At 34.9% G+C, this 72,089-nt stretch overlaps 3 protein-coding genes across 6 annotated transcripts; 2 read left to right on the forward strand and 1 right to left on the reverse strand.

The window, feature by feature from the left end:
• Positions 1-7,168: 7,168 nt before the first annotated feature.
• On the forward strand, positions 7,169-16,504 carry LOC136226773 (wax ester synthase/diacylglycerol acyltransferase 2-like). Its single transcript, XM_066015424.1, has 6 exons — positions 7,169-7,941; positions 10,554-10,626; positions 12,585-12,652; positions 12,746-12,955; positions 14,916-15,053; positions 16,224-16,504. The coding sequence occupies exons 1-6, from the start codon at positions 7,198-7,200 to the stop codon at positions 16,380-16,382; spliced, it is 1,392 nt and encodes a 463-aa protein (XP_065871496.1). The 5' UTR covers positions 7,169-7,197; the 3' UTR covers positions 16,383-16,504.
• Positions 16,505-17,634: 1,130 nt separating this feature from the next.
• On the forward strand, positions 17,635-28,682 carry LOC136226798 (protein IN CHLOROPLAST ATPASE BIOGENESIS, chloroplastic-like). Of its 3 annotated transcripts, none has more exons than XR_010687860.1 (11): positions 17,635-17,839; positions 18,971-19,054; positions 20,973-21,047; positions 23,070-23,112; positions 23,205-23,262; positions 25,041-25,208; positions 25,275-25,337; positions 25,427-25,521; positions 25,951-26,032; positions 26,145-26,248; positions 28,431-28,570. XR_010687860.1 is itself a non-coding variant. In XM_066015452.1 (11 exons), exons 1-11 carry the CDS (start codon positions 17,752-17,754, stop codon positions 28,569-28,571), a joined length of 1,008 nt encoding a protein of 335 aa, XP_065871524.1. In that variant the 5' UTR covers positions 17,637-17,751; the 3' UTR covers positions 28,572-28,682. The 3 variants fall into 3 exon arrangements, 1 of the variants encoding a protein (XP_065871524.1); XR_010687861.1 differs by having other exon boundaries at positions 26,142-26,248; positions 28,431-28,448; XM_066015452.1 differs by having other exon boundaries at positions 17,637-17,839; positions 26,138-26,248; positions 28,431-28,682.
• Positions 28,683-29,652: 970 nt separating this feature from the next.
• Positions 29,653-42,927, reverse strand: LOC136226968 (filament-like plant protein 7). 2 transcript variants are annotated; one of them, XM_066015681.1, is made up of 6 exons: positions 41,799-42,927; positions 38,837-38,952; positions 38,591-38,732; positions 34,878-36,933; positions 33,433-33,490; positions 29,653-31,209 (listed from the first exon to the last, which is right to left on the reverse strand). In XM_066015681.1, exons 2-6 carry the CDS (start codon positions 38,933-38,935, stop codon positions 30,733-30,735), a joined length of 2,832 nt encoding a protein of 943 aa, XP_065871753.1. In that variant the 5' UTR covers positions 38,936-38,952; positions 41,799-42,927; the 3' UTR covers positions 29,653-30,732. The 2 variants fall into 2 exon arrangements, with proteins under 2 accessions (XP_065871753.1, XP_065871752.1); XM_066015680.1 differs by having other exon boundaries at positions 38,837-38,958; positions 41,799-42,926.
• Between the last annotated feature and the right edge of the window lie 29,162 nt (positions 42,928-72,089).

Raw genomic sequence — 72,089 nt, forward strand, 5'->3', positions numbered from 1 at the left:
TTAAATAAAATAAGGGTAAGTTTTGTAATTTCAACTTTTTGTGTCATTTTCGTGTTTCTCAGGTTGATCGGAGCACAATCCAAAATTTTTAATATTATTTTTGGATTGATCCGAAAATTACACATTATCTACTAAACTCAACACTAACACTAAATATCCATATCGTGTTCATGTCGTGTGTCGTTTTGCCATCTCTATATCATAGTAATAAATTGCTTTTCTTTGAGTATTAACTGTACGTGTAAGCGAAGTAATTTGCATGAACGTATTTGGCACGTGATGAGGATCTTTTAACTTTTGGTTATGATTGACACGTGTATGGACACGTGCATGCATTCACAACACTCCTCACATGCAAATCATATCTTAATGTACTTTGACCATAATTCTGACCACTTATTTCAAGGCATGGCTTTCAGTGTAAATATAATTTTATACTACTAAATTAAAAAAAGAATTCAAATATTATTAGTGCTTTAGAAAAAAACTTATAAGTAAAATATTTAATTTAATTTCAGCTAAACCCATAATTAGTAATGAGTATTTGTTTGTTTTCAATTTTCGAAACTGATTTTTGTCTTTTTAATCTAAACATAAGACAAAAAAACGTTTAGTAAAAATTCGAAATAATTATTTTTACAGAAAAATCAACTCAAATCTACTACCTATCAGTAATAATAAACAAGTAACAATAATAAAATACAACAAACAGGAACAGATGAAACAAACGACACTTCGATAGGGTACAAATATCTAAATTTGATATTTTTCGATAACTTTTCGGACCTATTACCGATACTAAGTAGCAGTAAAAAATTTGTATCCATATTTCATGATATTATGCATATATCATGGCGAATTGTTCAGAAAAAATTGTGTCTTCCACAATGGAACCCTTAATCTCTTTAACTTTTGTAGTTTTAAGGATTAATTCCTTCCTCATTTATTTTATAGGTTAAGTCTCTTAACTTTAATTTTCATATATATATTTTGAGCCCTTCACTAACTAACAGTGTCATTAGCTAAATCAGTAGTGAAAATTTGTATAAAAATTAAAGATAAAAAACTTAATTTTTAAAACCTTAAAAATTCAAGATTTAATCATGTATTTTGATATTTATGTATTTAATTATTTAATTATGAATTTTTAAAAATAACAAATAAATAAAATTCTTAGCTTAGTGGTTGGGAGTTTACCTATGTTTTGAAAGGTCATGAGTTCGAATCACATTCGGATCTGGTGGAGAATTTTCTTTCTTCTTATAAGCACGTTGTGCGCAATTTTTTTTTAAAATACATATAAAAGAACTAAAGAAATTGAAATAAAAATGATTTTGTGTTTTATTTTAAATAATGCTATTTAAATTAATAATTGAAGTTAGAATATCACTTCTACACTAATAAAAAAAAATATTAATAAGCTAAAACATACCATAATTATTCACCCGGACCTTAAATGTCCAATAAAATTGGTCATTCATTATTAGAATTTAGGTTTATTAGAATCTTAGGATAAAGATTCAAACATCCTAAGACGTAGACTTAATAATTAAATTTAGATCTAACGGTGAATCAGGATCAAAGTGAACCCTACTGTATATACATATTATATTAGTTAATTTATAATATTTTGAGTACATTCCATTCATGTTATTTATTATTATTATTATAGGAAAAATCATATTAAGTCGCATGATTTTTATAACTTTTATTGATTAAGCTCCTAGTCTTTAATTTTCACACATATTTAGCTTCTCGCTAATGTTTACTTCACGAAACAATTAGTGAGAGGTTCAATGTGTGTGAAAATTAAAGTTCTGACTTAATCTGGAAAAATAAATGATTAGGAACTCAATCCTTAACATCATAAAAGTTTAGGAGCTTAATTATAGATTTAACCTTTAATTATTTTGGATTAAACTTCTATTTGACACTTGTTATCCAAAATATTATCATTTGGCCCTATAGTATTATTTTATAAAATATTCCTATTAGTGTATCCTATATGTGATATTTAACTCATTTTGAATGAAAAACTAACCGATTTAGTAAAAAATGTCACATGACACAATTTTTAACATGATATATAAATATAAAAAATTTATTTTTTCTATATAGATTTAATGTGGATAAATAAAAAAGAATAATTTCTTATTTATCTACATATTAAATCTATATGAAAAAATTAAATCAATTGTAATTGTTATATGTATATGCTATATGTGAAAATTTGTGTCATATGGTAAAAAAAAATTACTTCAAGACATAAATGTTAACAAATAATATCATATAGAGGAAATGAGCAAATTAATTCAAGATATACTAAGAATCATTTATTCCTTTACATTACTTAATAAGAAAGTAATGTAAGGGTTTAATCTTATACCCTTATTAAATTGGGTAAAGTTTAAAAATAATAATTGTGCTTTCATATTTTGTGTACATATAATTTCTTTTGTCCAAACAGATATTAAAGTTTTTGTTTTATTAAAAATAAGAATTATTTAATTTGAAATTATAAAAATCACTATTAACAACTTTAAAATGAACAATTCTAAAAATTAAAGTTGTTTAATTCTAAAAATGAAAGTTATTTAGTACCACATTTATTATGGAATTAAATTTTTTATTTTCTAAAATTATACTTTTTCGAATTTTCTCTCTCTAAACATTCACTTTCTCTATCCTCACTAAACAATACTTAAATGACCTCAAAATTAAAAGGTTGAAGAATTAAAGTTGTTTAGAATATCATAAGTTTTCAATTTTGAGACCGTCTTTAAATTTTAGATCATTGTTTTTAATAAAACGAAAAACCCTAGTCATCTCGTGGTTGTAAACAAAACCTTCCGTTAGGACAACTTTTTCTTTTCACAGATACAAGTTTGACAAAACGTGAAAGCACAAAGTGTTTTTTGGACTTTATCTCTAAAAATGTGTTAAATTGAAAGTTCAAGTATAAAGCCTAAAAAGTTGAAGGACCTCATGAGGATAATTTATTATTGTAATGGCCTAAATAGGGTCAGCCCTGACAATTTATGGGCCGTTGGTAAAATAAGAAATTAATAGACCCCCTTTAATAAAAAAAAAGTGTAAGTAAAAATTTAAAATATATTCTAATAAATTAATAATTATACGGTACGTATTATTACGTTCGTCAAAATATATTTCTACTTATCCAAAATCAACAAAGATGTTTCACAATATTTTTAAATTAATTCTTAATCTGTATTCAAAAAATCAATTAGAACATTTTAAAGTTTAAAATGTCAATTATTTGGATCATTTAAAACCTAAATAGTATTAATATATATATATAAAAGTTATTTTATATATTTATAGACCTAAATTTTTTTGGACTCCCTATAGCTCTGGACACTAGGCCACGCACTCCCGATCTAAGCCTAGGGCCGGCCTGGGCCTTAGGAAACCATTATCAATAAAACAAGTAATGAAATATTGGAGTTAGAAAGCTCATGGTTTCAATGTAAAAGATGTCATAAAAGCATATGGCATGCATGATCTAATTTAATTTAATTTATTATTTTTTCAATATAGTACTACCTTTCTAGGGATATTTCATTAAAGGATTCTAGAAGTATTCTTTTTTGACATCTTCGAGAAGTATTCTTAAATTCTTCAATATCAATTAAATTTTCGGATTTGCATGGCCATGATATCATATCCTTTCTAGATATTACTATAATTTTTAAGTTTTAATATACTTTATTTATAGAAATTTTCTTTTATAAAAATTACTAGTTGTAAGTAGTTTTTCAATAAAATATATATAGTTAATTTGATATTATAAATATTATTATACTAATCTCAATACAAATATTATTAAAAAATTTCAATAATTTATGTGTATTTGATTTACTTGTCGTTTACTGTTACAAGTTAGAAAATACTATTTTTTCAAAAAGCAGAGATTCTTAGCTTTTGTAAAAAACTGATTTTCTGCTATGAAAAATAAATATGATGTATTTAACCAAATACTTACGAGGCGTTTGGTATTGTATTGGGATAGGGATACAGATAAAGGTTATGATAGGGACAAAGATAAATGGTTGGGATAAAGATAAAAATATGATAATCGAGAATTATTATTCAATGTTTGGTATGTGGGATAAAGATAAGGATAAAATAATACATTTTACTATTTTAACCTTATTTAAACTACATAACATTAATTTGAGGGATAAGATGGACTTTTCCATCTTATTAAAATCACAGGAGCTTATTCCACCCCCTTATAACATCCCCTCCTGGGTATAAGATTTGAGGGATAAGAGGCTTATCCCTCACCCGTCTCACTTTTCTATCTCCCAAATAAACACGAGATAACTTATCTCGTGTTTTTATCCCTATCCCACCTCCTCTACCCCTTCTAACAAACACCCCGTTAAAACTTTCCCTTTTCAAAGATAAATAAGGCTTAAAAGAATTCAAATAAAGATAAATTAAACAAACTATATGTAAAATAGTCTTTCAACCATTTAAAGTACGATTTGATACCCTACGGAAGTATCATTTACATGTAGATCAATATCATCCTTCATATCCGAAGACTTACCGTCTGATCAAGAGAAACGAATATTCTCTAAAGATGTGAATGACACCATTCAACCACGTGGAAGAATCTCCATTGTCCATCCTAGTAGTCGTACAATTGAAAAAAAATGTAATCGTTAGATCAAGATAAATGGTTGCGCAAAGGACATGAGGTACATGACATAGTGCGCCGCCTAACACTTAGAGGTCCGAAGGCCTTAGGCCAATGAAAAGATGACCTCTGGCAGCACACTTGTGGCAAGGTGCACCACTTGGCGGTGTCTAAACATAGCAGAGCCAACTGAACGTTGACACGTATCCAATAACTCATTAGGGCACTATAAATCCTTGACAACCACTATAAATTGATAAAATATATGATTCATATGAGGTATATAAAACACAACATTTGTCAAGACTCTGAATAGCTTCAATCTTTCTTCAACCCTTACTAACTTAAGTATCAGAGTGAGTTTGTCGAATATCAATCTCTATCTGACCAACTGTTATTCTTATTTCAGGATTCCGGTCTCTATCCGACCACAAAATTGCTTATATTACTCAAACATCATAATTTATTAGACCCACATTGATTATTATGTTTTAATATACCTTTTTAAGGATTTTTCATTAAAGGATTCTAGAATTACTCTAAAATTCTGTTTTAGATTGACATGAACATGATATATCATATACTTTAAACTATGATATTTAAAGTTTGAATTTATTATAGGATATATAGAAATCTCATTCATTAATTAAATTTCAGCACTTATTACAAAGTACATATATAATTGAAACTTTTATTCTTTTTTTTTTTTTCTGAAAATGAGAGCTTTACAAACCTTTAAAAAGGATTCTGCTAAATGAATCTGATTAAAAAAAATGGGAATTTAAAAAAATCAAGTGAAGGTATGAAAAAGAAATATTTGATTATTATTAAATTTTGAAGTATGAAAAGTTAATTATGATTGTTGTAAAAAGTTTCTTAAGAAGCATGAATACATATAATAGATTCACATGCAAATCAGATTAAAATAGAAAAAAAAATTAAAAATTAGCATTCCATACTTTACATGCAGAGATATAATTGCTAAGCCCATGCATCCATTTTAAATTAAAATTAAAGAAAAATATAAAATTAGTCAAAAAAATAAATAAAAATAAAGAACAAATTTAAGTTTCAAGGGAAATGCAGATTCAGTTTGAGATGGTGTAGATGTAATCCTAACATTTTCAAGCAAGATCAATTTTAGCAACGCGTTATCAAAAATTTGAAAAGACCGATTTAACTGTTTCAATTTATCGACAAACCAATTAAATAACAGCGAAATCAGTCTTTTCAAATTTTCGATAGTGTATGGCTAAAGTTGCTCGTACGTTCGTACTATTTTTGCTGATTTTTTTGTAATTATATTAATAATATAGTAAATGTTTTAGACAGTTTGACAAATTTTTGTTATTAATTTATATGTAGCAGATTTAGTTTTTAGCATTTTAATAAAAAAATTATAATTTTGTTAGTAATACATTAAATACTTAGACATAATTGATATTTGGAAGTATGAAGTGACAATTAAATATCAGTCAAACTTGTTTTTTCTAATTTTATATTAGGATAAAATTGATCTTTTTTAGAAACAGTAGGTTAAATTGCATCATTCGATAATTAAAACTAAACTTGCCATTCTTTTAAAATGTTAGGGTTAAATTTGGTTTTATTCCAAAATTAAATTATGTGATTTATCGATTCTTAAAGACAGCTTTCGTAGTCTAAAAGTTTGTAAATAAAGATTCTCTATTTTTTGAAATTTACAGATAAATGATATGTAAATCAGTTTTTCGATCAAATACACTTGTAGTTTGATTCATTTGCAAAATCAGACTTTGAATTGTGTAATTTACAAAGTCGGTTTTTTTAATTGCTCCAAATCGCTCATTACTCAACTTTTATTCATTGTTGTGTTCATTTTTATCTCGTCCCTAAAAACTTACTTACGCATTAGAATAAAGTAGTTGGTTTCCAACTCCTCTTCTAAGTCTTTTTTTTTTGTCTTGTTGCGGGTTTACCCACAACAGGACCGATCTTGGACATAGACATAACTTTTTTTTTTTATGGTTTATAATATTTCTTGACTTTTAGAAATTTTATTATGTATTTAAACCTGTGTTAAATTTTTCCTATAAAATTTCTCCCACAGATTACATTGGTCACAACAATACCCAAATTGACCCTAATCGGCAAAATAATAATATATATATTTATATATGACAAAATATCAAAATAGCTTCAACTTTTTTAAAAAAAAGATCCAGTTTATTCAACATCAGAAATTGACTGATTAGATAACTGTCATTAATCCCTCTAGCCGCCGCATATTTCAGTTTTAATATCACTTTTCATTTTCCAGCGTTATGAATCGACAAATATTACATCATCTAATATGACAATTTTTTTATTAACGAGACATTTAATTATACTTTAATAAACACCAGGATTAAAATTGTATTATTACGGTCTTCTGTAAAACCTTGAAACTATTTTATTAACTTTTATATGTATGTATGTATATATATATCATATGAGATTGGTTTCATATAACAGTCCCTTTCCCTTTATCATATTTGATAAACTCAAACTCAATGGGAAACTTTTCCGACGAGCCACTAAGTCCCGCCGCCCGGTTAATGGTCCACCCGACGGTGAACTCCACAATACACTGTGCTCTTGGCCTGAAAAACTCCGTCGACATTAACGCCTTAAAATCCACAATCAAAAACTCTCTAATGGTAACCCATCCAAGATTCTGCAGTCTTCTTTCCCGAGACAAAAGCGGTCGGGAATACTGGATTCCGTCCGAAATCGACATCGACCGCCACATCATAATCGTCGACAAAAACTCCTACTCCGCCGGTGACACAACCGAGAAAATCGCTCATGATTACGTCGCCGATCTATGCGTAGGCACTAAATTAAGTTCCGATAAACCGCTGTGGGAAATTCATGTGTTGGAGAAGTGTTTGGTATTCCGACTTCATCATGCTCTCGGCGACGGAATGTCGCTGATGTCGATGTTGTTAGCTAATTGTAGAAAGGCGGAGGATCCGGAGGCGGTGCCGACATTGGTGGCTGGTGGTGGCCGGAGAGATAAGGGGAGGGCGGAGAAGAAAAAGAGGAGTTTGATTAGGACTTTGATAGGGTTTATACAGATGGTTTTTTTTACTTTGATTTTTACTTTGGAGTTCGTGGCGAGGTGTTTGTGGATTTCTGATCGGAAAACAGTTATCTCCGGCGGTGATGGGGTGGAGATGTGGCCGAGAAAAATTGTTAATGCTATGTTTCTGATCAAACATATGAAGATGGTCAAAGAAGTCGTCGGAGATGCGGTACGTTGGGTTTTTTTTTTCTGTATTGAATTTCTGCATTCTTTGATTTTACAAAAAAAAAAAAAATAAAAAAAAAATAAATAAATAAATTTTAAATAAAACACTGGTGGTTTTATTAATTTTCAGATAAAGGATTGTGGTTTACTTTTTGTCAAAACGAGGATTGAGATTTCGCACTTGGATTATTACTATTAAAACCATCTTTAACGACCTGAAAATGAAAATTTTCAAGAATTAAAGTTGTTCAATATCATATTTTTTTATAGAACTACATTTTCGATTTTCGAAAATCATCTTTTTTAGAACTCTCTCTTTAAACATTAACTTTTTCTCTTTACCAAACATCATCTAAATAATCTCAAAATAAAAAAGTTGAAAAATTAAAGTTGTTTAAAATATTAGTAATTTATAAAATATGTCATTTTTGAAGTTGTCAATGGTGATTTTAATAGTATGAATCGAAAAAGTCCTTATTTTGCTAAAGTTTAAAACCTCAATCCTTGTTTTGACAAAAAGTAAACCACAGTCCTTTATCTGAAAATTAGTGAAACCATAAAAGTTTTATTTAAAATTTACCCATTTATTTATTAGAAGTTATTTTAATGTTATATAATATTCAATAGAATTATTATTTTATATAAAATTTAATTTTTAACTAATAATTTGTTTTGACAGAGAGACTGGGAGTTGATTTTAGAAAAAAAATGAAAGAAACAGAAGTGAGATATTAATTATCGGGTTTGTGTCCTGTTAATTTCAGGATACAGTTGAAATGAGTTAACTCTAATCCAATTTAAAAACTTTATGTCATAATTATGTTAACCTAATCAGATTAGTGTTGATTTCATACGGTGTTTTACATATATTAATTAAAATAATACGAGAACGTGGCACTATTTTTAAATATTTTATATTATTTTTGGATTAATATATTAATACTAATTATCCAAAAGTTTGCTAATAACAAGTTGGAAGTCATGTAATAAGTTTATAATAATATAAGAGGTTCGTGTCGTGTTTATAAATAGTAATTGTAAGGCTTAATACATCACCAACTCCCTAAACTTGTCTATAAAAGTAGATTGAGTTCCTAAACTTTGCAAGTGTCTCACCAGCTCTTTGAATTTGATTATTTCGTATTACCAACTTCCGGAACTTGTCCATAAATGTAGATTAGTTCCCTGAATTTTATAAGTGTCTCACCAACTCGTTAAACTTGCTTATTCCATAGCAACTATACAAAAACCATAATACTAACTCTCAATCGTCATCCATTCGATCTCTCAAACCTGCAACACTAACTCTTATGATAGGTTGAAAGGTAAGGAAAAAGAAAAAATTATTCTCGAATAGATGAATATGCATTTTTAGAATTTAGGTTTAATAGGTTTTTATATTTAGTTACGAAATAAGTAAGTTTAGAGAGTTGGTAAGACACTTATAAATTTTAGGGAGCTAATCTACTTTTATGGATAAGTTCAGAAAGTTTATGATACGAAATAATCAAATTAAAAAAGCTGGTGAGACAATTGCAAAGTTTAAGAAGCCAATCTATTTTTATGAACATATTCAAAGAGTTGATCATCTATTAGGCCCAATTATAATTTTACTAACTTTATTAATAAAGTTATGTCGAAAACGAAGCTAAATAAAACAGAAATTAATCAAGCAAAGATCGAACACAAGGATTTGTTAACGAAGTTCGGCAATTTTGAATTGCCTACGTCTCCGGGAGCGATAGCGGTTTTCTTATTGATCGTGTAAAAAAGATACAGTTTTTACATGTATTTATAGTGTGTAACAAAATTACTCAAATACCCCTGTACCATACCAAAGTTCGGCGGTTTTGAATTGCCTACGTCTCCGGGAGAATTTATAGTGTCGTTCCGCTCTGTTCCGCTCGATGCACTCCGCTCCTCTCCGCTCCACTCCGGGATAAACCCTTTTTGATATTATGAGCCATATACAACAAGTTAACACGTAAAAACATAAAAGAGTATAATAATAATTTTAATATCCGTATTTTTTCATGTCATTTTTGTGTTAATTTCATGTAAATCCAAAAATAATATACTAAGGTGCTGTTTGATAAAACTGAAAACTGCTGAAAAAATAAGTACTAAATTATAAGTGCTGAAAATATTAAATGATTTAGTTCTTATAAAAATATTATAAAAATATTAGTTGATAATGTTTAACTTAAAATGTTAAGTTAAATATTTTGACTCATCAAAATAAGTGATTTTTCACTTAATTAACTAATTTAAGTGGTGTAGAAACAACCGTTATCAAACACACTTAAATTAAATAAATAAGTGCTCAACATTTTAATTTAAGTAATTAAGTGGTTTATCAAACAAGACCTAAGTTAAATTAAAAACTTTTTAAAAAAAGGTTAAACTGAAACTAAAATTTAAATGAATTTAGTAAAAGAAAAATATGTTTTTGTAAATGAAAAAACTTCACATCTGTATTTATAAAATTTTATACCATGAAAATGTCTGTATAAATTCTTAATATAAAGTTTATTTTTATATTTATATTTATATCTTAATTTTAATTTAATTTGTTATTTGATTTGGTATTAATATTGAAATTGTGTGAAAATGCAGACTATCAATGATGTTCTAATAGGAGTAATATCAGCTGGATTATCAAGATACTTCGATCATCGATCTCCAAACTGTAATCAATTTTATTCTTATTATTATTATTATTATTATTATTATTATTATTATTATTATTATTACAGTAAATTTCAAATACATATTATTATTATTATTATTATTATTATTACAGTAAATTTCAAATAAAACCTCTGTAGTTTCACTAATTTTCAGATAAAGGACTGTGATTAACTTTTTGTCAAAACAAGGATTGAGGTTTCACACTTGAATTAATGCTATTAAAACCATCTTTAACGACCTGAAAATGAAAATTTTCAAGAATTAAAGTTGTTCAATGTCATATTTTCTATGAAACTACATTTTTTATTTTCGAAAATCATCTTTTTTGACCTTTCTCTCTCTAAACATTAACTTTCTCTCTCTTTACCAAACTTCATCTAAATAATCTCAAAATAAAAAAGTTGAAGAATTAAAGTTGCTTAGAATATTAGTAGTTCTTAAAATATGTCATTTTTGAAGTCGTCAAGGGTGATTTTAATAGTATGAATCGAAAAAGTCTTTATTTTGCTAAAGTTGAAAACTTTAATCCTCGTTTTGACAAAAAGTAAACCACAGCCCTTTATCTGAAAATTAGTGAAACCACGGGGTTTTATTCGAAATTTACCCTTATTATTATTATTATTATTATATTTGGATAATTTCGTAAGTCACTTGAAAATTCTGGTAGGTGGTATTTAATAATTTCAACCGTTTGATTTAAATTATTTTGGCTGAATTATAATTTTAAAATAGATAAAAACAAAATTTCCTTTTTAAGATCGTTGGAGAAATCAAATTTGGTTTTATACATTCATAACAGTCCTATCCTATGTTTGTTGACCCAATGGAAATAATTCTATTTTTTTTATTTTTTTCAAATCAATTTTGTTACTTATAATTAATTACATAGTTTTCCACAAATTATCTCATAAAATGATAAATTTGAGTTAGACTTTCTAATATAACCAGTAACGGGTCAAAATTAATGGATAAGGAGCGGTTGTGGTGGTTCTTGTAATTTATGAGTGCAAAATTAATATTTTTCAAGTGTTTTTATATAAAAAAAATTAAAGCCCTACATAGTTTTATAAAAAAAAATTATGTTTTTCATCCAAGCCCCCTATTTTCCAATTGGTTATTTAGGGCTCGTTTGTTTCAACTACTGTTTGCTATTTACTGTTCTGGTTTGCTGTTGGAAAAGCCGTTTTTCCAAAAAACAGAGATTCTCTGTTTTTGTAAAATGCTGATTTTTAGGTCTAAAAAGCAAACATGAGATCATTAATCAAACACGTAACACTCTCCCTTTTGAAATGGAAAGCCAAACATGAGCATGAGAATGAGCAACCAAATACCCTCTTATTTTTTAAGAAGATTCGGACGTGTTGTCATTAAATTCCGGACATTCTTTCCTAATTCTGCTATTGATTAGTTAAATCATTACTTCTTTTTTGTCAAACAAAACAAAAAATTATGATTAATTCATCAACAATGACGGATTTAAAATTCAGAGATAGAGATAAAGGGTATTTCAATATCTATTGAATGCTTAATTTTTTTTAATTACTTTAAAAAAAATAAAGTCTCCTACAAAAATGTAATGGAGTTTTCCAGTAGTCAGTGCCCTACCGAACCCCAACTATCTGTCTATCAAGAGATGCCTTTGAGAAACTTGATCGTCTTAAATTCGAAATTTGACCTCTCTTGAAGAAAAAGTATATTTAAATCTTGATTATTCATTTTAAGTTTAATTGTCAGAGATTATTCAACACGATCTATCATTTTATTCAAGTGAATCCAATTTTAAATTTTGATGTACAAACAAAGACGGAGAGACGGAGTGTACGGGTCCATTTCACTCCCGGCCACTAGAATATCATTCTAGACGGCTCTCTGCCCGAAAAAAGATCTAAAAGTGCTATAATTTTGTATGAAACTAATTAATATATGTTAATTTTCTCACCGACTTCTTTTTCGTAGCTCTAAAAGAAGGGGATCGGATAACAGGAATAGCTATGGTTAACTTAAGGGAGAAATCAGGATTACAAGTAAGTTTTTATTATTCACATTTTCCTCCCCTTAACTTCTTGAAATTTATTTTTCTTAAAATCCAAATTAATTTGTTGGAATTTTTTTTTCAGGATGTGAGAGAGATGATGAAAAAGGATTCAAAGTGTAGATGGGGCAATGAAATCGGCACCGTTTTGGTGCCTATTTATTATCAGAAAGGAATTAAACCTTTACAATATGTGAAGAGTGCTAAAGAATTGACTAAGTTGAAGAAAAGAGGACCAGTGGCTTATTGGTCACATAAATGTAGAAATGTTTCAATGTCCTTGGCTGGAATGGAGGTAATAAATCAATTTTAATTTCAATTTAATTAGTTTGTTTTGAACTTTGATAGATGATTGAGTGAGTTACGTGCGTGAAAAGGCGAATACAGAATTCGAAAAGTCGGGGTGTAAATTTACACCCCCAGTAGCCTTCTTTTGTGGAAATAGAGGGACTGAACCACCACTCTCAAGAGTGATTTTCGGAGGGGGTGCTTAGGAACCCCCTGAGCCCACTGTCTTTGCCCCTGCATGCGTATAGATATCATAGAGAGAAAAAACAGAGAAATGGAGAGGATCAGATAAATGATCCCAGTAGCCCCCTTCTGTAGATATAAGGGGACTGAATCACCCCTCTCATTGGTGATTCTCGAAGGACCGGGGTGCTTCGGAACCCCCGAGCCCCGCTGTCTCTGCCCCTGCATGTAGATGTTATAGAGAGAGAAAATAGAGAGATAGAGAGGATTGGAGAAATGAACAACTTCGACAGATGATAAAGTGTGTGACATGTGTGCAAAGACGAATACAACATTGAAAGCCGAGACTGTAAATTTACACTTCCAATAGTCCCCTTTTGTGGAGACATGCAGGGCATGTTTGGGAATTGGTTAGGAGTGCGGCCGCCTAGGGTCTAGGGTTAAAAGAAGCCCTTTTTTTTTAACTATATATAGTACTTTTTTTAAAATTATAAATGTAGTCATACTATCCATTAAGACCTAAAAGGGGACCAATAGTATGACATTTTAGGCGTAAAATAAGCTTAAATTTCTATTTTAAACTTGTAAGTATAATTTTTTTTATTATTAAAACTCTTTATCTCTTATTTCGTCTGGGACCATAAAATGTCAAGACCAATCTTAAAGACAGGGAGGTTGAACCACCCCTATCAGCAGGGATGGTTCTCTAAGGTTGGAAGTATTCCGGCACTTTGAGCCCCTTGTGTTTTCCCCCGTATGTGTGGTTATATTATAGAGAGCACAATATAGAGATATAGAAGGTCAACGAAATAAATAACTTTTTTCCCTTTAAGGAAGTAGTTTCATGATTTTATAGGTTGTGGGTTGCTATTAAAAATCTCTAGTTAGTTTTAAACTTGATAGATCTCATTGAGGTAAAATGACTTTTTCTATTTGTCGAATCTGTATTGGAATGACCCTTTGTTTATATGTTAATGGTAAAGTGAGTCACATGGGTGCAAAGGTGAATACACACTTCAAAAGCTGGGGTGTAAATTTATACCCTTAGCAACTTCCTTTTGTGGAGATAGGGGGATTGGAACCACTCATCTTAGGTTTTCAGTGGCCACGGATCCTTCACCACCCCCGAGTTGTCCTATCTTTTCCCCTGCATGTGTGTAGATATTATAAAGAGCAAACCAGAGAGATGGAGAGGGTCGGAAAAATGAATATCTTTGTTCCTTTTAGTGAAGTACCTTCCCACTTTTATAGGTTGTGCATTGTTGGTAAAAAATTGTTTTGTCCTTTTAACTGGTTCCAATGTACATAGGTTTATGGGTTAAATACTAGAAAAAGAGTTAGAGTAAGGTGAGATGAGTAAGGTTAAAATGCTCCCGGACGAAACTAGTCTAGGAGCGTTCAAACCATGCCACATTAGTATTACTATTGATCTAACATGATCTAAATGATTCCAAAGATAGAAAAAATCTCTAAATTCCTTCTAATGGACTAAAAATGGAAAAATTCTAAAATGGATGTGGGTGACCAAATTGGTCTGGGACTGTCTAGTCCATGTCACATCAGCACCACTGTTGATATAATATGATGTCAATGGTTCCAAAGAACGGTGGAAAGGCTCCTAAAATGGAGAGTTTTGCCTTTCATGCTTAATATATACTCATTTCTCGAGTGTAGTTACTTATATAACATCCCTTTATTTAATCTTTTTTGACCCATCAAAGCATACTTTACTATTCAATATATAATGAATGGTTGAAATTTAATTTTTGAATATTTTTGCGCAGATTATGAGCTGGGTCGGACATAAGTTTTTATGCCAAACTACATTTACGATATCGAATGTTATTGGCCCACAAGAGAAGATTACGATAGCTGGCAATCCTATTACCTTCATCAGAGTTAATCTAACTAGTTCTCCTCAGGTAATTAAATATGTGATCGAAGTGTCTCACAAGCAAAGTGATTTTAATGTGGTATCGAACCAGTGGTTCGAGACCATTCATATTGCACCACGTCAGCAGCGTTAACATGAAGCAATTTGAGCGGTCCCAAACCAGTATGCTTCGGACCAGTGTCAGATTGCATCTTGATTGTAGTATATTTTTAGAGGCTCTTATCAAGTCCATAACGTTTGAGTTTGACACATTGAATCATTGATCAATTACAATCAAAGACATTAAATTTTTGATGAAAAACATAGAAACTCATTTAACAAAACATTATTTATTAATCTTTATTCAAAATTTATATTATGAATTTATGAAGATGAAACAAGTATAGTCCATTAAATTGAATTATATATTTACAACTAACTAATTTATTAAGTAGAGAGTCCGTTCCAATTTTTTCCACCTAGGCAATGCCTAAGACGCCTGGGGATGCGTAGGCACTGTCTGGGTGACATTTAGAACAAAAAAAATATTTTTTTTGCTTTATTATACTTCATTTTTTAGTATTCTCGCATGGTTTTTGGTGAATTGTGTTTATTGTTTTCATTTTTTTTTTATAATTATGTTCTCTACTTGTTTTCATGATGAATTTAACCGCTTAAAGACATTATTTTATAGTTTTTGACGAATTATATTATTTATACACATTATTTTTTTTCTTATTTGAATTTTTTCAATGATATTATTGTTTAAAAGTTATCGTTGAAAAATGTTTAAGAATATATGTTATAAATATATGTGTTTTTCATATTAAATCATTTTAAATTATTATTTTTAGATAATAGAAGTATTTTACATTTATATAATAATTTTTTATTAGGAAATAAAAAAATATAAAAAATACAAAATCAATTAATTCTCGAGAGTCCTGTCTGTAACATCCTGATCCAATACCTTGTAGATATTGTCCGCTCCGACCCAAATCCAATACTTTGGACCTCACCTCACGGATTTAAAACACGTCTGCATGTATTGGATTCTTATTTTACTAATAAGTGAGATTTAATTCATTCCTATCCCTATCGTCATCCCTTAGGCTGCTCAAACTTCTAACCTGGCGCCATCCACTCCAGACCGTGTCGTTACACTGTCGGAGCCCGACCAATTAACATGTTCTTTTTTTTTTTTTAATGTTTTTGACAGGCATTGGCAATGAACATGGTGAGCTATGCAGGGAAGGCAGATTTACAAATATTGGTGGCCAAAGACATAATTCCAGACCCTGAATTTCTTGCAAAGTGCTTTGAAGATTGTTTGCTTGAAATGAAAGAAGCAGCTTCTACTCAGCTACCTTATAAATGAATTCTGTGTTAGGGTTTAGGGTTTTGGGATTTAGGATTTTATTTTTAAAATAAATGAATTTTGTTGCTGCTTAATTTTCTTTTCCAATCTGCTAATTAAATGTCAACCTTTTCTTACTTCTTCATGTTGCTAATTAATTTTTTTTACTTTTCCAAAGTCTCATTTGTTATCTTTTCAAGTTCTAAAGTTTCTACTATATACATCCGACCAATTAAAAAAATGGAAAAAGAATAAATGGGTACACATGAGGAGTGTAAACGAGCCGAGCCGAGCCCTAGGTAGGCTCGGTATTAGCTCGTTAATATCTCGAGTCGAGCCCTCTCGAACCGAGTTTTGACGAACTTTAACCGAATCTGACCGAGTTTTAACCGAGCCGAGCTTTTATCGAGCTTCTAACGAGTTTTAACCAAATTTATCATACATGCATAAAATAAGTAGCGTAGAAAACAAAAAAAAAAACCCTTATAACATATAAAATATTTAAGTGTCTTCTATGGTTACTTTGTTTTGACAAAGTAAATCTTACTTTGTTTTTTTCACCATTGGATGATAGTTGACTTTAACAAAGTAAGTTCATCCAATAGTGATAAAAACAAAGTAAGCATAACCTAACCCAAATATTTATAAAGAAAAACAATTGTTGAGATTCCAGAATACTGATGGTACTTGTGTTCGAAAAACACAAACTCGGAGAAAAATTTCAAACAATGAAATACACATGTTAAAGTTTGTTTGTTCCTTATCAAAACCTAATTATGTAGCTAAAGACTCAAGTGTCTAAGCTTTTTCTTTTTTGTACCATTTAAATCTTTTTTTAGTTGTGAATTGTGATGAAAACTAATAATAACCAATGGAATATATCAGTCTTGATCACATGCACCTTAATGAGTATGTAGAATTTGCTCATTCACCGTTAGATCTAGGCTTATTAGAATCATAAGGTGGAGATTCAAAGCATGTTGAGACCTAGATTTAATAAGCCTACATCTAACGGTGAATGAACAAATTCACTTGCTCGTTAAGATGCATGTGAAAATTCCTGTGGAATATATATATACAATGAAATGTATCTCGTCTAATTTTTCCGACTTGTAATAAAAAATTTCCGAAGTTTTCACTAATTTTCAGAATTTCAGCTTTGATCGGAAGAGAAAAGAAACAGTTTTTTTTTTTAAAGAAAAAAAATGAAAAGTATAAATTATCCGCGGTAACAAGTAATCTAGGAATAAAAAATAAATGTGAAGAGTAAGAAAAACTTGTATGGTCCCTCTACTCCGTAGTCTGAAGTGGAGGCGACATGCGCTCTTATCCTCTGAGTACCAAAAAGATGGCTTCGGACGGTAATTTCAGTTACTAAGTCTCAACCACAATGAAAATTGGAGTGTTAGGGACTTCGCCTTCTACCCTTCCTCTTCGCCAATTCAGGCCGCCCAAAGTTTCATGCTTTTCCTCTTCCGGTAACCATTACTCTTCTTCTAAATTTTTCATTTCCTTTCCAATTTTCTAGCAGAAGATTCCATTTTTTTCTAATTAGACTAGTCCAGTGACATTTACTGGAAATGGGTTGGCTTTGGATAGCAGATTGATGCTTTTGTTGCTTGATTTTAATTGGGTAGTTACTCAATTGTTCAAATGAAATGTTGGGTTGTGTCAATTTGGTGGGTTAAATGCATCTTTGTTTACTGAACTTCCATGGTTGTGTTAAAATGTTCTTGATTATTCAACTCTAATTTGTCTAAATAAAATCATTTACTTTGAATTTTGGGTAAATCCTGCTGCTTTAAGAGAAAAAAAAATGATGTGATTGCCACATTAACATTAGTCAACTTTCAACACTTACCCGTGGCTGCCACCTAGCTTACCGGAAGGACACGTGTCAGCTGTATGGCAGTCATGTATGGTTTCAGTCGGCAGTTTACTACCGCTTCCACATTGCTTTTTCTGTATGTTTTTGTGTTTGAAGTCGCCACATTAGATAAAATTCAAAATTGAATGATTTTATTGCGAAAATTGAAGTTGAGTGACCAATTTGGAACAACCACTTACCAATAGTGCATTTAGAGCCCGTTTGGCTACTTGCTATTTACTAGTCCTGGTTGCTGGTTTGCTGTTTGGAAAAACAGAGATTTCCTGCATTTGTAAAAAGCTACTTTTCAGGCGTAAAAGGCAAACCAGAGTTGTCTAACCAAACACCTAAAGCTCTGCCTTTTAAAGTGAAAAGGCAAACAGGAGGTGAAAAGTAGGTAACCAAACACCCCTTAATCCCAAGTTGGTTGTTTGGGATTCAAATTGCAGAGTGTTTTCTATATTTGACAAATTAGCCTCAAATACAATGAGTTTTATTATCTAAAATTTGTAAAAATTCTGCTAAGTTATCAAATATTGCCCAATTTAAGAACGGGGTTGATTACTAAAATTCGATTTGAGCTAAATTGATCCTGACTGCGAACCTTTGGAGCCATTTTGACCTTAATTCGATACATTATGAATTGGTAAAAACTGTAATGGAGAATTATATAGTAGGCAAACATTTCCAAACTGTAATGGATTTCTTAGACAGGTTCTTACACAACTAAATTAAAATGCAGGGCATATATCATTCATCAAGGATGTAGCTGCAACCCAGCCTCCTGATCATCTTCATTACTTGCTCAAAATGCTTCAGACTAGAGGTATTTCCTACTTGACTTCTTCAATGGTAAAATAGTCTTTTCGATGTTTTATCAACGTGTTGCTCCTCAAACTTGAATGGTACTATTGTACTAATTGACGCAGCAGAAATAAACAGATTCGTTGCTCATAGTTGAATCGCGCACGATTGCCTATTAGTAACCTTGGAAATTTAGAGAACTTTGGAAAATAGAAAACGATATTTCATTGGCTTAATCATAGTTATTAAAGGCGCGCATCAAGGCTCCAGCCTTAGCGCTTTTGGATGACAGAGGCGGGCGCTCTCAGCCAGGTGTGTGCCTTACAGCGCCTTAGCGTGCCTCGGCTTCGTTAGAGCTGTTTAGTGTTTTTTGGGTTTTTTTTAAATTCTATTAGTATCAGCCATGGATTAAAAATAAGATGATTGGCTGAGATTAGTTTAAAAAATAAAATAAAGGCTTAATACATACGCAACCCCTGAATTTGTCCTTTTTTTTCATTTTATCCCCTAAACTTAAGGGACAACCTATTGACCCCCTAAACTTCCAAAAAACCACCCAATTTACCCCTTCTCTGCGACGTCACCACGTCGGAGAGAAGGGGTAAATTGGGTGGTTTTTTGGAAGTTTAGGGGGTCAATAGGTTGTCCCTTAAGTTTAGGGAAAAAAAAGGGACAAGTTCAGGGGCTGCGTATGTATTAAGCCTAAAATAAAAGAAAAGGGCCGAAACAAAGTATCGATACTTTAATTCGAGCTCAGTAGCCCATCGCAGGCCAGAAACTCGTACATTTTATGGTTTTATTGTTGGTATTTGACTATTTGTGACTAGTATTATGAATTTGTGATTTTTTTTTGCGGGCCCCGTGTCACTCGGGCGCGCGCCTTAAGTTGCGCCTTGCGCTAAGGCTCCAGAACCCCCTTGCGACTTAGTGCACCTTGCGCCTTAAATAACTATGGGCTTAATGCATATTTACACCTTTAAATTTGGCAAGTTTTGCCTATTGATTCCCTGAACTTTTAAAATAACCTATCAGCTTTGAAATCCTATCGCACCTATAGTTGGCTTTAAAAACCTATCACATACCTATAGTTGGCTCATTCGGACCTCCTGCACACAAAAAAAAAAAACGTGTGAGTTCGTTCTACTTGATCATCAATTATTTTGTGTGCAGGAGGTCCGATTGAGCCAACAATAAGTATGTGATAGATTTTTAAAACCAACTATGATAGGTTAAAGTCAATTATAAATATGCGATAGGTTATTTTAAAAGTTCAGGGTGCAAATACACAAAAACGTGTCAAGTTTAAGGGTGTAAATATGCATTAAGCCTATTTCATTCATTCAAAAAACTCCCTCTTTACAGCCAAAACCCTAAATCAGAAATCAATACGGAAAGAGGAAAGTCTAAGAAAGGAAAATACTAAGAATTAGCCGAAAACATTAAATTGTGAATTTGAAGGCCTGAATGGTGGAATTTGCCAAAAAAAAAAAACACGTACATCACGGTGAAGCGTTGAGTTTTGCTCGTTGGCCCGTTTCTATCCAAAATAGGGTCCGGAAACGTAAAAGTCCGAGACTCCAAAACTTGGCCAAATTTACCGAAATGCCATTAAATCAAAATTTTCCATGAACTTCACAGCTTGTTCTTCAACCGCATCATTAATCCTATGTGATTGCAATAATTTATGTTCAATTATGTCTTCACTATTAAGGATTAGGGTTGTCAATTTCTGACACAACATGATTTATAGAGACAATCCGCCTTACACGATCAGTTGTTCTGCATTTATATCATATATAATCACGTGGTATATATATGACATAATACGATTATGACACGATAATTCGTTTTTACACCTATGTTAATGATGCAACTTGCTTGTGGTACTTATATTCAGTTCAAATATTAACTGATGTTGAACATTTTCTTTCTGTTTACAGGTGAAACCATCATTTCTCCTGGATCTACGAAAGGGTTAATTCCCATTGTAGTTCCTCTATCAGAAAATGTGTCAGGTTAGATGCCATTGCTTTATACAACATATTCACAATAGTAGAAACTATTCTTTGATTTTAGGCCTAATACATCACCAGCTCCCTGAATTTGTCCATAAAAGTAGATTGGCTACTTAAACTTCGCAAATGTCTCACCAGCTCCTTGAACTTGATTATTTCGTATCACCAACTCCCTGAACTTGTCCATAAAAATAGATTAGCTCCCTGAACTTTATAAGTATCTCACCAACTCTTTAAACTTGCTTATTGCGTAACAACTAAATACAAAAACCATAATACTAACTCTCAATCCTCATCCATTGATCTCTTAAACCTGCAACGCTAACTCTTATAATAGGTTGAAAGGCAGGAGAAGGGAAAAAATTACCTCTCGAATAGATGAAGATGTATTTTTAGAATTTAGGTTTAATAGGTTTTTGTATTTAGTTGTTATGGAATAAGCAAGTTTAGGGAGTTGGTGAGACACTTATAAAGGAGCTAATATACTTTTATGGATAAGTTCGGGGAGTTGGTGAATGAAATAATCAAGTTCAAGGAGCTGGTGAGACACTTGCAAAGTTTAAGGAGCCAATCTATTTTTATGGACAAGTTCAGGGAGGTGGTGATGTATTAGGCCTTGATTTTACCTATCATCTTAATCTTTTTGGTCAATTGGTTTCTTGACATGGTATCACAGCCTTGTTTTCAATGTTGAGTGACCTATGAATATTTGTTTTACGCTCTTGATGGTTCTGGATGTGGGGGTGTCATTTGCTTAATTAGGAAGCTATATGTGTATGTGTGGCGATTCTCCTCCTTTGATGTTCCTTTTGTGTGAGTTAGAATTTCGTTTAAATGGTATCAGAGCCTTATATTCCATGTCGAGTCACCTATTTTTTGAGGTGCCTTTTGGGGGGTGATTTAGGACTTTGTTTACTTGGTATCGCCAAGAAACCAATTGACCAAACTTAAACTGATAGGAAATGCCCAAGAATAGTATTATTATCTCTCGCAAACACTCATGATAATGGCCTTTGGACTTGAAGCGTGTACAATGGAAACCAAAAAGTACCTCAAAAGAGGAGGATTATCTCACGCATAGTTGTCAAAGGTGTGCTTGAGGCAAGACTCAGGGGTTAGCGCCACTTTGTGTGTGAGGCAGGCAATGTCAGCCATGTATGCGCCTTGGCTAGCCTCTCGCCTTGAGTGGAGCGTCCCTAGGCACAATTGTAGGGTTTTTTCGGCTTCTAATCACAGCCATAGGAAATCTTTAGGATGAAGGGCTTAGATTAAATTAGAAAAAGCAAAAAAAGGAAAGGAAAGGAAAGAGATGAGCTGTGATTTGGAAGTACAATTAGTCATTATTAGACTATTAGTTGTTAACTTAGTGTTTAGTTGAAGTTGAACTTGGGTGTTTAGATTTAATTTTATTATTAATATTAGTTGTAATTGTAATTATGTCTTGGTAGTTAATTAGAATTTATCTCATGCATTTTATGATTAAGGTCCCGTTTTGTTTGCCAGAAGATATTGGGTAAGGGGGAATTTTTTGTTGGAAAATAAATATTTTCCGGTGTTTGGCTACAACACCGGAAAATGGAAAGGAGTGGTGGGTGGCTATTGTTTTCAAAAGGGTAAAAAGAAATGGAATAGGTTTCCAAAAAGCTTAGGGAAATGTTTAGGAAAATGTTTCTTCGTATATTTTTCTGTTGCCTAATCCAAAATTTTCCGTTGACTTATTTTACTAAGCAAACAAACACCGGAAAATCAGATTCCTGCACTATTTTCCGACAAACAAACTGGGCTAAGATTCTTGTATTTGACTATTTGTGTCATTTTAGACATGTTAAGTGTTGTTATTTATAATTTTGTATGATATTTTGTTTGGTGCGCCTTGTGTCGCTCAGTTGCACCCCTGAGCCTAGGCTCCAAGACCCCCTTGCGCCTTTCACACCTATGGCCTCACGTATATGGGATACCTAACATTCAAAAGTAACATTTAGTTTCATATTGTTGATTTATCATTTCTACTTTTGACGGTAGGTTCTATAACTGCATTGCTGAGATGGCCAACAGCTCCACCTGGGTAAGCTAAACATTTCTGGTATGTTCAATCTATTTGAATGTGTTAACTTTTTTTCTTTACTTATCTTCATGCAACTATTGCTATTTACTCAGAATGGAGATGCCAGTTGTGGAAGTTCGCGATCACGGGGTGTGGCTTTTAGCCAAGAATGTAATACATTAACCCGAAGCATGCATTCATGTGCAAAACTTTATAATTTGTCAATTGTCACATAATAATATATGTTGGTGCAGCAGTTTTGTGTAAATTTGTTTTCGCCTTCAACTTTTTTTTCACGCTTTTCGGGTTTCTTGGTTCGCCTTTAGTATGGCGAAAAATAATCATTAGACTACTTCCTCTATTCTAATCACCTATCGACGGAGATGGAATTGTTAGAGTCAAAGTATAGTATAGTATCGAACTAGTAGGTGTAACTGTTGAGTTCTATGATAGTGAATTAAACGGAGTCAGTTATAGTGATCCTACTACTATCAGAAAGTATGCTAGACGCGTTCAATTAGGAGAAATTTTTGAATTAGATCGTGCTACTTTGAAATGTCATACACTTCTCGGGTGTGTTGGTTCGCTCTTGGTATGGCGAAAATTAAACATTAGACCGCTCCCTCTATTCTAATCACCTACCTGATAGAGATGGAATTGTTAGAGCCGATGTTCCTTTTTGAAGGGTAGAGTCGAAGTATAGTGTCGAACAAGTAGGTGTAACTGTTGAGTTTATGATAGTGAATTAAATGGAGTCAGTTATAGTGATCTTGCTACTATCAAAAAAATATGCTAGACACGTTCAATGAGGCAAATTCTTTTAATTAGATTGTGCTACTTTGAAATGTGATACACTTATCGGGTGGTTCGCTCTTGGTATGGCGAAAATTAGATGTTAGACCACTCCCTCTATTCTAATCAACTACCTGACGGAGAAGGTATTGTTAGAGCCGATGTTCCTTTTTGAAGGGTAGAGACAAAGTATAGTGTCAAACAAGTAGGTGTAATTGTCGAGTTCTATGATAGTGAATTAAACGGAGTCAGTTATAGTGATCCTGCTCCTATAAAAAATATGCTAGACGCGTTCAATAAGGCGAAATTTTTGAATTGGATCGTGCTACTTTGAAATGTGATACACTTATCCGGTTTGTTGGTTCGCTCTTGGTATGGCGAAAATTAAATATTAGACCAGCCCCTCTATTCTAATCACCTACCTGACGGAGATGGAATTGTTAGAGCCGATGTTCCTTTTTGAAGGGTAGAGTCGAAGTATAGCGTCGAACAAGTAGGTGTAACTGATGAGTTCTATGATAGTGAATTGAACGGAGTCGGTCATAGTGATCCTGCTACATTAAAAAAAAATAGGGTTAATTACAGGCAGATGCCCTGTGGTTACACAGATTTGCAGATTGGTACATGTGGTCGTTAAAAACGCAACCCTGTGCTTTGCAAAATTTTCATATTTTTTTAATTTTGCCAAATTTGTCCGGTAACGACCTCAAAATGAAAATTTTCAAGAATTAAAGTTGTGTAGTATCATATTTACTATGGAACCATATTTTTTATTTTTTAAAATCATCATTTTTAGAGTTTTCTCTCTCTAAACATTAACTTCCTCTCATTAAAAAACAACACCTAAATAACCTCAAATTTAAAAAGTTGAAGAATTAAAGTTGCTTAAAATATGATTTAACTCTTGAAAAATTTCATTTTGAGGTCGTTATTGGTCAAATTGGCAAAGTAAAAAAAAATGCAAAATTTTACCACCACGGTTGTAACAAAAAATACCACAAGTACCCATCTGTAAATCCTTACTTGTAATTAACCCAAAAAAATATGGTAGGCGAAATTTTTGAATTAGATCGTGCTACTTTTAAATGTGATGGTGTTTTCCGTAGCAGTCTAGACAAGCTTCGTTACAACTGATATTTACATCTGTTGCAATACAGGTGGATCAATATATCCATAGACTTCTGGTTGAAGAAGATGCCAATAACTTCCATGGAATTAACGGTAAACTCTATGATGCGTCTTCAGAAGCTGGCGAGAAATTATATAAAAGAGGCGATTTCATGGAATCTCAGATTTCAAACCTTGATCAGTACATTTTGAAAAAGGTGGAAGTAGAGTTTTGTAAGCTGCTACATTAAAATTAATAGAAGAACTTATAGTTCTACTTCCAGGTTGGGCTGTTTCCAGATGTTTTAGAGGGTAAAATTAAGCGTCATTTGAAGGAAGGCGACCATGTACGTTGTTTAAATCCGGTCTCTTCGTATTGGTCTTTTGTGATCCTCCATTGTTTCTAACAAATTCTTTGTGTACTTCTGAGTGGAAGGTTTCAGCAATGGTGACAGGAGAGTTTTATACAAAGAAGGATCTGTTTCCAGGATTCGGACGGCCTTTTGTATTCTATGCGGAGATTTTGCAGAGGTTTGTATGAATTATATCAAGCACTTGGATCTCAAAGTAGGGGTTACATCTATTGAGAATAAAATGAGGGAAAACCGACTAATGTGGTTTGATCATGTAAAACGAAGAACGCTTGATGCGCGAGTTAGGAGGACTGAAGAGTGGCAAAGGGATGTACTGGTGAGGGATAGGGTTAGACCTAAGCAAACTTGGAAGAGGATGATCGAGAGTGATATGAGTGTATTGGGTATTGAGGAAAGTATGGTAGTGGATAGGATAGGACGGAGTGGAGGGAGAGAATTTATATCACTGACACGACTTGATTTCACGGTTTTATATGATGGTTCATGTTAGCCGACCCCGAATCATTTCGGGACTAAGGCTTTGTTGTTGTTGTTGTATCGTAACTTCAGCTATTTCTGAAGAGAACTTTCTGTTTCCTCGTTATAGAGTTGGACGTATCTCGGAAGCTAAAGATGCTGCCCGGGTAGCTTTGAAATCGCCATGGTGGACTTTAGGTTGTGCTTACCAGGTATTTTGTTTGACCTGTCTGTATTCTTGTGTTAGGGTATTATCTTTCGCTTCTCATTTAGCGTTTTTCGTGTATGCTATGGGAATAATCGGCAATCCTAATAAGGAAGTAGCTAGCACCGCGCAATGGGAAGATGAGCAAATTGAATACATTAGAGAGAAAGTGACCGAAGAGGGTAAACGAGAAGATTTTAAGAAGGGAAAAGCACCTGCTCAGGTATCATATTAGAAAACAATAGCCTGTCAGTCAGAGGCAGCGCTAAGGGGGACACGGGGTGTCAGCGCATCCCCGGCCGTGGGGTACCACCCTTGAGACTGGTGGTTCAGCCCCCTCACCCCCTAGAATTTATCTGTTGGGGGTGCAAGCAGTGTTCTAAAAATCGGCCGAGGCGGGGATTTTTTGAACACTGTCCCAATTTTCTCAAGTCGGAGAGTATAAATCGGTACTGTCCCGATTTTCTCAATTCCCGATTTTTAGTATAAATCATATTTTAATTCTATTTATGTAATAATTTATTTATTAAAAATTAAAAAATATACAAATCTGATTAATCCTCGGGAGACCTGTCCGCCTGATTAGCACCAAGTGTTTTTTATAATCTTGGATGCAAGTGCCTCTCTCTTTGTTCTTATATGTCTCAATTTGTAATGTGGGACAAACTGATATCGGGGCACCTGTCACCATAGTTATTATAAGGCACACTAAGGCATAAAAGGGTCTTGAAGTCTTGGCGCAGGCGTCTAATGAGATGGAAATTAAACATGTATCTAACTTGTTTAAAACCCTAAAAAAACTCCTGTGATGAATAGACGCACCTCATACAACCACGGCTAGGTTCACTTTGGCGGTCGCCTGAGTGACAACGCCGCAGTGGGAGTGCTAAGGCACTCAGCCTAGTGCATTGTGCGGCTGGAGCCTTAGGCGCACCTTTAACAACTATGTCTGTCACACAAGCAAACCAATATCAGTCTGCCTATCACACATGGGAGTGCTAAGGCGCTCAACCTAGTGCATTGTGCGTCTGGAGCCTTAGGTGCGCCTTTAACAACCATGTCTGTCACACAGGTGGACCAATATCAGTCCACCTATCACACATGGGAGTGCTTAGGCGCTCAGCCTAGTGCATTGTGCATCTAGAGCCTTAGGCGCGCCTTTAATAACTATGTCTGTCTTACAGGCGGACCAATATCAGTCCGCCTATCAAACATGGGAGTGCTAAGGCGCTCAGCCTAGTGCATTGTGCGTCGCACCTTTAACAACTACGCCTGTCACACAGGCGGACCAATATCAGTTCGACTATCACACATGGGAGTGCCAAGGCGCTCAGCCTAGTGCATTGTGTGTCTGGATCCTTAGGTGCGCCTTTAACAACTATGCCTGTCACACTGGCGGACCAATATCAGTCCGCCTATCACACATGGGAGTGCTAAGGTGCTCAGCCTAGTGCATTGTGCGTCTGGAGTCTTGGGCGCGCCTTTAACAACTATCCTGTCACACGGGCGGACCAATATCAGTCCGCCTATCACACATGGGAGTGCTAAGGCGCTCAGCCTAGTGCATTGTGCCATTAACAACTATGCCTGTCACACAGGCTGACCAATATCAGTCCGCCTATCACGCATGGGAGTGCTAAGGTGCTCAGCCTAGTGCATTGTGCGTCTGGAGTCTTAGGCGCGCCTTTAACAACTATCCTGTCACACGGGCGGACCAATATCAGTCCGCCTATCACACATGGGAGTGCTAAGGCGCTCAGCCTAGTGCATTGTGCCATTAACAACTATGCCTGTCACACAGGCTGACCAATATCAGTCCGCCTATCACACATGGGAGTGCTAAGGCGTTCATCCTAGTGCATTGTGCATCTAGAGCCTTAGGCGCACCTTTAATAACTATGTCTGTCACACAAGCGAACCAATATCAGTCCACCTATTACACATGGGAGTGCTAAGGCGCTCAACCTAGTGCATTGTGCGTCTGGAGCCTTAGTCGCACCTTGAACAACTATGTCTGTCACACAGGCGGACCAATATCAGTCCGCCTATCACACATGGGAGTGCTAAGGTGCTCAGCCTAGTGCATTGTGTGTCTGGAGCCTTAAGCGTGCCTTTAACAACTATGTCTGCGGACCAATATCAGTCCGCCTATTACAGATGGGAGTGCTAAGGCGCGCCTTTAACAACTATGGCTGTCACACAGGCGGACCAATATCAGTCTGCCTATCACACATGGGAGTGCTAAGGCGCTCAGCCTAGTGCATTGTGCGTCTGGAGCCTTATACGCGCCTTTAACAACTATGCCTGTCACACAGGCTGACCAATATCAGTCCGCCTATCACACAGTTAATGTTCAATTAGAAGTTTGAAGAACTTGTCAATGCTTGAACTGATTTTCTGTGTAGATTGCATTGGATGAAGCTGCTTTCTTGATGGATTTAGCTTCTATCGAAGGAAACTGGGACGATGTCAAGCAACGAATCGCTGAATGTTACGCAGAAGCTGGATTTCCTGATATTGCACGGTTTATATCATATAAAGATTGATTTCAGATTATCAGAGATTATTCTTTGGTTTTCCATTCATCTTATTCAGGTTCTTGAGCTGTATATTACAGAGAGTTTTCTTTTTAGAGTAAAAGAAGAGCTTAGCAAGTGTATTTCTTGTATTTTCTATTCATTGATCAAACTTATTATGCTTGAGGCAATGAGAAGGCATGTTTACCTTTAATATTCTCAAAGATTAGGAAGAAATCTCAATCAGGATAAGTTTGACCCCAACTTCAGATTTGGTCCTAACGTACAAAATAGTCCAAATTTAACTTATTGTCCGTTTGTTTCCATTTTTCGGAACTGTCTTTTGCCTTTCATTACTAAACATGAGATAGAAAATGTTTGGTAAATTCCGAAACAACTGCTTTTTGCAGAAAAAGCAAGTAATATCAAATAGCAAACAGAAACAACTGAAATAAACGGGTTCTTGACATTTTCAAGTAAGATCAATTTTAACTCTACATTACCTAAAATTTGAAAATGCTAGCTTGACTGATATTTAACTGTCACATGATGGGATCTTTAAACATTAATTATGTGTAAGATATTTAATGTGTTACTAACACATTTAAAAAAAACTGTTAAAATGCTAACTAAGTCTGCCATATATAAGTTAATCATAATTTTTGTTTTGTCAAAATGTCTAACATATTTACTATATTATCAATATAGTTACAAATAACAAACCAAATATGTACGGAACTACTTCGGTTTATCGACAACCTTGTTTGGAAGATTTTGTGTGACAATTAAATAACAGTCAAACTAGTTTTTTTAAAGTCTTGGTAACGTAGAGCTAAAATTGATCTTACTTGGAAATATTAGAATTAAATTTGCATTTCTTAAAAAAAACGTTAAGGTCAAATTTGATATTTATCCCATCTAGCTTTTTTTTCGAATCGTTTCAAAGTGCTGTGTGTCAAGATACGGTTGGTGGTTTGACACGTGTTGCCGATTGATATCATAAACTAATGTGATTTCAAAATATCAAAACTTCTACTATGGTCTTAGACCACACTAGTTTTCGATCAGAATTTACAAATGGAGCGGGAAATTAAATGTCAAATCCGAAAAACATCAATATTAACAACTTACAATTTGAATCAATTCTCACTAACAAAAAATTACACTGTTATTAAAAACTCAAATATCAACCTTAACATCAATATTACACTGTTATTAAAATACACCTCTCACCTCCTGCAAGATTTGAAACCTCAGATATGTACACAGATTAAGAACATTATACATCACATCTCTCATCTAAGACTCTGCACATCTCTATTTCACCCAAAGAAAGAAAGAAGCAAAAAAACAAGGAGTTAAATGCGTCGTTGGTCACTGAACTTACATGGTTGTCATAAATGGTCACTCAACTTCAATTTGTCTCAATAAAATCACTCAACTTTGAATTTTATCTCAATTAGGTCACTCCGACGATTTTAATGGTTAAAATGCATCGGAATGATGTCATAACTGACACGTGAGCATGAGTTAACTCAGATGTCTAACAAAATTTAGTTTTTTTTCCATAAAAATAACCGACATGTGGCTGTGACGTGTCGTTTCGGTTACACATCTGAGTTAACTCATGCTCACGTGTCAGCCATGACATCATTCCTATGCATTTTAAAGCCGGAGTGACCTAATTGAGACAAAACTCAAAGTTGAGTGATTTTATTGAGACAAATTGAAATTAAGTGACCATTTTGAGACAACCATGCAAGTTCAGCGACAAATGGTGCATTTAACCTGAAAAACAAGTCAAGGACATCAGATTCCTAAGACAATTTGGCTACACTGCATGAAAACTCCTCAGTTTCGTGTCCGTGTCAGTTTCCATTTCTTAGCTATATATATTTAGAAATAACGTTTTCCGGTGTCTGTTTCACTATATTGCACGCAAACTGAGTCTCACACCGGGAAACATTATGTCTGTGAAAAAAATATAGCTATAAAAGGAAAAAGAAACTGAAACGAAAATGCACAGGAAACGCGGAAATGCTACTAAAACAGAGTTTGCGTGCAACACAGCAATTTGGTGCCAAAGACCGTCATTAACCAAATCATTCAGGTGGAATAATAAAAAACCAAACAGCATAAGCAAAGTCAATGAGTTCCTACTCAAATTTGGGCTTTTGCAGCTTTTTCCAAATCATACCTTCCCTAAAGATTGGGACTTTTTGCTGCTTCTGTTCTTCCTCCTCATTAGCAGCCTCTTTAACAAACCAACACTTTGCTTTTTACTAGGTACAATAGCAAGAGACACATCTGAGGTATTTCCGGGTGTGACATTCGAATCAGATTTTGCTTCCGAGGTGCGTTCCGAGACACTCGGAGCACTTGAAGTAGTCTTATTATTAGAAACAGTTGTTGCATCTTTCTCAGAAGCTCGATTAGTGATCGCCTTAGCACTATCTTCGGCTGCCATTTGATCGTGCAGGGAGAATCGCCTTTTCGAGTTTTTGTTAACGGAAGCTGTTGTTGTTGTTGTTGAACTAGTTACATTGAATACCTTATCAAAAATTGCTACTTCCCTTGGTGTAGCCAGTGCCTTGAGTTGTTTTCCAAGGTTGAAGATGGTCTCTTGACATTCTGCTAATTTTAATGAAGCTGCTGTAATCTCTGAACCCTGCCATTTAAAACATACCGTTTGTTAGAAATTGGATCGGTATTGATTATAACAAGCTTGACATGCAGACCAAGAGATTTACATGGTTCGGCTATTTTTGTTTACATCCACAGGTGAGGAGAACATAATTCGTTAGTAATGGGCAAGTTGGACAACAATAAGGAATCCATCCTTTACCCTAACTCGAGTAAATTGCACTGACAGCGACTGAAATTTGGGGTTCGTTTAAAAAGGTTACTGAACTTCATTTTCTTTCATTAAAACCAATGAACTTGACATTTGATTCCATTAAAATCCTTCCCTTAAATTCATGTACAAAAACTTACTAAAATATTGACGTGACATAAAAGACTGTTAACTATATATCAACTAAGTGTCATGCGGACAAGAATGTGATTTTGAAAATTGTTCGAGTCTTAGGAGCGGCCTCTTGCCAAAAATTTGGCTGGGGAAGGCTTGCCCCCAATACACCCTTGTGGTGGGACACATAGCGGGGACACATAGTGCACCGGGCCGCCCTTATGTGCTAGATGGCACACGTGTGGCTTCCATGTCAACCATAAAAGTCAAGACATGTCTGGCGTAGCACTTAGTTGTTACATAGTCAATTGTCTTCTCTATCACGTCAATATTCCGATGAATTTTGCACACAAATTGTCTGAAAACTTTATTGAAATCTGTCAGATATTAATATGAAGTGGACCTTTAACTATCAGCTTGAGTTTTTAGTTTAATTGATTACTTGACATGGTAATATTGGCATGTGTTGTGCACGCTTCAAGCCCAGTGCGCATTCGCATGGCGGGGTGTGTTAGATATTAATATTTTTTTTATATGATGTTTTATATTATCAATGCACTTTTGACAATTTTTTCTCAACTTTGCCCTTATTTATGGTAAGAAAGAGGGTTAGTATTAATTCAAAGGCTTAATGCTTCTCCAACCGCCTTAATTTGTCCAAATTGGTCATTTTACCCCTCCAACTCATTGAATGTCCTATTTACCCCCTTAACTCCATAAAAATTGTATTTCTTACCCCCTTAACTTGTTCAAATTTGTCATTTTACCCTTTCTCAACTCATCGAATATCCTATTTACCCCCTTAACTCCACAAAAGTGGTATTTCTCACCACTTATGATCCTATTTACCCTCTTAACTCCATAAAAATGGTATTTCCGATCCCTTTATAGTAGTAAAAAAAGTTGAAAAGATTACAAAATAGCATAAATATAGGTTTAACGTTTAAAAAAAGTTATCAATTTAGGCTTCGATAACGGATTGTAAGGGGTGAAAAATACCACTTTTATGGAGTTAAGGGGGTAAATAGAATAAATAGACAAGTTGAGGGGGTGAGAAATACCACTTTTATGGAGTTAAGGGAGTAAATAGGACATTCTATGAGTTGAGGGGGTAAAATGACCAATTTGGACAAGTTAAGGGGGCTGGGGAAGCATTAGGCCTAATTCAAATAATTCTAATTAAGGAAAGAAAGAGAAATTTTACATAGAAAGTATAGTTTTAAGAGAGAAAGAAGTGAAGGTAAATTAGCCATTTTTTTTTTTTGAAAGAATGAATGAATTAACTTAAATTAGAAGCGAGTACATCGATAAGGAACAGTGGAGGACAAGTCCACTCACCGAAATCAGATCTAGAACTAACAGACTTTGCAAGCAAATGTGCTGCGATGTTCGCTTATCAACGAACATAAGAGATGGAATCAGAGTCCAAATCTCGTAAAATTAAAAAACATTCCTAAACAACATCTGATAAATAAGAGAGATCAAAATCCTGATGTTGAATTAGCCATTTTAATAGTTAAATGATATTTTTATTGGTTTTGGTGAAAAACCTTAAATATGATATCTATTTGAGACCGGAGGAAGTAGACCCTAAACTTTAGTTACCGCCAGTGCATTTTACCCTCTCTAACTCTCAAGTCCCATAAGATCCGATTACATCCAAAAGCTCACATATATGCATATCCCAAAAACACAAGCTCCAAAACTCTCGGCGTAAACAAATAAGCAAACATCCTAAAACTACAATCCTTTTTTCTAGAAGGATTCACTTAAAAGGGGAAGTTTTCGGTTCCTATTCTAATTAAGAAAACAAACTAAATATTATTCAAGACATACCTTAACAACATTGAAGCAAAACAAAGGACATATATGAAAAATATGTCTATTAAGGTTGTAGAAATGAACTAAAATACAAAAACTTACATTCTGGGTTTGTGCTCCTTCATTTATGTTGTAGTTGACAGAATCCTTCCTTGCAACACTGTTTGTCATTTTGAAAATTATCAAAATCTATTTTCAATCAAGAAAAGATTCTCTAAAATAGAAAATGAACTACTTGTTTACCGGGTTAAACTCCAAAAAGGGCATCTATTAATGATTGGGAAATAATTCCCTTGGACGTGTTATTTTTAACTTTGTGGTTAAAAAAGCTACAATTCGACGGTGGGCCTGCCGTAATGGTGCAAAAGACAAGCTGCTTTTGTCTTTTATACCATTACAGTGCCTTAGAGTCGACTCTTAGTGCACCCTCTAAAAATAATATAAATAATTGACTCTTAGTGATTTAAGAGTGACTAAGATATATCATCTCCAACGATACTCCTTATATTCACTTCTTATTTTATAATTAAAATTATTAATGGTTGTTATATTTACCAATAGTGAAAGGAGAGAGACTATTTAATAATAAATTATTAATAAAAAAAATGAACGACTTAATACTCCCAGCCCCCCAAGTTGTCCCGATACTGCAACTGACCCTCCGAACTTAGACTTGTACAACTAACCCCTCAACTTGCTTATTTGGAACAAATAACCTCTCAAATAGGTTAATATTTGTGATTTCCGGAGTTTTTTTTTTTGGCCCTTTAGTTAATGTATATATTTTGGAAATCTTTTATTTCTGATGTAATATTATGTTGAATGTTTTTTTTGGGTTTAGGGGTTATTTGTTCCAAATAAGCAACTTGAAGAGTTATTTGTTCCGATTAAGTAATTCGAGGGGTTATTTGTTCCAAATAAGCAAGTTGAGGAGGTTAGTTGTCATAAGTTAAGTTCGGGAGGTCAGTTGCAGTATTGGGATAACTTGGAGGGGCTGGGAAGGTATTTAGCCAAAATGAATTTAGGAGGCACTAACAGGTTGAGAGAGACTCTCTATTAATAGAGAGAATGGAAAGGTTCTTAATGATTTGAGGAGCCACTAAGAGACTGTTGGAGCTTATATTTAACTCTCCCTCCTCAAATTTTAACTTATGAGAGAGCCTCCTGGAGATGCTCTTAGGCACTATAATGGGACAGTGTTTAATTATAGAGTTAAAAACAGCCCCTCCAAGCGAATTATTTTCCAACCATTACCAGATTGGGAATTATTCTTACAAAAAGCCGCTTTTTGGGGTTTAACCCTTGTTTACTGTCATGGAACCATGTTAGCTAAAAGCTCAAGCTAATAGTTAAAAGGTGGGCTTGAAGCGTGACAACACAGGCCCATATTACCATGTCCTGTAAATAACTCAACAAATGGGGCTGCCAGAAATCGAACCCTGGACCACTTGGTCACACTGACTATGATACCATGTCATGGAACCATCTTAGCTAAAAGCTCAAGCTAATAATTAAAGGTCCACTTCATATTAATAGCTGACATTTACCTTTCCAGCTGGAGTTGAAGCTCTAGGCAAGTTACTTCTAATTCTTCACAACAGTTATTTTTTTCTTCAAATTCAACTTCCAAAGATGAAAACTTCTGTAGAACTTCATTCAGTTTAGCTTTGGCAACTGTAAGTTGAGTATCAAGATCTTCATTGATTGACTTCTGATTCTCCATCTCATCCTCAATCATTCCATTTGATGCCTTTGTAGTTTCGAGTTCTAGTTGTAAGTTTTCGATACTTTGTTTCGATTCCTGAAGTTGCACCATCAAATTCTCTATCTTATCAGTCGCGGATCGAAGCCTGACACCAGCAACTTTCCTCTCAGATTCCATGTTCTTCAGCTCATCTAGTAATCTCTTGTTCTCTTCTTGCAGATTAGACTCTCTGCACGTCGTATGAACTCGAATCTTGTCATTACATGAAGAAGCATTAATCTCAAATTGCTCTCTGAAAACAAGAAAAGCATCCACTTCTAGTCGCGGATAATGCAAAAGTCCAGCTTCAGTGCCTCTCGTGCTCGTAGCATCTTTCGGGGCAACAGAGTTGCTCATGATCCAGTTTAAAGTAAATGCCACTTCCTCGACGAAACATTCAAGTGCAGCTTTTCCATTCAACATATCGTTACAAGTGCGAACGAACTGCTGTAAAACATTACTCAATTCAGAACTCTTCCATCTCAGAACCCGAAAAAAGTAGTCTGGAGAACTCTCTTCCCTCTTCGACACATTATCCGTTCTGCTGTTGCTCGCATTGATTTCTTCGATCAGCTTAACAATCTTGCAGATCGACGTATTCAGATTCGATAGGCTTTCCTGTCTGCTTGTTGCTTTGGCTGAGTTGTCGTGGGCATGATTTACATAACCGAGAGCAATTTTGATGTCCTCAAGAAGTTCACTTAGACTTTGCTTAGTAACACGCTGTTGTTTGAGGATTGCATTCAAGACCTGTTGAAGCCAATCCAACGATTTTTCGCCTGCTATATCATTCACCGGAACCAGTTCCTTACCAGCTGAAGAGCAATCACTGCCTCCAGAAACTATAGCTAATCTCTCCATTTCAGCAAAATCATCCATCAAACTAATGTCTGAAACTTTGCAATCCGATGGGCTCTTCGATTTAACATCTTGGAAATGTTCTAACTCTGACATTAGAGCATTAGCCCATGAACCAGAAGAGCTACCTCCATCATCACTGCAAGTGTCAAACCCTGCTATTGGATAAAGTTCAGCTGGTACTGGACTTCGTTTCGCCAAATTCGTAGATTTCTGAACCTCAGCTTGTGATAATCTAGAAGCGTTTTTCGAATACATGACTCTTGAAGATTGAAGTTCAGCATTTTTCTTGCTCAGTATGCCTTTGAGTGTTCGATTCTCTTCTTCCATACCCCGTAGTTGCTCGATTAGGAAGTCAATGTTCTTAACCGAAACTTCAGGAGATCTATCCAAGGTAGCATCTCTGAGAACCAAATCTCTCACAGGATTCGGCTTTCTTCTCGACTCTATTGGTTCCCTTCCTGGCATCAAACCAGCAGGACCTGGAAGCTTTTTTCGAATCAAGACGCGGAGTCTCTGGCATTCGGATTCTAACATTGCCAATTTCCTAACACTCTCCAACTGTTGCCTGTGGGATGCATCAGCAGACCGACGAGTATATTCCAGTTCTTCACTGCGAACCTCAAGCTCCTTCTCGAGCATGTAAAACTCATACTTAAGAAAAGCATTCTCTTTTTCGATGGAATCAAGTCTACCCATAAGCGCCTTAAGTTCCGCAGATGTCTGAGATGAACGCGTATGCAGTTCTTCGACCACCGCCTCTTTGAATACAAGGACCTTGTTCAGATTAGCATTCTCAATAGCTAAATCTGCAACCCTTTTGCTTGTCTCCATCAACTTCTCTTCTAATCTTTTCCGTGTCTTCTCAAACTCGTTCGATTCCTTACTGTGCTTCATTGCAACATCTGGATGAATCAATTTCGCATTAGCATCAATGTCCTGCTTTGTAGATTCATCTAGTTCTTCTTTCAAGCAAACAACATCTTCTTTCTTATCCTGGCCTGTAAAATGAAAATCCATCAGATTAGCAAATGCATCCGAATACGATAATCAAGCAACATTGGTTAGGCTATGTTCTTTATCGCTGAAAAAAACCGAACTGAGTTGAACTGAACTGAATATTACTGAATTGAAATGAACTGAATGCTAGTGAATTTAAGTGAATGCTACTGAACTTAACAATAATGATGATATTAGACTTTAAAATAATTTTAATGATAATATTAGACATTAATAAGCTTATAATAATGGTTCTAATAATAATAATAATAATAAATAAATATATTATTAAAGATAAAACTAAATTGAATATCAAATAAAAGCTACGAAATTAAATAAAAATGAGTCTAATTGTAACTAAAAATATAAATTACATAAAGGGCGGCCCGGTCGCACTACGCGTCTCCGTTGAGCGAGGGTCCGGGGAGCGGTCCCACCACAAGGGTGTACTTGGGGCAAGCCTTCCCCTGCCAATTTATTTTAGCAAGAGGCCGCTCAGACTCGAACCCGTGACCTCTTGGTCACACGACAACAACGTTTACCGTTGCGCCAAGGCTCGCCCTCTAAAAATATAAATTACATACAAACACAAATTTACATACAATTTAAAGCCTATGAAATTAAATACAAATACAAATTTCCATATAAATACAAATTTCCATTTAAATACAAATACAAATTTCCATTCAATCATGTCTAGCGGAGGCTTTAAGTTGAGTCGAAGTAAGACAGAATATTTGGAGTGTAAGTTTAGCGGCCGTCGGAGTAGGGAGGCAGGGACAGTCACCCTAGATGGGAGAGGTGTTCAGGCCTCGGATTGCTTCCGGTATTTAGGATCTATTATCCAAACGGATGGAGAAGTAGATGGAGATGTTGCTCATAGGATTAAAGCTGGTTGGTCGAAGTGGAAGAATGCTACGGGTTTCCTTTGTGATCCCGGCATGCCTAATAGATTGAAGGGAAAATTCTACCGGACGGCAATTAGACCAGCATTGTTATATGGTACGGAGTGTTGGGCAGTGAAACACTGCCACATCCATAAGATGTCGGTGGCGGAGATGCGTATGTTGAGATGGATGTGTGGTCATACGAGAAAGGACCGGGTGCGTAATGAAATAATTAGGACAAAAGTAGGGGTCACATCTATTGAGAATAAAATGAGAGAAAACCGACTAAGGTGGTTTGGCCATGTGAGACGTAGAGCGCTTGATGCGCCAGTTAGGAGAACCGAAGAGTGGCAAAGGGATGTAGTGGTGAGGGGTAGGGGAAGACCTAAGCAAACTTGGAGGAGGGTGATCGAGAGTGATATGAGTTTATTGGGAATTGAGGAAAATATGGTAGTGGATAGGACGGAGTGGAGGGAGCGAATCTGTGTCGCTGACACGACTTGATTTTCACGGTTTTATATGATGGTTCATGTTAGCCGACCCCGAATCATTTCGGGACTAAGGCTTTGTTGTTGTTGTTGTTGTTGCATGTCTAGCGGAGAGTGAAGTGGGAGTGGGGAATAATAAATAGTATTATTATTATTATTACTATTTATATAAATAGTAATAATAATTATAATAAATAATGATAAATTACTGAATTGAACTGATTGTTACTGAACTAAACTGATTGTTACTGAAATTAAGTAATAAAGAACAGGGCCTTAGTAACCTGCAATGTCGTCTTCCGGTGCCAAACTTTCTTGTTTGTCATCTTTCCCATGAGAATCAAGGAGCACCGAAGCTAATTTCTCATTCAAACTTCTTACAGATTTAAGTGATCCTACTTCTTTCGCCATCGGAAGCTTCTGTATCTAGTAAAATCAAACAATAGTATTTCTACCAAGAATCAAAACTGCATTTTCGGTGAAAATAAAGAGTTGAAAAGAACATATGAACAAAATTAGTATCTTGTTACCTCTTGATCAATGCCTTTCACAAAAATACCAAATTTATCTGTTGCAACTATTGTCTTTTCTGAAGATTTTTTCCGCCAAAGCCATGATTTGTTGTCCATGGTTTTTCACTTCCTACCTGTAACTAAACGTACATGCAAAATCAGGAAAGTGCATAAAGCATAATCTTGTGTGCTGTCTAAGACAACTCGTCTGGCACAATCCGGTAAATACAGATTATCATTTTTTTGTTGCATTTATATTCAAGGTTGTAAAAAACGTTAGGCATTGGTCCAAACAGATAGAATCATTGAGGATTAATTGGGGATTAGTGGGGGATTAATCGGATTTGTATTTTTTATTTGTAAATCAACAAAATTGTTATAAAATTCATTTAAAATATGTATAATATTATCTAAAAACACGTATATTTGTAACTTATATCTTTAAAATGTGTAAACATCAACATTTCATTATTGAAACAACTCAAACAAAATTCACCAAAAGTTATTAAACAATACACTTAAAGTCTTAAACTATATCATGAAAACAGACTGGGAAAACGCAATTAAACCAAAATATTCGAAAATAATAAACACAATTCACGAATAATTATGTGACAATGTTTAAAAGTGAATTATAATAAAGCAAAAGATAATAATAAATGTTTTTGTTCATCGTTGCTGAGGCGGCACCTAAGCGGCCTAGGCAGCGTCCAGACGGTCTATACGGAGCCCAAACAGCTAAAAATTGACTAGAGGTAAAAAAAACGCCAAAATTGACTAATTGGAAAAAATCAGAGCAGATTCTCGATTTCAAGCGACTAAACGAAGTCTAAACGATCCAGACAGCCTTAATTTTTAAATAGTGATATATTATATATAATCATGTGAAATCTATATATTAATCATAATCCATTTTCAACATTTATTTCCCACTATCACAAGGACCACCCAAATCACAAGATTCCAAAAAGGTACAAACTTGGCAATCAAAGAATCAATTAATTAAAGTCCCCATATGGCAAAATTCCTTTTCTTAAATATGAAATTAAACCCAAAATCAGTTTCAAATAGCTGCCTGAAGCAAAACTTATAACTCAAGCTTGGGCTTTTCTGTCACCAAAACTAACTTCACCACTAACAAATGTCCAAACTTCACATCAATTTAAAGACAATGCAGCATACCCATTAATGGAAAATGCAAAAACAAGAAAAGAACAGACAGAAATTGAAGTTATCTATAGCAAATAGTCTGCAATTCCTCACCTAGTTTAGCTTAGCAAGAAGTTATAAACAGCAAAATATGGATCAGGAAAGTGCATAAAGCATAATCCTGTATGGTGACTAACACGACAACACGATTTACACAGACACGAGTATAGAACTACTATAATTAGGGGGGCCAATTTTACACATGCTTATGTAACTTTTTTTTCCCATGCTATCTTGACACCTCCAACCCCATTCTTCCAGAGACAGGGGGCTCGAGCCATCCCTGGTAGGAGTGGTTCCGGAGGTTGGGGACAGAGGCCCCTAGGTAGAGGTGGCAATTATCGGGTTCGTGTCGTGTCAAAATGAGTCAACCCTAACCCAACCTAAAAACTTTTGTATCATTATCGTCTTAGTGTCGATTTCATGTAGTGTTTTCAAGTCAAATGTAATTTTATTATGTATGTATATTGATAGGTAGGGCTGTAATCGAGCCGACCAAGCTTTGAGTCATGTAATGTCATGTTCGCTAATATCATGTTGGGTCATGTAATATGTTTATAACATTATAGAAGGTTCGAGTCGTATTTGCAAGTAATAATTGTACCTTTGTTACTTTTATTAATAAAGGTGACATGTAAAAACATATAATATAACAATAATTTTAAATATTCGTGTCATTTTCGGGTTAGCATGTCAACCCTAACCAAACCTAAAAATATTCGTGTCAATTTCGTGTAAATCTAAAAATAACACATTAACTATTACCAAACACTAAAATTTTGGGTCATGTGTACTTTTGTCACCCCTACCTCCATGCCCCTCTATGTCTCCGCCCTTGCGGGTAGACAAATTGTGTTACACGGCCTGTTTAACACAATTATTATTTTTATTGCATTTATCTTATATATATAATTACTTGGAATCTATAGATTAAATAACATGATTATCAAAACATAATCAATTTTAAACATTTATCTCCCATTACCACAAGGACCACCCAAATCACAAGATTCCAAAAAGGTACCAACTTGGCAATCAAAGAATCAATTAATTAAAGTCCCCATATGGGCAAAATCCTTTTCTTGAATACTCTCTCTCTTCCATAGTATTTGTCTTTTAAGATTGAAGTACAAAAAAAAAAATTGTAACTAACGTTAACTAAAAGATAGATTTTGTTATCTTTGTATTAATTGCATCCATTAATTAATTTTTATCAATCCCTAAAACTTAAATAGGAGTATATTTGGTAAAACATCAATTAATGTACATTGATTGTATCAAAACGTAAAACATTGGCGGCCCGGTGCACTACGCGTCCCTATTGAGCGAGGGTCGGGGAGGGTCCCACCACAAGGGTGTACTAGGGGCAAGTCTTCCCCTACCAATTTATTTGGCAAGAGGCCGCTCCTAAAACTCGAACCAGTGACCTCTTGGTCACACGACAACAACTTTTAACGTTGCGTCAAGGCTCGCCCTCTTATGGAACACGTAAAACATTATGGAACAAAAAAAATTCTAGAAATACAAATATTATGAACGGATGGAGTATGAAATTAAAGCGAAAATCAGTTTCAAATAGCTGCCTGAAGCAAAACTTATAACTCAAGCTTGGACTTTTCTGTCACCAAAACTAACTTCACCACCAACAAATGTCCAAACTTCACATCAATTTAGAAACAATGCAGCATAGCCATGAATGGAAAATGCAAAAACAAGAAAAGAACAGAAATCAATTGAAGTAATACATAGTAAAAAATCTGCAATTCCTCACCTAATTTAGCTTAGCAAGAACAATTTGGATGATAAACTCTCTCAGGGGCATTTCATCAAACAGGTAGGTGATAACATTGTGCTTGAATGAAGATCATAGCAAGAGCAAGAAGAGTATCAATAGGTATGGCAGAAGAGATTTGTTGCCTTGGATGCTATGTTGCTGTTCTACCGACAATAACTTAAGAGCATTGATTATATGAGAGAGAGAGAGAGAGAGAGACCCACAACGGATAAATTGAGAAAAAGGAGAAAAAGGAAAGTAATGAAAATGGCGAAAGGGACTATGGGTATGGTATGGCTTTTCTTTAGCAATCATTTTCAAGCTTCATTCTAGTGTCAACATTTACTGTCAAAAGAAAATGGAAGCTGGTCCACCTGATGAGCGTGTACCTCACGCTCCATAATGAATGTAGGGATGGGAATGGACACACGTACCGATCCTAATAGAATTACCAGTATAACTAAAAGTATGTAAAGGGTTAATTCTTCTCTTTTAGAAAGTAGAGAGAGGCTCCGACATCTCTCTACACTTTCTTCTTCCCCTTTGCTCTTTTTCTCCAGCTTTCCACCACTGTTACCGTCTCGCATCCTTCTTTTTGTTCAGGTTTCTTTAGAGGAGGAAGAATGAAGCTTGTCTTTCTTCTGTTTTAATCTTTGTTTTTTTAGCTTCAGTTTTATCTTTTCTTCCTAGTTTGAAGTTTATATACTTTCTCGAATCTCTTTTCCGTCAGATCTACACCTGTTAGCTATACTTTTATTGTTTATTCTTTTTTCGGTCTTAGCAAGAGCGGAAAAGGTTCATCTTGTCCGCAGATCTATAGAACTGTGTGGTTGCAAAAAAAGAAATGACTCAGATCCGAATGTCCGGAAGAGGCTAGATGATGAAGAATGGATTACAGCTGTTTTTCAATGGGATTCGACTTCCGAGGAGTATATGATTTCTATTTTGTTGTATTTGTACCCTTTATGGTTTTTTATTGCTCTTTGTAGTCTTTTTACTGCTCTTTGTAGTCTTTTTCTTGCTCTTTGTAGTCTATTTTCTTCCCTTTGTGGTTCTTATACTGGCTATAGTCTGTATGGGTGGAAACTTTTATCGTGCTGCATTTGTACTTTGTGATTCTATGGAATGAAATATGGCATTTTTATCAAAAAAAAAAAAAAAAGAATTACCGGTATAATATATAAAATGTATGGAATGGGTATGGACTCAAAAAAAATTACCCGTGATGAGTATAAGGGTGCATTTGATTTAAATGTTATTTGTTGTTGGTGTTGCTGTTTGTTGTTATGGTGTGTTGTTTGCTGTTGGAAAATGCTAACCAAACACTCTTGAGAATACACTTTAGGGTACACGTTACCCGGTACGCACCATATATTTTATTTTTATTCATTGATTTTTATGACTAAACTAATTTATTTTTACTGATTAAGGTTGATTTAGAATTTTTGAATTTGGAATATTTTGCTAAATTTGTTGATGAATTATTTATGGATGGGTTATTAAATTTATCTTTGGTTAAATTTGTATTTTATGTATTGGTCCTTAAGGGGTAAGGATACTTGTGATTTAAATGGGATGTGTATGGGATTCCTGAAGTATACTGATTAAGGTAATGAGATGAGTACCGGTAAAGAAAAATAAAGGGGTAAGAGTTTTGAATTGAAACTAACTGTCGATACCTTACCCGTTGACATCCCTACGCGAATGTAACCCTATGAATCAATATTGTCAGGCCCGGACAGGTAACCGACTAAGAGCGTGTTTGACATTACTTTCTTCAACCCTAAAAACAGTTTTTCCAGTTTTCAGAGCTAAAAGTATTGTTTCGTAAATGCAAAACTTAGGGATGTAAATGGGGCAGGAATGTCTCGTCCCCATTGGTGACCCACCCCAACAGGGATGATGATGGAGATAGTTTTGTCCCCCGTGGTGGGGATGGAGAAAGGTATCACTGCCCTTTGGGGATCCCCGTCCTCGGCCCTTTAATCTCCGATGAGGGATAACCCGACTATTTCCCGTGATAATTGGTTTTTTTGAATGATTTTAAGTACATTTTAATTAGGTGATTGGTTGTTTTCAATTCTTAGTTTTTTTTGTTTGGAAAATTTGAGAATGATTATTGATGATTGTACTATTAGCTACTTATTTTTAAAAGTTTTAGGCATGGTGATTCCCCGCAGGAAACGGGAAATGGGAATGGAAAAAAAAGTTTTTGGAACACCTGAGAATGGGAATCCCCACGGGGATGGGGATTCCCTACGGGACAACGATGGGGACAAATTTGTTACAGTTTAACTCGTAGGATGAGGATGGGGAATTCGCGACTAGTTAGGAAATTGGGATGGAAAATGTATTCTCTGTCCCGCCCCATTTACATCCCTAGTAAAATTGTTTTTTTTTAAAACTGCGAAAACATTTTTAAAGGAGAAGCTACAATTTATATGCAAAGCTGATATTAATTTTTTTAGAATAAAAATAGTTATAACTTTCAATGAAATGTAATATTATACATTTTTTATTTTTTATATCTTGATTTTTATTGTATATTTACCAAAGTTTTTTTTATTTTCCCTCACAACAGGTTCTGTTAGTCACAACAATATTAAATTGGCCTTACGTCTCTGATCTTGTTCATATTGGATTTGTTGAATTCATTGACGTACAAAAATTGGAGTCAACTCAGAACCCGACAGTCCAATTGGAATCTGAGATGACCCTAATAATGTATTTTATTTTTTATTTTAAAAAATTAATTAAAAAGAGAAATGGTAAACAAGTAACAAACAGAAATCTATTTGTTCTCAATCATCAAAAACTAAGAAAAATGCATAAATATCGTTGGTTATTTGATTAATTACACCTAATTTTCAAATATTAATGTTTATTTTATGCCTTTTAGTCTTCATAAGAAATAAACAAATGTCATAATACCAATTTCATACGATTTCACATTTGAATAATTGAGTGAATATAAACCCATTCACTTATATTAATTTGAATGAAATTAGTTGTATAATCATTATGGGGTAAATTACAGCAATGGCCACTGAACTTATACCCATTTTCACATTATAGCTACTCAACTTCATTGCTTCCCGGTATGGCTACCGAACTTTACACTTTTTAACACCGGTGGTCACTCAATTTTAACTAACTTCTTAAAATGAATGTTAATGATCGTTAACGATCTCAAAATGAAAATATTCAAGAATTAAAGTTGTTTAGAACGATATTTACCATGAAACCACATTTTTTTATTTTCAAAAATCATATTTTTTAGCGTTCTCTCTTTAAAAATTCACTCTCCCTCTCATAACCAAACAACACCTAAATGACCTCAAAACGAAAATTTTCAAGAATTAAAGTTTTTTAGAATATCATTAACGCTTTGGATTTTTTTATTTTTAGCCGTCAATGGTCGTTTTGAGGCAAGTGGCCACCAGTGCTAAAAAATGTAAAGTTGAGTGGCCATACCGGGAAGAAATGAAGTTGAGTGGCCATAATGTGAAAATGGGTAAAATTCAGTGGCCATGGGTGTAATTTACCCAATCATTATATGAATGTAGGTCTGTTTTTATTTAGTTAATGAGGTTGAGAACTAATGTGTTGAGCTTTCAAGCGTTGATACTATTACGTTTAGAGTTTGAGTCGAAGTATTCCTAATTTGTTACTAGTACGTTTAAATAAATCCGTATTGATAAATTCCTACTTAGTAGGATTAGATTATGTAGCTTTGTTTTAGTTAGCGGCCACGTTACTAGCCATATTAAACGTGACTACTATTTCTTTGTAAGACTATGTGTAGTCACTTGTTTTCATTGATCCAATACGAGAATTAGCAACTTCTTTCATTCATATACTTAGATTTTAACATTTGGTATCATAGCATGAGTTGTGAGTTAGTGAATGCAGAGTGCAAACATGTGAGTTGAGTGAAACACGTTCAAAGGCAGCAGTCTGTTTGTGAGCAAAAGAACATGTCTACTGAGAGAAGATTTGTGCAACCCTTTATTCCAAAATTTGATGGAAATTGTGATCATTGGCGTATTCTCATGAAAAATTTCATGCGATGAAAATAAGGCTAAAGTATTATAGAAGATGATATTCTTGATGTAGCAACAACTGTCGGAGTTCAACCCTCCGAAACACAAAAGAAAGCCATTGAAGATGCCAAGTTGAAGGATTAAAGCAAAAAATGACCTTTTCCAATCCATTGATAGACCAATTTTGGAAACTATCTTGAACAAAGTTTCAATTAAGAGTATTTGGGATTCCTTGAAGCAGAAATATCAAGGGACAATAAGAGTGCAACGATCACAACAACAAACTCTTCAAAAGGAGTTTGAATTACTGCATATGAAAGAATGAGAGTTTGTGAATGAATACTTTGGCCATACACTTGCTATAGTCAATAAATTAAGGGTTAATAAGGCCAAAATGGATGATGGGGTAGTCGTTGAGAAGATATTGAGATCTATGACATCCAAATTTGATTATGCGGTATGTTCTATCAAAGAGTCAAATGATTTAGATGCTCTCACTATTGACGAATTGCAGAGCAATCTTTTGGTCATTAGAAACAGATGAAGGCTCACATTATGGAAGAACAAGCTTTAAAGGTTGCCTTTAAAGAGCCTTCAAAAGGAAGAGGTTGAGGTCGAGGTGGATTTCGAGGAGGTAGAGGCAGAGGTCGTGGGAGACGCAGTTTTGATAAATCATCAATCAAGTGCTAAAATTTTCATCATTAGACACTTTTAGCATGAATTTCCAAATAAGGAGTCACACAAAAAAAAGCATATTATGCAGAAGACAATGACTAATTATTGTTGATGGCTTATATGAATGAGAAAAACACTAACGATGAAGAAGTGTGGTTCTTTGATTCTAGATGCATCAATCATATGTGTGCAAGAGAGAACTTTTCTTAGACTTTCAAGAAAACTTCATAAAAAAGGTGAAACTAGGAGATGATTCAAGCATGAATTTGATGGAAAAATGAAGTGTTTAGATTCTTATGAATGGTTTTGTGCATGTTATTTCTAGAGTTTTCTGCATTCCAAGTCTAAAAAATAACTTGACAAGTCTTAGGAGGTTGGAAAAGGTATTAGACATTTTTATACATCGTGGAACATGAAAAATTTATCATCGAGAGAAATTGTCAATCATGAAGGCAACAGTGACTTCTAATCGAATGTTCAAGATGTTCACTCGACCACAACCAAGAGAAAAAACTTGTTTTAACTCTTATATGGAGATTTAGCTCGAGTTTGGTACTACAAATATGGCCATTTAAGTTATAGTGGCTTAAAGATCCTTCAACAAAAGAAAATGGTGAGTTGACTTGAATTCTCATCTAAAGTATGTAAAGATTGCTTAGTGTGGGAAAGCAACAAAGAGATCCATTCCCAAGGAAAAGCACGTGAATAGCTTCTTAGGTTCTTGAGCTCATACATTCCGATATATGTGGACCAATCACACCTGTGTCTAACAGTAACAAAGGGTACATGATCACCTTAATTGATGATGTTAGTCGTAAAGTTTGGGGTTATTTCTTGGTTGAAAAATCAGAAGCCTTTAGTGCAGCCAAGAAATACAAAAAAAAAAAAAAATCTCGTTTGAATATAAAATGTCTTTGTACTTATCGCGGGGTAAGTTTACCTCTTTTGAATGTAGTAGTTTTTGTCAGGAAAATGGTATTCGTCGTAACAAAAACATAAAAATCAAACTATTTTGAACATGGTTTCAAGAAACAAAATGCCCAAGACATTTTGGTCAGAAGTTGTAAATTGGACAATTAATATTCTTAACAAAATTCCCACACTTGAAGTGAAAAACAAAACCCTAGAAAAAACTTGGAGCACATCAAACCATCAGTTGATCACTTTCGAGTGATTGAGTGTACATCTCTGTAAGAGATTCTTAGTCAACTTTTTAAAAATAATATAAATAATTGACTCTTAGTGATTTAAGAGTGACTAATACATATTATCTCCAACAATACTCATTATATTCATTGTTTATTTATTATTTTATCATTAAAATTATTAATTATTGTTATATTTACGAGACATACTTTTCAACAGTAAATTATTAATAAAAAATGAATAAAGAGGCACTAAAAGATGGGGAGACGCTCTTTATTAATAGAGAGGGTGGAGATGCTCTTAGAGCATCTCCAGTGCAAGCACCCTTCAAAATTGCCAAAACTTAACGCATTATCTCAAAATATACTATTGTATTTTCTCTCTCGTCCACATCACATTTGGCAAAAAAAAAATTAAAAGTTTAAATGCTAAGCAACTATAAAAGCTTGCATCATGGTTCCACAAATCATTATTTCATATATAATTTATTTTAATAATAAATATTGCCATAAAATTACAATAATAATAGGCAACTAAATCATTTTTTTATATTAAAAAGGCCTAATACATTACCAGCTCCCTGAACTTGTCCAAAATAGTAGATTGGCTCCTTGAACATTGCAAGTGTCTCACTAGCTCCCTAAACTTGCTTATTTCGTATCATCAGCTCCCTAAACTTGTTCATAAAAGTAGCTTAGTTCCCTGAACTTTGCAAGTGTCTCACAAACTCCTTAAACTTGCTTATTTTGTAACAACTAAATACAAAAACTTATTAAACCTAAATTCTAAAAATACGTCTTCATCTATTCGAGAGGTAATTTTTTCGCTTCTCCTACCTTTCAATCTATTATAAAAGTTAGTGTTGCAGGTTTGAGAGATTGAATGGATGATGATCAAGAGTTAGTATTATGATTTTTGTATTTAGTTGTTACAGAATAAGCAAGTTTGGGGAGTTGGTGAGACACTTGCAAAGTTCTTGGAGTTAATATATTTTTATGGATAAGTTTAGGGGGCTAGTGATATGAAATAAGCAAGTTTAGGGAGCTAGTGAGACATTTGCAAAGTTCAGGGAGTCAATCTACTATTTTGGACAAGTTCAAGGAGCTCGTGATGTATTAGGCCTATTAAAAAAGAAAAAGTAAGGGTGTCAAAGGGATGACAAAAATTGACAGCATTACCATAATCATTTAAGCAACATTTGTTACTCCAATACAATGCATTCTTTCAAGCATCATCCACCTCATCAAGTACCATTCCAAGCACATTGCATTGGAAATGCTCTTACTGCACTATCTAGAAATAATATAAATAATTGACTCTTAGTGATTTAAGAGTGGATGTGGCTCTGTTATTTATCACTGAAAAAAACTGAACTGAACTGAATTCTACTGAAACTGAAATAATAATATAATCATTTAAAAATAGCAATAATTAAAATAAAAATCTTATAAAAATAATAATGGTTCTAATAATAATAATAAAGAAAAAATAATTATAATTATAATAACTAATGATAAATTACTGAACTGAACTGATTACTGAACTGAACTGAATGCTACTGAACTGAACTGGACTGATTGATACTGAAATTAAGTAATAAAGAACATGACCTAAGACTTACCATCTCCAACAATACTCCTCATATTAACTCATTCTTTATTATTTTATCATTAAAATTATTAATTATTGTTATATTTATTAATAGTGAAAGGAGAGAGACAATTTAATAATAAATTATTAATGAAAAATGAATTAGAGAGACACTATATTGATAGAGGATAAAGAGACTCTTAGTGATTTCAGAAGCCACTGGAATGCTGTTGGAGTCAATTTTTAACTCCCCCTACTCAAATTTTGACTTGAGAACCAATTTAAGAAACTGCGATATACTCTTAATAATTTGAGAAGCTACTAAGAGGTTGTTTGAGCTGATTTTTTTATCTCTCCATCCTCAATTTTTATGGGTATAACACCAATTTGACTTTTCAATCTAAGACATTAAAGTCAATTAGGACCTTAAACTATTAAAATCACCAATCAAGTTTCTGAATTAAGCAAAATTCATCAATTGAGTCTTCATTCTAAATAAAAATCATCAATTGAAGACTCATCGAAAATGATTCGGTTGTACAGTTTCAGACATCTTCCCTAAACTCATTTTGAACCAATACAAAGATCATTACCATTTATATCAAATAGTCACAGTTTCGGATTTTAGAATAAGATATGGACTCAATTAATGATTTTTGCTTAGTTTATGGATCTGATTGATGATTTTGATAGTTTAAGACCCTAATTGATTTTGAAGCTTTAATTTAGGGATCTAAATGGATATAATGCCAATTTTAAGAGATGCTCAAGGGCTAGGGATGGCAACGGGTAGTGTCAATCCTAAACCCTTATCCGTTTAATTTTGAATTATCTGTATCCGTCTCATTACTCTAATGTGCATACTTTTTTCATCTCATACACGTCCCATTTAATTTGCGGGTACCCTTATCCGTTAAGAATCAATAATAAAACAAAAAAATATAAATTTAAAACAAATATAAATTTAATAAATCATCCATCTAGAAATTAAACCTTAGTCAATAAAGTAGTTTAGTGGTATCACTCAATGGTTGAACAACAAAAGGTTGGGTTCAATCTCACATCTTACATCTAAAAAACCATAATATTTTTTAATATATAAAAGATTTATAACGGATAACGGGTACCGGGTACCCTGAGGTATTCCCATACCGTTCTATTATCCTAACGGATAATGGTTTTGATCTCATATCCTTTTATACAGGGTACGGATACTTATATTATGGTTGGGTAGTATCGAGTACCTACGGGTACAATACCCATTGTCATTCCTATCAAGGGCGACTAAGGAGGACATAACTGCACGCTCCTGGATTTATTCATGCTTAGGTGGCCCATTTTGATATGCTGTCCATGGACCCGAGGCCCAAATGCTCTATTGATTTTAAAATTTAATATACATAATTACCTACATATTGTATCCTCCCCATAAATTTTATAGGTAAAATAACAATAAAATTACTTGAAAAACATTATAATTTTCAATAGATTGTGTTTTTTTTTTTATAATTTTAAATAGCTAGCTTATGGAATCTATTCTTTATATTATTTTTTTAATTGTAATATTTATATGGTAATGTAGTGAATATTGATGTGGGCCTAAAAGCCCAAGCCCATTAAGCAGCAGTCCACATACCTTTCATGCGCTTTAATCCAGAAGAAGGTTCCAAGAAGATGAGGAAGCTAACCGAAACTTCGGATTCCAAATGGCATGCCCAATTCTGTTTCAACACGAAATGATAGGTTCGAAGCCAATGGGAAGCTGACACGTGTACATAACACAAGCCCACTTGTGAATAATATTTATCTATAAATATCTTGGAAATCAAGTTTACAGGTACGTAATAACTAATTCTCTTACTCAAATTGCTTTTAAGTTGATATTCTTTAGATATCTTACTGACTTAAGATTCAGAGAGGGTTCACCGAATCCTGATCCTTGACTTATTGTTTGCTGTGATTTCATATCATTGGAGATATTGTAAATTTCTTTTTTCATAGTGTATGATTTTTATTTATATTTGTTTTGTTGTGTTTTTCCTTTTTCATATTAAAAGTGAAACTTTCACATCAATCTTTCCCATATTTCTAGAATGGCTTTATTAGGATTATTATTATAAGGTTTTAGAAAACAAAAGAGAATTGAAGGATAATAATAAATAAATAAAAGATAAAGATAAAAGTGATGGGCATCAATTATCCTTTGAAATTTGTATGTATATAAACATAATAATTAAAGGGTAATCATGTCAAGACTAAGTAACATGTCCAATAATGATTTCAAATAATTAAAAAGTATTTCAAAAAAAATTCAATTTCTTAATGAAAATTAGAAATCTTATTAAGAGAAACATTGTAATCAGAATCCAAGCCTAAACTGTGGTGAAGCTCTTAGCCTAGTGGTTGAGAGTTTACCTATGCTTTGAGAGGTCATGGGTTCGAATCACATCCGGGTCTGGTAGGGATTTTTCTTTCTTCTTTAATGTAAGTGCATTGCGTAAATTTTTTTAAAAAAATCCAAGCCCAAACGCTAAAAAAACTTCTCGTTTGCGACTAGAAAATCACTCACGTTTTTTTGCTTTATTAAAAATAATGATTTCAAAATTAAAATAAGTGTTGATAATCTCAAACTTGAAAAACACCTTGACTTAGATGATATTCTAAACAACTTTAATTCTTCAATTTTTTAATTTTGAAGCATTTAAGTTTTGTTTTGTGAGAAGAGAGAAAGTACATGTTTAAATAGAGAAATGTCCGAAAATTATGATTTTGAAAAATAAAAAAAATGGTTTTATAATAACTTTAGTACTAAGTAACTTTAATTCTTTGAATTTTCCATTTTGGGATCGTTAACAACTTTATAACGTTAAGTAAATGAATTTTACTTTTAGCAAAACGAAAACCTTCAATCTCATTTGAGTATTTTTTTTATAGGTACTAGGTTGACAAAAAATGAAAACATACGAGTTTTTTTAACCTTTATCCTTTTTTTATATTTTTCCTTGTCTCTTCAATATTTTAATTCAAATTAATAAAGTTAAAAGTTAGATATACCTAAAGTTAAATATAGAATTGAAGTATAATAAGAGCATTTCTAAGAGATTTACAATTTACTTTTTAAAAATAATATAAATAATTGACTTTTAATGATTTAAAAAATGATGAATACATATTATCTCGAATAATATTCTTCATATTCACTCTTTATTTATTATTTTATTATGAAAATTATTAATTATTGTCATATTTACTAATAGTGAAAGGAGACTCCTCAATAATAATAAAAAATAAAATAAAGAGGAGACTATGAATGCAAAGGGACTCCTCGATAATAAAGAGAATAAAAAATCTCTTAATGATTTGAGGAGTTATAATGAGACCGTTGGAGTTGATTTTTAACTCTTTCTTCAAATTTTAACTTAAGAGGCAAACTAAGAAGTGTTAGAGATGCTCTAAGGGCCCGTTTGTTTTACCCACTGTTTGCTGTTGCTGTTTGCTATTTACTGTTACGGTTTGCTGTTTGCTGTTACGGTTTGCTGTTGCTGTTACGGTTTGCTGTTTGCTGTTGGAAAAGGCTGCTTTTCCAAAAATCAGAGATTCTATGCTTTTGTAAAAGGCTGTTTTTCGGGTGTAAAAGGAAAATAGGAGATCACTAACTAAACACTTAATGCTGCTTTTCAATTGTAAAAGGCAAACAGTAGGTCACCAACCAAACACTTGAAACTCTCCCTTTTGAAATGAAAAGGCAAAAGGAGCCTGAAAAGGAGCAATCAAACACCCCCTAAGTATGTCATATGTAATAAATTGAATGTAAAAGAATTCTACTTAATTATTCATATGGTTCAAACGCATATTATTAAATTAACTCTTGAAGCACAGATTAATGTTGAGTTGGCAACGAAAGAATCCAACCCACAAACTTAGATGGTGTAGATAGAAGAAGAAGACCAAATTGTTTGGCTGCTATGCTACCCGATGACATAAGAACCTGTGCTATATGAGTTTGCTTATCATTAAATAACTGTTAGGTGGTATCAAAGAGAAATTTACAAGTGGTCTTACAACATCTGATCGTGGTGTATCTAAGACCTTAAAAATTGAACTGAAATTATAAATTGAACTGAATTGAACTGAACACTAATGAATTGAAATTATATTATTAGACTTTAAAAATAGTAATAATTAAAATAAATAAACTTATAATAATAATAATGGTTCTAATAATAATAATAGTAATAGTAATAAGGTAAAAGCTAACGGACGCCTCAAGATGCTTGATAAGAAATATATTTTATTATTTTTTATATAATATATATTAAGTGGTTTGATACAAATTAATTAATTAAAGGTAAAAGGTTAAATAATTGTGCCAAATTTTGGTTATTTAAACTAAATAATTAATGACCAATGCGTCATTTTTATTTTACCTGACATATTCCAACTCAATCTCATCCTCTAACTCAATTTCATCCTCTAACTTTTTTAGACATATTCAATGATATTTAAACTAAAAATATATTTTCCAATTCTCCACTTATCTTTTGATATTTGAGTGATAACTAAATTAATTAAAGAAGAAGAAAAAAAGAAGGGAGAATTACAAAACTAGCACCTTTTGAGGTGTTAGTTTTCTTTTCTAACACACTTTCAAAATCTCACCAAAACTAACACATTTCATTAACTAAATTTCAACCTTACCCTCCTATCTAACCGTTTATAACGTTGTCTTTCCCCCCATTTCCCCTTTTCGTCCTGCGCTCGCTCTCGATCTCTCTCTCTCTCTCTCTATCTCTTTCTCTCTCTCTAAAGAACAAATCAATTTACAGACAACGATCAACAATCAATCCAACCCACAAGTGTGTGCTTCAAGATTTTATACACAATCATGTAAGTTTTTCATTTATTTACAATATTTAAAGCTTCGTCCTATTCATGGTTAAGATGTAGCATTTTGTTTCTCTAAAACCCAATGTATATCGTTGTTGTTGCCATTTCATGCTATTACTGTTCGTGTGAAACCCTAAAATGAGTGACATTGTTGTAGGAAGATGCATTTGATTTGGAACTTCACTCTGCGGGTTTTTTTTCGAAAGGGTCGATATCTGTCGATATCTTATGAATATCGACATATGTTCGTCGATACCTTATGAATATCGATGGACATATCGGCGTCGATAGCTGATGAATATCGACATATCTCGACCTCGGTTAAATGTGATTTTCCATTCTAAATCATAATATTCAAACACAAAACACATAAAACATAGATACGAACAATATTTTTATATTAAAATAAAGAAAAAAAATACATAAAACATAATAGAAAAACACAAAACACATAAAACAAAAGAGAAACAAACACAAGACACATAATAACAAAAGTACGTAACATTAAAAACAAAAAATATATAAACTAAACATTCAGGTACTCAGGACCCATAAGGGCGTCAGCATAGTCCATCTTGGACTTCTCCAACTGCCTTTTGAGGCGCCTAATTGTCCTCCTGAGTCGCCTGTTTTTTTCTTTAACTGACTCTAGATGGTCAGTCATGGCCTCAGCAGCGAAAGACATGGTCTGAGCCATGCCCCTCATGAATCTGATTATCTCATCCGTGTCTCCATCACGGAAGGATTCACTGAAATTAGCTATTAGTGCGTCGAACTCAGGGAGAGGAGGTGGTGGTGATTATGGGTGAGCAAAATAACCGGTAACCGATTACCAAACCGATAACCGAACCGAAATCTTAGTTTGGTTCGGTTATTTTAACATTCTGGTTCGGTTCGGTTTTAATTTTAGCCTAATTTGGTAATCGGTTATCGGTTCGGTTATTGAAAAAAAATATCGGCGTAACCGATAACCGAACCGAACTTCATATATACATATAAAAAAATATAATTTTATCTTTATATATATATAAATAAAAAGTCCAACCCTAAAAAATACACTTTTATCTTTGTATATATATATTTTGGTGTAGTAGCCTTTAATTTATTCAATTGTAACTTTTGTACAAGGATATTATTTGAAAACTAATTAAATAAAAATGTACAAAAAATTAAATATTTTGAGTTTTCGGTTATTCGGTCGGTAACCGAACCGAACCGAAAATTTTCGGTTAAATCAAATTCGGTTACCAAACTTATTCGGTTCGGTTCGGTTATAAAAATATAGCAACTTTCGGTTCGGTTAACCGACAGTTCGGTTCGGTTAGTAACCGAACCGAACCGATGCTCACCCCTAGTGGTGGTGGTGGTGATTCCATTTTTACAGATGAACTAGAGTGTTTAAGAGTTTACTAGAATGAATAAACTATGAACATACAAAGCCTCTATTTATAGGAAAAAGAGCCGTAATGTTCATGGGGAATCTCAACAGACAATCCTCATATTTAATGCTTAGAGTGATATTCGAATAAGAGTGAAAGTCAAAGTGATCATTACCTGCATTTAATGCTTATTAATAGATCATTCTAGATAAACGTCTGTTGATCTTCTGTCGATATCTATCGATATATGATCAATATCGACATCTATAAGCCGAATGCATCGTAGATATATGTTAAATATCGACGGAGAAGTCAGTCTTATATGGCGATATGTGCCGATAGGTGTCGATATTTATGTTGTATCGACATAAATCGACGTATCTTACGTTTTGAAATGTGTGTACCATGATATGTTTCGGTAGCTTTCTTCGTTAAGTTACAAATAGTATATAATTTACTTCTCTGTTTTTATGATAATGCAGAAATATGTCCACCCCGAATACTTGTCTGTGTATGCTTTCGTAGGATGGAGAATGGAAAAAAGAGGGGCCCATGGACACAATGATATATGTTGGTGGTCAATCGAAGGTGCTCCATTTTTCAACGCCAACTGATTATCAAACTTTGAGAGATAGAATTCACGCTTCATTGAACGTTGATGCAACGTGTTTTGACATACAAATGGCAATGCACACAACATACGGTCCAAATAAACTTTTTAGAAGATTTGCAGACATAGTGGATGACAGTGATATTGCTGGATTCGTTGAGTTTTGTCGATGGAATAAACCCGATGTGATGCCATTATATGTTTCTATGACACCTCGAACAAGTGTTGCGGAAGTAAGGCGACCAATTGTTGCTGAAGTTAGGCGACCAAGTGTTGCGGAGGTAAGACGACCAATTGTTACGGAAGTAAGACGACCAATTGTTGCTGAAGCATGGCCACAAAACGTTGCTGAAGTAGAGGCAACCAGAATAAGTTCTTGTGTTCCCAACATAGCAATTGAGACTCGTGCTCCGGCAAAACATGTCATCAATCAATATACCCAATCTCCTCTTGGGCTAGACGATATTACATTGGATCACAATTGTGGGTATGAGAATGTAGTGAACGGGGATAATCAGGTATATGGTAATGGCTGTGATAACGAGGATCATGGATATGATAACGATTACAATGGATATGAATGTAATGATGATCACGTATATGACAATGATGATCGTCAAAGATCCGTTTCAGAACCATCGATTGACAATGTTCAACCAAGTTTGAATGAGATTGATGATGAAGCAAAAACTTGTCATTCATTTTCCTCTCATGCTCAGCAAACATCCTCTTCAGCATTCGTTCCAATCCAGATTGTTTCTTCTTCTGGACATGTACTCTAGGAGAGACAATAAATGCATTTTCATCATTATCAGTGTCAGATTCACTGTCATCCTCTACGTCAACATCTCCTCCTTCATGTGTACCCAAATCATCATGTCCCTCCGTTTCCATGCCTTCATCCTCTTCCTCCTCTTGCCCCTTTTCAACCTCTTTCCCCTTTTCCTTCTCTTTTTCCTTTTCCTCATCTTGACCCTTTCCCTCCGCTTGCTCCTTTTCCACATCGGTAATTATTTGTTCATAATTACATAGCACTCCATCCACATGGTTTACTAGATGTTGATACCATGAATGTTCTTTCTCCCTATCTTCAGCTATAAGTGTAGTGGCATTTGGTTCTTTGCCCGACTATAAACACAAATGTACAAATAAAATAGTCAATCAGATGTATAGCATAATAGTGACACATATAGGCACAATGATTTGTCAACTTACTTGAAATATGTCTAACACTTTTTTCATTTTAGCGACCGCGGTCTTTTTCCATCGTAGCCATCGTGGGATGCGAGTGACTTTCGTCTCATACCATACGTGGGTGGCATCCCATACTTCCAACAACCAAGCCTGCAACAAAGTTCTAATTCATTATTTATGCCTATTGCTATCATTTCTTGTATATAGAATATACACACATCATACCTGAAATACGTGTGTCAGACCATATAGGTTGAATGATACCCGGTTAGTCCTCAAACTAGCCTTATAAGCAAGCATTTGTTCCATTCGGTCTTTTCCACCAGTCATCCCATTAGCAAGAGACATGTAGGTGACGTCCCAGGCCAAAACACCCCATGGGAACTCGTTAAACAATGTTGGAAATTCAGCAAGCTCCAAAACCCAAGGAAGAACATGTTTGTTGGCAGTGTTATCAAACAAACACCCAATGACAAAGTACAACATGGCAAATGAAACTGCATCCTGATCAGATTCATTCTTCCAAACAGTTTGCTGCATAATTGTGTCCACGTCTTTAAAGGTCGGTGTATGGTTACGTGCAAAAAACTTCTTCCTAAATCTGTCCGGTTTATTTAGCGAACTAAACCTTTCCTTAAAGGCTTCCATGTCTCCAAACCGTAACCCACTTAGGAGTCCAAACTCCCAATCCCCAAATCTCAACTCAACACCTCTAACTTTGAAGCAAAGCTCCCTAGGTTTGAGGTCTCCACATATGATCTCCCTTGTTAAAAGGGTATGACAAAGGGCTCCTGTAAATGCTGTATTGGTCATCTCCAAATACTGCCCGAAGCAACTCTTCCTAAATAGATCTACTTGGTTTGGTGTTAACAACTCCTTTATATGTTTTCCTACTTCTAAATTACACCTAACTGTGATGTCGCTTTCCGTTCCAAATGCTTTTTTGTATTTATATTGAGATTTCTTCTTGGCTTTCTTCTTCGAAGAAGAGCCATGCTCATCTCTCTTCCTCTTGTCTCCATGATCATGCTGAAATTTATTGCAGATATATCATCAGGTAACATACAATTAAGCTAATTATAACGTTGAGCTAGAATGAACTAACGTATGCTAAAATAAGAGAGTTATCGACAATAGGTCATCGATATGAATTTTCTATCGACATTCTGTCGTCGATATGAATGTTCTATCGACAAACTAACATCGATATGAATGTTATATCGACAATTGGTTCGTCGATCTCTATGTTCTATCGGTCATTAGATCGTCGATATTAATGTTCTATCGACTATAGGTCATCGATATGAATGTTCTATCGGCCATTAGGCTGGCTATATCTATGTATTATCTACAATTAGGTTGCCGATAGAACATACATATCGACTCATTTCGACCAAACCGAATGACTTCCTAACACCAGACGAACCTAGATAAACCCTAACACCAGCAGAAGTAAACGAAACAAAACGAAACGAAACGAAATATTCCTTCTCAAACACAACAAATGTACATACAATACAAGAGAGAAACGCAAGTGTCAAGTCAAGTTATTTACCTTCCTTTTCGTCCTTCCTTCTGAGTTCGATTCGTTGTCTGTGCTTCGTGTTCTCGCCATGAGCACTCGAAGTAACAGAGATTCGTCGGATGAAATGTACAGAATCGGGCAATTAATCACCGGAAAGTTAGAGAGAGGGATATCGGGGTGTTAGGTTAGAGAGGTGGAAGTTCAATGTTAAAGAGCGGGTAGCGGAAGGTTAGATAGGAGGGTAAGGTTGGAATTTAGTTGATGAAATGTGTTAGTTTTGGTGAGATTTTGAAAGTGTTAGAAAAGAAAAGTAACACCTCAAAAGGTGCTAGTTTTGTAATTCTCTGATATTAGAGGAAAGTAAACATTAGATTTATAGAGAGATAGACAAGAAAAAGAAGAAGAAGAAGAAGAAGTGGTACAAATGACAACTAAATTACCATTAAACAGACTACTCAATTACAATCTGTTGGCCCAAAATAAATAAATTTTATTTTCATGTATATAGAAAGCTTATATTTAATTTTAGGGTATAGTTTCCATTTTTCTAAATAAAAGAAATAAAATGATGAAAAATATGAAAAATAAAAATAATAAATATATATATAAACTAACCTCCAGCTCGGCGAACTGGAAGTCAGCTCGGCGAGCTAGAGGTCAGTCCTCACCCGGAGCCCGTTTTCGATCACCGACTTCTCCAAACGCATCCGGACACAACCACGAGCTAACCTACGAAGCCTAGCCCATCCCCACACCTAGGCCCAAGCCTTAAAAGTCTCTCTAACCACAAGGTAGTGGGGTGATGTGGCATGGAAGTTAGTGGTGGTTTGTGGAGGTTAAGGAAGTTAGTGGTCAAAATTAGAGAGAAAAATAAGGGTTAGTTGGTGATTAATTACTCAAATTGCTCTCTCAAAATGCTATAAATAGACCCTCCATTCCCCATAATTAATCACTCACTCAACACAACAAAAATCCCTTCTTAAAAGTTCTTTCCAATGCTCTCCTTTTAAGTTTTTAGTTCTTGAGTTCTTCCTTTTTGTTCTTCATTTTTCTTAGCTTTAATTCCTTCTTTTAGCTTGCCTTTAGCTTTAATTCAAGTTCCAATAGCCTCTTTCCAAGTTTTTCAATTCAATCTAGCATTCTTAAGCCTCAAGTTTGCAATTCATTAGCTTTCTAAATTAATTTTTCAGATTCGTCCAATTATTGTCAAAGTCCGATTTCATCCATTTAAAGTCATTTTTTGCTTTCAATCCCTTCAACAAAGTTGTTCCTTACGTCCTGAGGTTCAATCTAGTATATTTATTTTCCCAATTCCGTGCTCAGAAACTATAGTTACAAGCCAATCTCTACAACCCAAATTCTTGTAGATATTCTGTTTCCAGAATTTTCCAGATTCGACCAGTTATTTTCAACTCCCAATTTCGTCCATTTAGAGTCTGTTTTAGCCTTCGATCCCTTATAGAAGTTTGTTCTTCACTTTCTGAAATTAAGTTTAGCCTATTTACTCGTCCAATTTCGGGTTCTTAAGCACTCAATCGATCCCACCGAAGTCAAGGGTTAAATCTGCCCCATTTGCCTACCACACGTTTTGACATTGCCAAGATCGTATACCATACAGGCCCAACCGACCGCAGTGCTCCAAGAACTTCAAGCCGACATCAAAATTCAACGTCCAGCCGAGATAGCTATTGTGGCTCCGAGTTTGTCGTTGAATTTCAATTTTATTTCAATTGCATTTCTATTCTTTGTATTGATTTGTCTTTTCCCAATTCAATTGATTGTCTATATGTTTAGTATAGAAATTTTTCAATTGTAATTCATTATTCAATTTTATGCTTGTTGAACATATGTATTCAAACCTTGATCAAATCAATAAAATACCAATTTTTTCACCAAATCTCGTGTCAATTTCGTACTTTTAATTTCTTTATTTTACCCGTCTTCAATTTATACGCTTAGCTTAAATAAAAATAATTAATCTAGCAAAGTTTTTATAACGGCGCTAGAGACCCAAGAGGGACTTTTTCAATCCTTGCGTCCCTCGCCAATTGCTTCAATTAGAATTCATGTTTTCGGTGCACAATTTCACAAACTTAATCGTCTTTCATAATTGAGAAATAATTTTTCTGGCACGTCCGCACCCTAACCACACGTGACAAGGTTGAAATTAGCATATTTCGAAAATATCGCTAACACAATCATATCTAATATATAGAATTTGACTAATTACAATGTAAATCATTAACGAAATATTAATATTTTCCAATACAAACCATTTAACGTGTGTTATATAAAATATAATAAAAATAAATTTCTTATCTAGCATTCGAGACGTCCGTTAGCGGGCTCAAATAGTATAATATTAAAAAACCTATTCGATTTCTACACCAATACACTACCCTCTTTTCCATTCTCTCCTCTTTCTTCAAGCCCCCCTCATTTCCCCGAATGAGCAGCAGCCTCCATGAATCCCTAAATATGCGCCTCCTATCCCCCTATTTTATTTCGACGGCAACCTCCCTCCCTCTCTTTATCTCTCTCTGTTGTGCCACTTTCATGAGGTTAGAGTTTTATTTTATTTTATTTTGTTTGAAATTTTTGTCGAATGCATAATTTCTTTCTCTAACTAGTTTTCTCCTTCATCACCGTGACCTTACCTCCCTGATTCTTCTTTCTTCTTACGCAAACTCTTCCTTAGAATTTTACATCTGTTTATTTCCCCAGGTTCATGAAGACTGTTGGTGCTCTGCTGCAGGGCCGTCTTAAACATTTACGAGGCCCGTGCTAAATAAAAAAATTGGACCTTATTCATTAGAAAAAATTAATACATTCACACATAACAATACTGTTTCTACAAAATAAAACACAAAAATACTTTAATTTTATGGTTTGACATAATAAATATAACAAAAATAATTTAATTAGATATTGTATAACAACTCGTGTTGAAGATTATAATGCTGTGATCAATGGGGGTCCGTATATTATTTCCAATCATGTGCTAGCTTTGAGGCCTTGGGTTCTGATAACTAGTGGAGAATTTCCGATTATCTTCCGTCCCTGTGGGGGCGTCGTTGGGTTCGACGGGGGGAAGCTTCGATGCCAAAGTCGGTATAGAGGAACAAGAGAGCAAACTGAATTGACAAAGGGTAAGTAAAAGTGTACCTTGATAGCTTGGAGATGCAAGCTATATATAGTCATGAAGTTGTAACTTTCAGTAACTAGAAAGTCTCCATTAATGCTCCATTAATGGCGGTTACTGGTTTCCTTTAAGCATGGCGGTTTAGCTTATTGATAGCTTATTAATGGTCTTTATTGAGGGATCGGTTCAGCTGTTTTAATAGCGGATTGAATGATAATAGAGATTCGCCTAATAGGTTCGCCCGCGGATCTCTAGTGGTGAGGTGTTGGTGATCCGCCTGTCGGATCTCTTTGCTCAATGCGCCGTGATACTCCAGTATCAGGTGATCTACATGGCATTTCTAGGCGAATATACTTTTTGGTCCTTGGGATAATATCTCAATGTTATCAGGAGCCCCCCTAAAGTTCCTTTAAAGTCCTTTAGGGCTTTGGAGCTTCTTCACGCGCCGTCATGATTACTTGCATTTATGGCTGCTCTGTTCAATGCCAACCAATGGGTGACACGTGGTATAGACGCGCCGCTCGAGGAAAGAGAAAACGTCTTCTTTTTTCCTCTCTTTCTCTTCCTTCCTCATTTGTTCTTCTCTTCCATTTTTCTTTACGCCTTCTTTGCCCATAGCCTTTTCCCGGAGTTTCAGAGTTCTCCAATCTTTTACTTTCATGTAAGTTTTGCTATTGTTCGTTTTGTCTAAATGGGCTGTTTGCGTTTGATAGTCATATACCCGTTTGCGTGCCATGGAGGCCGAGCTCCTTCAAGGTGTGGCGGATAAGGCCACTATAGAAAAGTTGGAGAAAGACGTTGCTGATGCTAACGCGAATGCCGCGTCGGCCATTGCCCTTAAGGATGCTGAGATCCAGAAGCTGAAGGACAAGATCGACACAGATGCCTAGGAGCATGAGGATGCTTTGGCGGATGCTGAATTCGTAGCAGGTGAACAGGCTTTCTTTTACGGCGAGTGGCTCACAGTGTATGTCCAGCTAGCGCATCCCGAGATTGAATTCACTCATCCGGAGTTCACTGTTCCCGATCCGGATGTTGTCTCCAAGTATCGTAAGATCCCAGACGTCAAGGACTACATCCGTGATCAAGTTCGGAAATGGATGAAGGGACCCGCCGAAGAAAGCAAACCTCTTGCCAACCTTGAACCTGTGGTCCTTGATGCAATGCCCTTGAAGACAGGTGATCAGAGTGAGGAGCCAGCCACCAATAGCACTATTCCCCTTGGAGGAATTATCTCTGTTGAGCAGGAAGCCCCCTTGGCGGGCGTATCTGGTGTAGGAGAAAAGAAAGCCCCTTTGGAGGGCGTATCAGGGGAAACAAATGTTAAGGAGGATGCTCCTCTTTAAGTACAGTTTGTTTTAACCCTTGCTATCTATTTATTTTACTTTTATGTTTGTGTAAGTAAATTTATAGGATAGGTTTTGAAGTAGGTGGCCAGCCATACTCCATTATGCAAACCTTTGTGAAGGTTTGAAGCTGTTTTATTCCTTTAGAGGAAGTTAAGCTGCCTTAGGGATTGTCTTGCTACCTATCTTTGAGGTGAAGCGATCCGCCTTTAGGACTTGTGAACCCCTTCTTTGGGAAGGACGTAAGAGAGTGTAAAAATCTCGCGTCCGAGAAATGTTTTAACTCTATCTCTAATGGTGATCAAGGATTGATTTGCCCATGAGATTAATCTCCTATCTTTGAGGAGAAAAAGTAGCTATGTGATAGCAGTACTTTTTGCTGTGGGAAGCGTTGGGTGCCCCCCTTCTTTATTTGGAGATGAAGACGAGACTTCATTGATGATGAAGAGGCTTCATTATTTGGAGATGAAGACAAGACTTCATTGATGAAGACGAGGCTTCATTATTTGGAGATGAAGACGAGGCTTCATTATTTGGAGATGAAGACGAGGCTTCATTATTTGGAGATGAACCCTTTTCTTTCCAGAACTATTTTTACTAATGCATTATATCTTTTAGCAAGTAACTTTTTAGAACCTGGTTTACTTAGGACTTCTCCAATTGTTTAGGGCAGGTGGCCAACCATACCCCAATGTGTGAACCTTTTTTGAAGGTTTAAAGCTTTTATTCCTGGTGAGGAAGTTAAGCTGCCCCAGGTGATCGATTGTTTCCTATCTTTGAGGTAAATCGATCCGCCAGCGGGTCTTAATACTCTCCTTTTGAGAAGAATACTTGAGGGTGTAAAGATCTCACGTCTGAGAAATTTTTAACTAGTCCCTGACGGCGATCAATCGTTTCCTATCTTTGAGGTAGATCGATCCGCCGCTGAGATTATTGTTCTCCTATCTTTGAGGAGAAAGTTCAGCTCATTTAAAAGCTCTTGAGGGTCTGTGTTTCTTATCTTTGTGGAAAGGGGATCCGCCCGTGATGTGGGATCAATTGTCCTATCTTTGAGGTAATTGATCCGCCTGTGGAACTTTTCATTCTCCAGCCACTGGGCGTATATCACCTCTTTGATTACATCCGCCTTCGTCAGCTTTGCTATTTCTTCTTCTATAGAATTTGGAAAGATATAGAACAAAACTAGGCAAATGAATATATAAGAAGTATGGCGAGAAAGAATAAATTATAAAATATAGGATACTATAACAGTTTAATTCACATATAAGAATACGTAAAAATACTGATTTTTAGGCCCATGGTTCCGTCTTTTCTGAGCAACTAGAACCGCATCCTTAATGATGTTTAACTTATGAGTAATCACATCTGGGCTTACTCCTGTGGGGATCTCATTCTTCCATGCAAACACGCTTTCAGACTCAATGAGAACTTTCGTAACATCCTCCTTGATCTTAGGTTTTAATCCTTCGGCGATCCGCACCCGCTTTCCATCAGCAATAAGGAACATTTCCGTGTCACCCAAAGTTGTAGTGACAAGTTCATCTTCCTCACCTTGGTCATCTTTGAATTGTGGGCGGATCGATAGCGACGCTGAGTAGGTCTCTTGAACCACCTTTTGGTTCCCGCTAATCATTATTCCTCCTTTGCTGGTGGGAATGTACATCGCCAGACGGCGGATGGAAATTAGGGCTGCAACCTATGAGATGAATGGCCGCCCAAGAATGATGTTATAAGCTAATTGTCCATCCGTAATAAAGAACTCCAGATCACCAATCCACGCTTGATCATCATCCGCCAGCTTGCATTCCAAAGTTACCTGGCCCTTGGTTCGGATAGTGTGACCTGTCACTCCCATGACGTCAACAATGGTTGTTTCTATTTGGATCGGATCAACCTTTAGTTTGGCGAATGCACCTCTGGTGATGATATTGCAAGAACTGCCCGTGTCTACCATTACTCGCTTCATTTCATCTCCCATCCTTCAATTGTCAACGCATCTGTATGTGGAGAGATTACTGGACCTGTTTCTGCAAAAGGGGCAATTGAGGGATGTTTTATCCAGAACGGATATTTTTGATTTTTCCACGGGTGGCTGATACACTGGTCCATCTGCTATGACATTAATGACACTTTTGAATTTCTTTTTAGGATCTGTCTTCTGCTTGTCGTCTTGTTATTTGTTATTCTGGACAAAGCTATCTAGTTTGCCAGCTCCCAGCAAACTTCAGTGTGGTGGCCAACCTGTAGTACGCTTTGGCGTTTCTTCCAACGGTTACATGCTCCCCTTTTTTGGGTTCGGGATATGTAATGTCCCGTTAATATTGACTCTTATCCTTTATATTGTGGCAAGTTGGAAGCTTTAGACATTCTGTCCGCCTCGTACCTCAAGATCCGTGCTGTGAATGGCGAATTCCTGTTAACTGGACGAGCGTACCTTTCTGCATTATTTTCTCATCTATCTAGAGCGGCATGCACTCGCCTTTCAATCTCATCATCCATGTGTTCAATGTTGAATCATGATGGTGAAGCCGGCTCTTGATCTTGATCTCGATCATGTTGAGGTTATGCTTGGAGCTATGGTTTAACGCGGATGGATGTTGTCACAACTGTGGGAGCCATTTTATCTAGCTTCGAATATCTTGTCTCCGCATCCTTCAACATTTTGCTAACATAATAGATGGAGAACTGCTGACCTTCTTCTTCTTGAATAACCATGGTGCACATAGCTTTATCCATGACAGATTGATACAAATGCAGGTCTCCCCTTCAGATTGGTCTGCTCATCAAGGGTGGTTCTGCTAGGAATTGTTTTATACCTTGATATGCTTGTTGACAATCTTTCTAGTACGATGATCTGCCCGTTCAACCTCTGGATCTTTCTCACCCATAGTGGGGCTTTCATTTAGGCGCTCTTTTCACCTTTTTCCTCGCAGGGCTTTTACTTTATCTGGATTTGCTCTAACTCCTTTTTTGCTAATGACATAGTCAAGGAGTTTTTCTAAAGTGACTCTGAATATACACTTCTCTGGATTGAGCTTTATTTTTCATGCTAGTGTTTGGCACTGGTTGCATTATTAGCAATTCCCTTGTACCTGTGGGTTAGCACTGAAAGAACTCCAGAAGTGGGGCATACCCTGTCCATTATTAAAAGATTGTGGTAAGGCATAAAAGCTATATTCACTTACCTTGGGGATCAATGGCTTGATCCATGGAACATACTTCATAGCAAAAGACTGTTTGCATTGGCCTTGTTGGCAAATATCATGTATAATGCAATGTATCTTTATGGAATTTTTAGTTCATCTTGGAATCAACTTAATAATTCTTTCACGTTGGTCCCTGACTCTAGAATGAACTTAGTCAAAGGATAAAACCGAGTAAATATTATATGTCAAACAAATTCATAATAGAATTTTAATCGTGCTTGTTTTAATAATAATATCACGTATAACGGTCATAACCATAAAGATTGCTACTGCACATGAATATCATAATGAATTCTTAATAAATTACCATAATGAGAATGGTTTAAGAATAATGTCCTTTTGTATTTCAATGCGCATTAATATCCAAGATAGCATATTTATTTTAAACGTCGTAAAAGTTATGACATTCTATATTGGGTAAGATCTCTTACATAGTTGCTATTTAATTGCAATCAATATTGTGCATTCATGCATTAATGGCATTCAGAGATCATTAAGACATCATTTGAATGAGGTATAATTAAAGTAAGGTAAGTGATGGTTTAATAATGTAGTTATATATGAAGTTACTCTTATATCATTTCATTTGTATAAACAAAATAAAAGAGAAAGGGTAATTTTGGAAGAAAAAGACATGTACCATGATTCTCCTCTAATTTGAGGTGTAAGGAAAATTGCTCAAAATTCATCCTCACATACCTTCATATACCATCATCCAAACAATCTCTAAGAAACTCTCATGTATATCCTAAGAACTTTGCATAAATTAATGTTCTGATCCGAAACTGGCACTTGCGCTATTTTATAGTTAGCCAGGACATGAAAGTTTTGTTTATCCAATTTGGTAATTCATCAGCCCATAATGGCCTTAATAGTTAGGGACAATTACAGGATAATTACAAATAGACTCAATATTTTCAAGTCTCTTGTGTTGGTAATAGAAATTCTAACAATGTCAAATAAACAGTTTTTATTATGAATAAACACATCCTTGTAAAAAAGGGAATGAAATAACTGTTTGACAAAACAATATTCAAAAATATGAATTTCTGATATTAAAAGTACTATATAGGAGAAAAGCCATATATAGATGATGAATTGTACAAGGAAAAACCAAATATGATTTTTTTTGTAATTTCTTCTACTAGTTATATGCATGTTCATCCAAAAGACCGACCAGATCTAAATCATTTGTAATTACATGAGCCCTTTTATGATATTTTAATATCAAATGACAAAATCACATTGAATGGATGATTTTTTTTGTAAATCCCAAGATTACGGGTCTTATACATGCGTTTGTACTAATTCAATGATAATATCATATTACACTTGTCATGCATAAAAATATGAGGGCATAGTAAGCATGCAAGATTTAATGAAAGATTTGTGTCTATGACTTCATCTTTCACAGTTTATTAGATTTATCATAATAACATGTAACGGTATTCATAGCATCTTGATAAAGGTATGAAACTTTAATTTTCTTTAATTAAAAATGGAATAAGAAAGGGGAGGAAACTTATCATATTTATCATAAAATTCCAGATTTAATGTAGAAAACTCTTTCCCACCAATATATAGAGAAACTTATCTTTGGATAGATTTGTTTGTACTGATTGAGCCAAAGTTTGAGATTGAGATTTCTGTTCTGTTGACTCGGTTGTTTTGTTCTTTATGAAACTCTATACAATCAAGAATTTGTGATCTCCTGTTTGTTAGAGATCCACGTTCACCGCACCAATTGATAACTAGTGGAGAATTTCCGATTGTCTTCCGTCCCTATGGGGGCGTCGTTGGGTTCGACGGGGGGAAGCTCCGATGCCAAAGTCAGTATAGAGGAATAAGAGAGCAAACTGAATTGACAAAGGGTAAGTAAAAGTGTACCTTGATAGCTTGGAGATGCAAGCTATATATAGTCATGAAGTTGTAACTTTCAGTAACTAGAAAGTCTCCATTAATGCTCCATTAATGCTCCATTAATGGCGGTTACTGGTTTCCTTTAAGCATGGTGGTTTAGCTTATTGATAGCTTATTAATGGTCTTTATTGCAGGATCGGTTCAGCTGTTTTAACAGTGGATTGAATGATAATAGAGATTCGCTTAATAGGTTCGCCTGCGGATCTCTAGTGGTGAGGTGTTGGTGATCCGCCTGTCGGATCTCTTTGCTCAATGCGCCGTGATACTCCAGTATCAGGTGATCTACATGGCGTTTCTAGGCGAATATCCTTTTTGGTCCTTGGGATAATATCTCAATGTTATCAGGTTCCTAATTTTAACCCTCATGATTGCTCGGTGAGCAGAATTTTGACTTGGGTTAGGTTTCCGGGCCTTCCTATAGAGTATTATAGTGAAAGTTTTCTCAATAAAATAGGAGGTCTGGTTGGGAAGGTTCATCATGTGGATAAAACTACGGTTGGAGCTATTAGAGGTAAATTTGTTAGGGTTTGTATTGATGTTGATCTTGCAAAACCCCTGTTATCAAAATTCTGTGTTCAAAACAAGGTGTTCCTTATTGAATATGAAGGGTTATATAACATTTGTTATGATTGTGGTATGTATGGTCATACTAGGGAGGGATGCCCTAAGAGGGAGAAGGTGGTGGAAGTGGAAGCTGAGTGCAATACCGGAAGAACCGAAGGGATCCAAGGTGATGGGGGGAATTTTGGTCCCTGGATGGTCGCGAAGAGGCCTGCTAGACGAAGGACTCAGCCTTCAGTTGTTCAGAATCGTCCCCCTGATATTAACCCCAAGATAAAAACTATCCTTCTAAATCCTACTGCTAAGCCTAGTATCAAAGAGAAACCTAACCCCAAAGTTAATGGGGATTCTAGGGCTGCGGCAGGTATCACTTCAGGTTCCAGATTTGGGGCCCTGGCTATTGAGGAAGTATAGGATTCTGGCCAGGTTGACGAACAGATTGATCAAAGCATGCCAGGATTAGAATCTATAGAACCATCAACTAAGGTGATTGAAACTGTTAACCCCCTTTTTGTCTCTAAAGGCGAATCCCAGGTGGGATCCCAAACTTTAGCTTATCAAAGGAAGAAAAAGATGATTGAGGTTAGTATGCCTAGTCAGGGTGGTGATCCTGGGATTGGGAAAACTATGGGAGTTAATAAAACTAGTATGAAAAAGCTAAAAGGCAAGCAAAAAAGTGGCCATAATTCTTTGGTTTTACCAGATAAGAGAGGGCCTGCGGGTACCTCGGTAAGGCTCTCAGGAGCCCCTAATAAATACCTGGCTTAGGGTTGTGGGTGCGGTCAGTTATCCTCCTTTCTATGGATTTGTTGTGTTGGAATGTTAGAGGTGCGGCTAGCAAGGCTACCCGTATCCATGTTAATGATCTTATTAAACAATTTAATCCGTCTTGTTTTGCTTTAATGGAAACTAAGATTAGTGGAGATAAAGCAGATGAGGTGGTTAAAAAGTTTACGAGCTGGAACTGTGTTAGATCGGAGGCTACTGGCCGGGCTGGTGGGATTTGGCTTTTCTGGAAGCCAGATCGGGTTCATTTCGATATTATTAGCATGGATAAGCAGTTTATTCATTGCAAAGTGAGTGTTTCTGGTAATAAATTCCTTTTTATTACCCTGGTGTATGCTGACCCTATTTTGGCCAATCTAAAACGGCTTTGGGAGGTTCTTTACTCTATGAGTGTCAGCATTTCTGAGCCTTGGTTTGTGGCTGGTGACTTCAATGATATTGATTTTATGTGTGATCAGAGAGGGGGTTCGCATCATTATGCCTTCATCATAAGAATAGTATGGACTTATGTGGGCTTTCGGATCTTGGGGCCTCTGGTCATAAGTTCACTTGGAAGCACAATAGTACCTTTGTTCATTTGGATAAGGTTTATGCTAATGTTTTAGCTCAGACTACTTTCCCTGAGAGTTCTGTGTTAAACCTCCCGTTCCGTCACTCGGATCACTGTCCTATTTTGTTTAGGCTGATGAGAGGCAATCGTCCTAGGGGTGAGAGACCTTTCCATTATTAATTGGCTTGGGAGTCTCATCCTAAGTTTAAGGATTTCGTTCATGATAACTGGAAACCTCATTCGAATGTCCTTCAAGCTGCTGAAGGATTCAGGAATAATGTGTTGGGATGGAATAAGAATGTCTTTGGGCATATTATTAGGAGGAAGAATAAATTGTTGAATAGAATTGAGGGCATTCAGCGTAGGTTAGAGGTTAGGTTTGATCACGGTTTGAATGGCCTTTTTAGAACCATTCAGAAGGAGCTGGAAGCTGTGCTCAGACAGGAGGAGCTTCTTTGGTTTCAGAAGTCTATGAAGTCCTGGATCAGAGATGGGGATTGAAATACCAGGTATTTTCATCTATCTACCATAATTAGAAGGCAAAGGAATAGAATTGATGCTATTAAGAATTCTAATGGTGATTGGGTCTATGAGGATGATGATATTCGGAGCTTGGCCCTGGATTTCTATAAGGATCTGTTTAAAGAGGAGCATGTTCATCTGGAAAGGGCTCATTCTGTTTCTACCTTTCCTATGGTTGGAAAGGATGGTATGCTGGATGCCTTCCAACCTATTTCCCTAAAGGAAATTGATCAAGCTATTTTTAGTATTGGGGCTACTAAAGCTCCTGGGATTGATGGCCTGCCTGCTGGTTTTTACCATAAGCACTGGGAGGTTGTGAAGGAAGGTATCTATAACTTTATTATAGGTATTTTTAATGGTTCTCAGGATATAGGGCTGGTGAATAGAACCATTCTGGTTCTGATTCCTAAAATTGAAAAGCCTTTTTCCTTTTTGCATATGAGGTCTATCAGTCTTTGTAATGTTCTTTATAAGACTGTTACAAAGATTGTGGCTAATAGAATCCGTTGCATTCTTCCTGAGATCATTTGTCAGAATCAGGGAAGTTTTGTGCCTGGTAGACAAATGATGGATAATGTGGTGATTGCCCAGGAGATGGTCCACACTATGAAGATCAGGAAGGGAAAGAAAGGCATTGTGGCTCTTAAGTTGGATCTGGAGAAAGCCTATGATCGCATCAACTGGAGTTTCCTGATGGAGAGTCTGGAGAGAGCTAGGATCCCTGACAGTTGGAGAAGGTTAATAAAGGTTTGCATCTCTTCTCCTGTTTTTCAAGTTATGATTAATGGGGATATGTCGGAGGAATTCTCTCCGGGTAGGGGTATCCGTCAAGGTGACCCTATGAGCCCCTTCCTTTTTGTTATTGCAATGGAAAGGTTGTCTCACCTGATCCAAGATGCAGTTGATAATGGGAATTTCCACCCAGTGGCTATCAATAGTTTCTGTCCCCAGGTTACTCACTTATTCTTTGCGAATGATGTCCTGATCTTTCTGGAAGGTAATGAGGAGCAGTTGAGTATTATTATGGATATTCTTGATTGTTTTTGTTCGGCCTCTGGTCAGAAGCTTAATGTCCATAAATCTAGGATGATGTGCTCTAAAATATGGACAAAAAAGTCTGTAAAAGGTTGAGTGATATATCGGGTATTCCTTTGACTAGCTCTCTCGGGAAGTATCTGGGTATCCCCCTCCATAGTGATAGAGTGT

This window comes from Euphorbia lathyris, chromosome 4 (genome assembly GCF_963576675.1).
Source record: "Euphorbia lathyris chromosome 4, ddEupLath1.1, whole genome shotgun sequence".
In the NCBI taxonomy this organism is placed as follows: Eukaryota; Viridiplantae; Streptophyta; class Magnoliopsida; order Malpighiales; family Euphorbiaceae; genus Euphorbia; species Euphorbia lathyris.

What these genes read in the sequence shown, in the direction of transcription:
- LOC136226773 (XM_066015424.1), top strand. Translation starts at nt 7,198, where the DNA reads ATGGGAAACTTTTCCGACGAGCCACTAAGTCCCGCCGCCCGGTTAATG. An exon ending in GGGAGAAATCAGGATTACAA is followed by an intron (nt 12,653 to 12,745) that starts GTAAGTTTTTAT and finishes TTTTTTTTTCAG; the next exon opens with GATGTGAGAGAGATGATGAA. An exon ending in TGTCCTTGGCTGGAATGGAG is followed by an intron (nt 12,956 to 14,915) that starts GTAATAAATCAA and finishes ATTTTTGCGCAG; the next exon opens with ATTATGAGCTGGGTCGGACA.
- LOC136226798 (XM_066015452.1), top strand. Translation starts at nt 17,752, where the DNA reads ATGAAAATTGGAGTGTTAGGGACTTCGCCTTCTACCCTTCCTCTTCGC. An exon ending in TGTGGCTTTTAGCCAAGAAT is followed by an intron (nt 23,263 to 25,040) that starts GTAATACATTAA and finishes GTTGCAATACAG; the next exon opens with GTGGATCAATATATCCATAG. An exon ending in ATTTGAAGGAAGGCGACCAT is followed by an intron (nt 25,338 to 25,426) that starts GTACGTTGTTTA and finishes TCTGAGTGGAAG; the next exon opens with GTTTCAGCAATGGTGACAGG.
- LOC136226968 (XM_066015681.1), bottom strand. Translation starts at nt 38,935, where the DNA reads ATGGACAACAAATCATGGCTTTGGCGGAAAAAATCTTCAGAAAAGACA. An exon ending in ACCGGAAGACGACATTGCAG is followed by an intron (nt 36,934 to 38,590) that starts GTTACTAAGGCC and finishes TTCATTTTACAG; the next exon opens with GCCAGGATAAGAAAGAAGAT. An exon ending in AAGGAGCACAAACCCAGAAT is followed by an intron (nt 31,210 to 33,432) that starts GTAAGTTTTTGT and finishes TTTAAATGGCAG; the next exon opens with GGTTCAGAGATTACAGCAGC.